The sequence below is a fragment of the Anastrepha ludens genome, chromosome 2 (assembly GCF_028408465.1).
Source record: "Anastrepha ludens isolate Willacy chromosome 2, idAnaLude1.1, whole genome shotgun sequence".
NCBI classification, from domain to species: domain Eukaryota; kingdom Metazoa; phylum Arthropoda; class Insecta; order Diptera; family Tephritidae; genus Anastrepha; species Anastrepha ludens.
In genome coordinates, this window is record NC_071498.1 from 129,574,470 (window position 1) to 129,646,558 (window position 72,089).

Genomic DNA, 72,089 nt, shown 5'->3' on the forward strand with positions numbered 1-72,089 from the left:
TACGGTGGCCGTTTGTTCTAAATGGCGTAAACGATTTTTAAGGGAAAAAATGAATCAATTTGATTGCTGGTGCCAGACTTTTCATCCACAAACTGTTAGAAAAATACTGAGTGAAGCAAATTTAAGTGGTAGAATAGCCCTTAGTACCTGAAAATCTTTCGTAAGTGCAAAGAATAGAAGTAAGAGATTGCAGTTTACGCGGGACCATCTAAAAAAGATCCCAGCATTTTGGAGAACCGTGCTTTTTGTAGACGAGCTAAAAATAAATTTATTTGGACCCAATGGCAGACTTTTTATGTGGCGCGAGGGCGTTGCTATAAAATATTTAACGAAATAACAATAACAAATATGTTTATTTAAAGCTTGTGCAAGAAAATTTTGTTCAAAGCGCTCGGAAATTATAAATTTGAGATGACTTTCGCTTTTGCCAACATGACGGCCCTAAGCACGAGTCATAATTAATACAAACAGGCTAAATATACAAATGTCCCCTTATTTCTGAAACTTGGGCACAATCAGCGAACTTGAACGTCATTGAAAATTTGTGGTCGGGTTTGAAGGCAAATGTAAGGAAATATGACAGCTATCAATGCTGCTCGGTGTAGAGGATTGTGAATCGAATTTGTTTACCTAGAGTTCCACAGCATCGATATATCCGAGCAGTGGGATCCAAAAAAATAGCGCTACATGCCATAAAAGCGTCGCAGTTCTCGAAGTTATTATGAAGAAACTTCAAGAGAGTTATTCAATTGGCCGCTGCGACCTTGCGATTTAACACCACTCGATTATTTTCCTAGGTTAAGTTTACCCTAAGAATCTAATCACGTTAGATGAGCTCGAGACGAACATTCCAGACGCTATTACCGGAATAAAGTCAAATACATTGAACTATGTCATCAAAAAATAGGTTGACTGTTAGAGCACTGCTAGGCTTGGATTTAGCTTAAAAAATAGGCCAAAACCAATTTGAAATCTCGAACATTTGTTGCTTTTTTAAATTATTTTCCATTGTTCTCTTCTGATTTGTGGGGCCACCCCCAATAAATAAATATTTGTTTTCATTAACGCATAGCAATAATTTGAAATAAATCTTGAATTTTTTCACTCCTCTTTATTTGATCTGTCAACGCGAAGTGATCTATAAAGTAGTAAACACGAAAGGAAGGACCTTCGGCTGATGGTCGGTATTATTACAGGACACAACCTATGGGATCAGCATATCTCCACCATTGGAATCATTAAGGGCGCAATGTGCCTGTCTTGTTTGGAAGAGACGGATAGAACTGAGCACTTTGTCTGTGAGTGTCCTACCTTTGCTAGAGCAAGGCTACGAGTTTTGGGTTCCGATGTCGTGTGAATGAGTAATATTCGTTCTCTGAAACTGGAGGATATTTACAGATTTACCAAAGCAAGCTCTCTACCTCTGTCTCTGTCTCTACTCTTTCCTATCTCTTTCTCTGATACTTTTCTTCTTTCCTCCTTGACTAGCTGCCCCATAGTTCTAAATACAAAGGGCTTTTTAGCCTGAGTGTTTTCGGAGCCACCAAATCTATTGTTGCTCCTTGGCTCGACCAATTCAAACTTCAGTGAACACGAAAACGGAACTAGATATACATTTTCTTTTAAGTTTTATTCCTAAATTATATTTAAATGTATAAACGAAGCTGAACCGATGGCTATGTAGAAATGCACCAGCTAAAACTCTTTTAACCTTTTACACACAATTTTAATTTTGTTTTGCCTAAGAATATTGAAAACTTAACTAAAACTAAATTTAATTTGAGATTAATACCGAAAATATATTTTACTCTATCGACAATTATTTTATCCTTTTCGCTCCTTTCCTCACATTTCCTCTTCTCCGACCTTATTCTTACAGCAGCAAACGATCACAATTGCCACTGAATTCTTACAACGAAGCCCAGAAGTCCATTATTTGCTCACTTTAGGTGCAATATTTTCAAATTAATTAGTGTCAACACATTCACACCATATGACATTAATCACGGCACTACCATAATTTACAAAGTAAACTGGTTGTTGCCACAAAAAGCGCCCGACTTGATGCACCACAGCAGGAATAAACCAAACTACGACAAGCTAAGCAGTGCTGAATATATATTGCGCGCACTTAATCGGCACTTTATCCGCCCAAGAACTAGTATAGATGAATACATACATAGCATGCATGTATGTACATATATGCTGGTGAACACACACATACACACACGTTTACTATTTGCTGCCTTACTTAGCTGGATGCCCAATGAGCACTTGAAGGACACTTTTCTAACCTTTGAAACAATTTTAGTACTTAACTTTACACTCAGCATTGGCTTTCACTTGAAATTAAATACTCGCTTAAATTTTTATCAAATATTTGTTATCAATTTTAGCGCGAGTTGATAAAGATTTTAAAATCTGTGAATACCTCCAATGTATGTACCTTGTGATTATAAATTTTTGAATGTAATTTTCTTAATTTAGTTCATTTGTAATATAAACATAATTCATCTTTGAACAAAAGCCATATGAATTATAGTTCCAGACTTTGTGCAAAATTAAAAAAAAGATCAAAATTTCATCAAAATCTCAAACTGTTTAACGTAACTTAAGGTTACGTAGCGTAATTTAAAATAACGTTACTTAACGTAACATGACCTAACAGAACTGTCCAGTTTGCAACCTTGTCGAAAGCTTATATCACTTTATTAACGTTTGCCCGATTTACAGAAACATCCGTACACTTTATTTTGGTTAAAAAGTTTTAGATTTAGCGAAATTAATAACCCTGTTACTTTACTGTGAATGATTCTTTTTAAATTGGCTTCCACTATTTTTATGGCATACAATCTTAAAAATTATTGCCATAATTATTATTATTTGTATTTTTGTTCTACCTATACTGAAATGTTATATCATAATTACTGTATCATAAACTTTATAAAATAAATAAAATACTATGTACTAATACTACTACTACTACGTAACGGAACTTAACGTAATGTAACTTAACGTAACTTGACGTAACCTAACTTGGCGTTACGTTATTTAACGTAACACAACTTAACGAAATGTTTTGTAACTTAACGTAACGTAACGAAACGGAGTTTAACGTAGCATAACGCTACGTAAAGTAACTTAACATAATGTAACTTAATGTAACATAACTTAACGCAAAGAAGCTTACCGTAACTTAACTCAACATAACATAATTTGACGTAACGGAACTCAACGTAATGTTACTTAATTGTTCAAGTTAGATCAACACGTACCTTTCGTCATGAATCACAAAATATAACCGTGAAGCCTTTCTAGTCGGGTAGCAGGGTAATACAATACCTTTAAATGAATTCGAATTTAATAAAGTTTTTTTTTTTACGAGAACAATAATATTTACAAATAAGAATTTTCTTGCTATTAATGGCATCACTTGAACTAAATGTGAGAGCAAAACATGAAGAAAAAAGTTATAAAGCTCAGACCGTGAACCGGCTCTGAGCGAATTCGAAAGAACCAACTGACGTTACATGGATCAGACAGCGGTTTGCTTGCGAAAAAACCGAGATTATGTTAGTGGTATACGAAAAAAATTAACACAGTCCTCGCTCATGTTGCTACGTGGTCATCTCAACAACGACTCGTTGAACGAGTGTGTGAATACTTATGAAATGATCGAGCAGAACTGTGCTGTCGAGTGCTAAGTGACGTGGCAGCCGCAGTTTCTCTCACAATTTTATTCTTCACCATAGTGGATGTCCAAACCTAGTAATCTATCATCCTTGAGAGCAATGGATTATATCCCGTTCTGTTCATGTTTAAGATGTGGTTGAAAATATGACCTTTTTAAATATAATATGACATCTAAGAAAATTCCATGTGCTCGAACGAGTTCTGCTTAGTTACATACCCACCTGTAGTATAAACGCGGTGCACACCATATATGCAAGGCCGATAGATTTACCAGGTTAGGCAAATAATTATGTTGAAAAACAAAATTGTGAGGGGAACTTCGGCTACCATGTGACACTCGTCCAATTAGTCGTTGTTCAGACGGCAACGATGTGGCATTATGGTGATTTTCCTTGTGTATCACCAACACACTGTCTTAGTTTTTTCATAAGCAAACCGATTCAAACCCCTGCTATGTCGATCCACCTGCTGATTCTGTCAAATACGCTGAGAGCCGGCTAACGGTCTGATATTGATCACACCATTAATAATATTGCTGCATACTTGCAGGCGCGAATAAAATTATGCTTTATAGTTTAAGAGCGCCATCAACAAATCCTTCTCAGCTTGAAATCGAACGAAAATGTTTATTGGGTGCGAATATATTCCCATACTCCCGTAACTTAGCTAGATTTCCACAGTACTCAGCTGACAAATGCACACCCACATACATGCACTTGCTTTGATAGGTAAGCCTATCAGGCTATTTGCTCACATTTATCCAGTAACTACTAACTACAACTCTCATTCAGGCTCCACTCGCCATCTGCTTAGTATTTTTTCTCATTTCAATTTAGTTTTCTTTTTTTGTCTTTTGTGCATTTTATAGGTATCAACGGGCGAAACGCAATACATCAGAACGGTTGACAATTTAATAGCGTCGAGACTGAGCCTGAAACTGCAATTGCATGCAGCACATTTTGCTGCTGCCATTAATACCCAGCACTTGATGAATCACCTGGGCGGCAGTCAGGGTGCTATCGGTGTACCCTATAATACCCATAATGTTGGCGTTGGCGCTGGCGTTGTTGGCAATGGCGGTTTGGTTTTGCGATGCACAGCACAAATTGGTGATTTGTATCAGGAGTACAAGGAAATCGAATTGGGCACACCGCAAAAGGATCCGGTGCCAGCTAGAGGTGAGTGCAGCGAAACAAATGAGAATATCTATTTATATATGTTCATATGTATGTAGATATGTAATGTATTAACAAGCGTACCTATGGTAAAAAAAAATTGTATGTGCATTCACAGGGTCTTTGAAGTGAGTTTCTTTTTTAGCAGTGCTTTTTTTTTTGTTTTAAAAAAAGATGCCACATTTTGATGGCATCTCTTTTGACCGAGAATGATATACACAGGACATGATGCATATCGACTCCAACGTCAAAAAAATAGTAGGCAGGAAACAAAATGAATTTAAATATTGCTCATCATCAATATTAAGGGTTGTAGTTGTTTACCTCTAAAAATAATTATAGTACAATCTTTGTTATAATGAATTTTTATAATTTTCGTAAGAAAAATGTATCAATAAAAACACATCGTCCATCATCCACCGCTCAGTTTGCTACCGACAATATCAGAAATTTTCAAAAAACTACTATTTCACCGCATAAATCTTATTATAACAAGTAAAAATCTGATACGTCAACACAAATTTGGAAATCATTCAACAATCCAGCAGGATTCAATAGAAAGAAGTGCGCATGCCCATATATGTACCTCGAAGTAGCTAAAGCTTTTCGCAAAGTATAGCACTCTGGCCTGCTCCATAAATTAAAACATGGCTACCCAATGACTTTTACCTCATGCTTAAGAGTTACAGGTCACAGGAAATCCTATGTTATTGTTAGAAGGCCGTTACGCGAAGCGACTAGAATTGATCTATTGTGCAAGGCCTATTTTTGTTACCCTAAAGTTTTAGGCCTTTTAAAAAGTTAAGCATAATTTTGAGTTTGTTATTCCAAGAGTTGCATAGACATACTATGGTACCACCAAGGTGGTCTAGCCTTTGTCTGCCTAATGCAGGACATTCACAAAGCACATATTCTGAGCTTTCTATGTCCGTTTCGCCAAAGCGGCAGACATTGGTCTCAGATAGGCCAATATTATTTAAATGATACCTTAGGCTGCAGTGACCCGTAAGATATTCTGTTAAAAGACGCAGACCTAATCTGCTTAGTGAGAGCAGCTTGTCAGATATTCCTTTGCTGGGACTTAGAAATTGCTCTGCTTGACGCTGACCGGCACAGTTTAACCAGTGTGTAGCAAAATCTCCTTCCCCCCATTTCCTAAGAAATTCATTAATGTGGCTTTTTATGAGTCCCGAAAAAGGCTGAAGACCTGTAAATTGCATATTTGCTCCTCGTTTTGCAAGGTTATCAGCCATTTCAATTGATGACAGATTTTTTAGAAAAATTTTGGATATGCCGTTTTTTGGATTATTGAATTATTTGGTAAATTTTTCTGCTCACGGGTTGGGTGATTTCTTACACATAAAAAAAGTGGGGTAGACCTTAAAATGAGAAAATGCACAAGACCGCGACCGAAAAAAATCTCAAAAATCAGTGTGGTTTTTCACCTACTTGAAACTTCTACTTCTCCATACCAAAATTTAATAATTTAATTTAATATAATATATAATAATAATAATTTTTAGAAATTCTGATTAAACAGTCTACCCATACATGCACAAATACACCTGTGCATAAATATTTCAAGAAAAAAATATACAGCAAACATTTCTCTAATTTTTCCACAACATCAAAGCGCTAAACGTACCGAAACTAAAGTTCTTCCCTGCTGTGTTGCCTCATATTAAGCCTTTGTTGGATTTCTGCGGAAAATTGCGCTTTTCTTTGTCATTTGCGCTGCGGTGGACAGTTTTTGTCGCATTTCGCTTTTTTTTCTTTCTTTGATCACTCGCTTGCCTTTGAATGAAAGTTTTGGGTCGAAAAATAGTTCAAAGCGCTGCAGGGTAAAATTTGTTGAAGGAAAACTACGAGAGCGTCATGGTAGCGGGGTACCTTTGAAATTTAAACAAATGAATTATTATATGAAAAAAGAGGAAAAATACTAGATATTTTTAACTCCAAAAATAGCTAATCTATTGTTCTCCAAGCTCTTTTCTTTGTCGAAATAATAGTTCGCTTATTATCGCATTTGTTGGTTCAGCTTGATTAAGTTAGGATGAGGTGATATGGTTGCTTCCGAAGCAATAGGAGAACTTGGACGATGACCTAGTAATGCGGCTCACGTGGTACGGGATAGCACAAAAATATATATAATAGAAAGCACAATTTTAACTTTAAAGAAAAATATATTCTTGAAAATTTAATTTGCTATTTTCATGTGGTCGCCATTAAAGTTAATGAAAATACCGGCGCTTTTATTTCTTATTTGCCGACTACAGAGAAAAAGAAAAGAGGCAAAGTACAATTTTGAAGTAAGAGAGAATTTACCGTCTCGGTTAGTAAGGCATACTTTATTGACAAGATGAGAAAATGGCCCTTAAAATCTTAATACTTTCTGGCAGTCTCTGTGTGATGGGTGGAACTCTCAGTCGACAGAATAGAGAACTCCATTATATGTTTGGAGGCCACGAAAAGCCCTGGCAGGCTTAAAAAATGCAGGCAAAGACTGAGCTCTGAGTCACTTAACTTCTACCTAAAGCAAATTGCTTCGATTTTCTTGGCACGGATATGTAAATATGTATATGTACGACTTGTTGTTACACTACAAATGGAAGGGCCTGCAATTTTGAGCAATTCCCTTGAACAAAAGCTTTTTATGGCAGAAAATCTCCCGAAGGTTCGCCGTTATTTACCGAGCTGTTAAAATTGTATGATATGAAATCCATTATTTTTTCGGTAGACTGCTGTAGTGATCAAATCCTCGTAAAGTATCGATCAAACAATTTGAAGCTTATACCCATTTTCAAGGTGGCATTTCACACTAAATAAATCGTTTGCTGTTTTTTTTTTCATTCAGTTGTAAGTTATAGCGTGTTGAGAATGGAAATCAACAAAGAGAAAATTCGGTGCATTTTACAGTTTTTTCTTTGATAAAGGCGCAAATGCAAGCCAGACCGCTGAAATTGTGAAGGTAGACGACACCATTCGCCGATACTGTAACAACCAATAACGTGCAAGTTTGGTTTCGTCGATTCCGTTCAGACACTTTTGATGTTAAAGAAAATGTCGGTAAAGTCGAAAATGTCAATAAAATCACAGAAATAATCGAAGTTGACCGAAGTGGTTGGTAGTCGTAGCACCGCCCAGGAGCTAAAGATCGAGCAGAAAACAGTTTTAAACCATTTGGTCTGAAAAAGAAGATCGATGCTTAGATGCTCCACCAATTAACAGCTAAAAACATGATGGCTCAAATTTCCATCTGCGAAGCCTTGGCCGTGGCCTATTTCTTATATGCGTGGTGACAGGGGATGAGGAATGGGTCACATACAACAACACTGTGCGAAAAGATGGTAGTTCAAGCGTGATAAAGCAGCTCAAATGGTGGTCAAACCTGGATTAACGGCCAGGAAGGTTATACTGTGTATTTGGTGGGACTTGAAAGGAATCTATTATTATGAGTTGCTTCCGTATAGCCAAACACTTAACTCAGCAGCTGGACCGCTTGAGGCTAGTGATTGACAAGAAATGGCCAGAATTGGTCAACAAAAGAGATGTTGTGTTCCATCAGCACAACGCAAGGCCACTTACTCTGTAGCGGCTCGCCAAAAACTCGGAGAGCTTGATTGGGAAGTTCTAATGCATCCTCCCTATAGTCCGGACCTGGCACCAAGCGATTACTATATTTTTTCTCATGGCAAAACTTCCTGAGTGGTAAGAAACTGGCATCAAAAGAAGATGGTAAAAATCGATTACTAGAATTTTTCGCCAATAAAAACCAATACTTCTATTTATAAGAACGGCATAATGAAACTACCTTTGAAATAATGGATTATTTTTTTCCCACATTAGTATATAGCATAAGCAATGAAGAAGCGATAACCGAGTCTTGGAGAACAGCCTCATTTATTGTTATGGAGTTAGCTGTAATGACAAGGGCACAAACAGCTTGCGAGCGATCGCTAAGGCTTGATTTTATTAAATCTAGTGCTATCGATGGAAAAAGTAAGCAAATTGCTAAGTTTCAAGGCTAGAAGTTCATGATTAACAGCTCTGGAATTAACAGCTTTGGAATGATCCAAAAGTGTTAAGAAAGTTTCTCGATCGATATCAACGTTTAGTCTGACGCCATCTGAAAGTATGACGCACAAAAAAAGTAGTACTGCGATGGGTCTAAAGTCCCCATTTGATTTCATAATAGAAAAGATTTAAGCCGATTTTCAACAGTCAGAAAAAACTGACGCGTTTGGAAGCAAAAGCTACTTAGGGTACAATTCACAAGGTCACTCAAAATATTTTTGAAGTGAAAACTTCTTTAGAATCGTTGGGAGTGATTTGAGAAAAAGTGAAACGAAAAAAGCGACACTCTTGGGTACGAATATTACATATACACGTAGCGACGAACTAAATAACTTTTAGGCCAGCGCCGACAGCATGGCGCGATAGCCGAGCGGCTAGCAATGTGAGCTTCCGATCCAAAATCCTTGGTTCGAATCACAAGAAAAAAAATTTTTTTATACAGTTATTTTATTTTATTTTATGATATGTTTATGAGGAGCTTTTTTTCATGGCAGAAATACACTCGGTGTTTTGCCATTGCCTGCTGAGGGGTGAGCGCTATTAGAAAAAATAGTTTTCCTTAATTTTGGTGTTTTCACCGAGATTCGAACTGACGTTCTCTCTGTGAATTCTGAATAGTAGTCACGCACCAACCCATTCGGCTACGGCGTTTGTTTAATTTTACTGATGCAAAAATGAGGAAAAATATATGAATAAAGTTTGCTTACTGTTTACACATTTTCCAAAGGTGACGGAGAACCAAAAAAAAAAGTCGATTTTCAAACAAATACGAGTGCATATGTGTAATTGTGTTAGAGTTTCGGTCACGCCCCAGCAAAACCTGCGTGCATATGTGTTTGTAACATTCAAAAAAATGTAATTGTGTTACAGTTTCGGTCACGCAGGTTTTGCTGGGGATGCTCATAATAGCAACCGCGTGTGTATTTTTATATTCGTAAATATTTTAATTTTTAAATATTTACCGCAATTATGCCAAAAAATAATGCAGAAAAGTGTCGTGAATACCGACAGAAAAAAAAATCAATAAATAGCATCACGGAATTCATTTACGAAAATTTAATAAAGTATACACCAGAAGTATCGCGGATACTTAGAAAATATTACAATAAAGTTCCAATGATTTTAAGAGGCGATTTTAACGTAAATTTTGCATTGGAGACAGCGGTTCCTTTAATTGACTTTCTCAATACAACATTCAATTTAAAAATGTGTAACAATCGCACTGAATCGACAACACGATCAAAAACAACAATTGACGCGGTATTTCAAAGATATGTTGACAACATCGAAACCAAAGCATTTGTATCATATTTTAGCTATCATAAGCCACTCGTATCATTTGTTGAAATTGAAAACATTGAGGAGGAATAATAATAAAATGAAGAAAATAAAATATGAACTTTATAGCAATATTATAATGAACCTATAATTATCTTGCTCCTAATGCTGCTTTCGTCTTATTCTCTCTGTTTGTTTTACGGAAGGTTTCACTTCTATCGCGTCTAACCGTTAGACTGGTGTTTTTTTTTTGTTTTTAGTTTAGTAAAAAAGTTATTCAAGAACAAAATTGGATGACTAAGTTTTTTTTTTAAATAATAAATCACTCAGCTTCTGAGTACGCCCTCTTTATATCTCCGGCCAACAAAGCGGTTTGCAAAAACTATATTTTATTTTTATTTTACTCAATTATGACTGCAAAGCGACTTAAGGTGAACTAAATGTATGAGGCCCAATAAATTTCCAAAGAATTTTCAGCTTTTCGTAAGCTCTCAAAAAACAAATCGCAGAGCTACAGTCGTATTACCAGACTGCTGACGATTTATTTTTCAGTTTATAATCACTTCGATGTGGGCGACATTCGAAGAAACGCCATTTCGGTCATCTGTCTTGAGGTGTATGGCGCGGCGGAAGACTTTTTCTACGCCTGCCCTTCCTTCGCTACGATTATTTATGAGGCGCACTGAGAGAATATGTTGAGGGATGAAAGTCTTGCCTACTCATTTCTTTTTCTTTTACTTTTGTGGGGTTTTTAAGAAGATTATAAATAGCATAGCAAAAGTAAGATATTCTTTATGCTTGCGTGTGATTATGAAAAATATATGAATTTAAGTGCATTGCGTATTAAAGATACGCCTGCACTTGAATTAAAAGCTTTCGGATAATTAATTTTGCAAAATTTTGAATATGCACTTAAATTGTAATAAATTTTAAGCTTTAAGTGTTTTTAATTTATCTTTGTCTCCCGTCTGGTTTATTATTTGCTTAAGCCAATTTTAAATTTGATTAAAATATAATATAATTTGCAACTTTCTAATTCTCGGTCATTGAAGTGTGTCAGTGGTCGCACTCTGCCATTTTTTAAGTCCCCAGTTGTTGCTCGTTACGATGGATTTGACCGACCGAACGACGCTGCTTTCAAAGTCCCACCGCCAGGGGCATCGCCAAATGACCCCATTGTGAATTATTTGCTCTTATTTTTCTTGCTCTGTTCTCTTGTATTTTGCTGCATATTTGCTTATTAAATTTGAAGTGTTATTTTGTGTGGATATTCCCCTACGTCCAATTCAGTTTATTATGAAATTGTTTAAAATTTCTTACTTTTGCGGCTTTCCACATTTTTTTTTTTTTTTTTTTTTTTTTTTTGTTTTGTGGTTTGTGGGCATACAGCGTAGCAAATTCAGCGCAATACAAATATCCTTGTTGTACAAATGAAATGCCAAAACATTTGACAGGTTTTTTGATTTGATATAATTAAAAGCAGGGTAATGAACTTCAAATGATTTGCTTTTCGGGCAGAAATGAGATTTTTTATGTCAAGTGCTGTTGACATTTTTGATAATTACAAAATATTTTGATGACTGTCGTGTTCGGTGTAAGTTGATAGGTCCTTTGACAATGCGAGAGGGGCACTAAGACTTTTTCGCTGATTTGTGTACTGAAAAAAAAAATGTTGTTTTAATTTTTTATACAAAACTTAGCTTAAATTGAAGTAAATATTCATATAAAAACAAAACTATGTACAGCAGTTTTACTCGGCCTTTATTGCTTAAATTATTTAAAGCTTAAATGAAATGTCAGATTACGGGCATCAAATGAAAGGTAATAGGACTATGAATAAGTTCGTGCGGTTTTACAACAGATGGCGTAACTTGATTATTATTCCATCGATCCACATTTCCAAACATTCATTGGAGAGCTACTGTCGTAAGGCACAAACGTCAGTATAAGTTTTTTATTTGAAGCGTAAACAACAATATTTTTACCACACTTGAAAATGTCGAATTTCGTGCCAAATAATGTGTTTTTGCGGGGAATTCTTCTTCATTATTTTAATATGAAGAAAAAAGCAGCCGAAAGTCATCGTATCTTGGTGGAAGTTTATGGTGAGCATGCTCTATCTGAGCGAACGTGCCAGAAGTGGTTTGCACGCTTTAAAAGTGGTGATTTTGGCTTGGAAGACGAAGAACGCGAGGGTGCGCCGCCAAAGTTCATGGATACCGAATTGGAGGAATTGCTCGATCAAGATCCGGCTCAAACGCAAGAAGAGGTTGCAAAAACTTTGGGAGTTGATCGATCAACCATTTCCAAACGTTTAAAAGCCATGGGAATGATCCGAAAGGTAGGCCATTGGGTGCCGTATGAATTGAAGCCAAGAGACGTTGAACGCCGTTTTATGGCATGCGAACAACTGCTTCAACGGCACAAAAGAAAGGGTTTTTTGCATCGAATTGTGACTGGCGATGAAAAGTGGGTCCATTACGACAATCCAAAACGTCGGGCAACGTATGGATACCCTGGCCATGCTTCAACATCGACGTCGGCGCAGAATATTCATGGCCTGAAGGTTATGCTGTGTATCTGGTGGGACCAGCTGGGTGTTGTGTATTATGAGCTACTGAAACCGAATGAAACGATTACGGGGGATGTCTACCGACGACAATTGATGCGTTTGAGCCGAGCACTGCGAGAAAAACGGCCGCAATACGCCGATAGACACGACAAAGTTATTTTGCAACATGACAATGCTCGGCCACATGTTGCACAAGTGGTCAAAACATACTTAGAAACGCTCAAATGGGATGTCCTACCCCACCCGCCGTATAGTCCAGACCTTGCGCCATCCGATTACTATCTCTTCTGATCGATGCAACATGGCCTGGCTGACCAGCACTTCCGTAATTACGATGAAGTCAAAAAATGGATCGATTCGTGGATTGCGGCAAAACCGACCGAATTTTTCACAAAGGGAATCCGTGAATTGCCAGAAAGATGGGAAAAAGTAGTAGTAAGCGATGGACAATATTTTGAATATTAAATTTGTAACCATTTTACGTCAATAAAGTTTCAAATTTCGAAAAAAAACCGCACGAACTTATTGATAGTCCTATTATTTTAATCAGTAATATTTTTTAATTTCGCCGCATTTTCATATATATTATTATCGATTTAATTTAAGTTTTAAAAGTTTACTTGTTTGTATTATATTTTTTATGAGCTGCTAAGCCGTTCGTTCGCCGTTTGATGTGAAATTTTCATTGGAGCTGGATAAGAGCAAATCTACTTCTTTATTTACGTACTTACTTAATTTTACAGCTCAGCAACAACACAGACTAAGCGAAGAACAAAGAGACTTAGCGCCATAAAAAATAACTCAAAAAATTACAAATAAAAATTCAAAGGCTTTTAAAAAACTTTCGAAAAAAAAGTCAAGCGGGACAGCAATATTTTGGTCACTAAGCACTCAAAAGGCGGCAGAAATACTTAGCAACATTCTTGGTTTATTGTGCAATATTACAATAAAATGGAACGAAATTTCGAAGAGGTCAGCAGGAGACATTAAGTGCTATGTTTTCTAACAAATAGTGCAATCAATAATTTTTTTTTTTGCGGGGTAACTGGCAAGAACAGCACTAAGACAACTTTAAGTCCATTGTACTGCACTCGAGTTTCCTTCCTTTCTTTAATTTTTTTAAAATCTGCCCGACCTTCGAACAAATCTGAGTAGATCTTGTGGCGCCAACAAGCCAAGGTGGTTGCTTTTTAACACATCAGTGCCAAAGACCTCAAACCTAATTCGAGCGAAGGCCAGGCAGTCGCACAGAAAGTGGTCCGCCGTCTCATCCTCCTTTCCCCAGGCTGGACAGAGTGCACTGTCTCAGATGCCTACCTTTTCCATGTGCAACAAAAATCTTAACATTTTGTGCATCCACCGCTGGTAGCTAAGACTCACAGATTCTGGCGCACACTGGGCGGTATCACTTCCCAAGCGTTCCCAAGTGGTCCGCCGTCTCATCCTCCTCTCCCCAGGCTGGACAGAGTGCACTGTCACTGATGCCTACCTTTTCCATGTGCAACAAAAATCTTAACATCTTGTGTATCCACCGCTGGTAGCTAAGACTCACAGATTCTGGCGCACACTGTGCGGTATCACTTCCCAAGCTTTCACGATATTTCACCACACTTTATCCAGAAAACCCACTACATTCCTTTTCAGTTCACCTCAGAAATGTTCACTCGTATTGAGATGAGGTGCCTGACTGAGCTGTTTTTGAGCTAGTTTTGGCACTATGCTTTTGGTCATATGCGCAACCAAGGGTTTCAAACTTCATCGAAATTTTACTACCAATAATATATTATATGTAACTTTTCATCATAACTAGCACTACAAAAAAATTAAAATAAATATTAAAAATAGACGAATGAAAAAAATATAAAAAACATGCAAATTACTCGCCTACAATTTGCCCTTGAGTTTTCACCTCAACGTTAAGGATGAGTAGGCTCAGTGTAATACCTATTTTTTTTTTTAGAAATAATACCAAAGTTCAATTTAAAAAATTGTTTAATAATGCCGGCAAATAAGTTGAAATCAGTGGCCTTAAACAAAAAGTAACCCAAACTAACGATTTTGGAAATACTACGCGTTTACGTTCACCATCAACATAGCATCGTTAGTTTCGTTCATTTTCAATCTAAAAAGTAGATTCTTAGAACTTAACGATACGAGGATTGCCTTTTATATTTCGGGATTTGGCAACCCTGGTGTTACGATCTGGCAACTGACAGCTGTATCGCAAAATTTGACATTTTTTGGCTTCTACGTACTCAGAACGTTTTGAAATACCAGCGCTATTTGTGTTGTTAACAGTAACTTAAAAGATTCAGCTCGGTCCAAAAATGGAATTAAATCGTGAACATTTTCGTGCGATTATTTTTTACAACTTTCGACGTGGATTAACTCAGCAACATTGCATGGGTGAACTTAATTCATTTTTTGGCTATGAAGCTCCATCAAGGACCAGTGTTTATCGATGGTATGATGAATTCAATCGTGGTCGTAGTTCACTCCAAGACGAATTTCGTGAAGGTCGTCCAAAATCAGTTGTTGTTCCGAAAACCATTGATGATGTGCGCGAACTGATTTTGCAAGATCGTCAAGTGACCTATCGTGTGATTGAGACAATCTTATGCATTAGTGGGGCCAGCATACATTCAATATTGCATAAACATTTGACTGTCAAACAAATTTGTTCGCGTTGGATCCCACACAATTTGTCAATCGCTCAAAAAAAGGCTCGTGTCGATTGGTCGAAAGAAATGCTCAAAAAATACGATCGCGGGGCTTCGAAACACGTCTATGACATCGTGACAGGTGATAAATCATGGATTTACGCGTACGAGCCTGAAAGTACGGTCCGCAAATACTTTTTTCCGATAAACCCTCTAGTCTTGATGGCCTTGCCTAATTTCTGATATTCTTGGTATTAGAATGTCAGATTTTAGTTTACTCTTGTTCCTTTTTAACACGCGGATTATTTCCAAGATATTTTTTTGCTGATCACCTCTATAACGTATTTTGGTCTGACCCTGTCGAAAGCTTTGGTAAGATTTACAAAGTCAAGATAGTTTGTTTTGTGGTACTCCAACGATTTTTCTACAATTTGTCTCATTATGAATCTCGCATCTACATTCGATATGTTTTTCCGGAAACCTTGTTGCTCTTCGCTCATACCGTATTTTGTTATTTCTGCTATAATTATTTTTGTGAATAGTTTTGACATTGAGAAGAGTGGGGAGATGCCTCTATAATTGCTTGATTCTAAAATCTTCAGGAACGTTCTGCACCCGAGATTGAATGGGTTTTAAGAGTGGAAAGTCCAAAAGTTGTTTGCCAAATTTTTGAATTGTTTCGTGAGTATAAAATCAAGCTGCATGCTTTCTTTATAGATTTTCTGAAAGAGTAGTATTGAAAGAGGCAAAATGGACTAGTAAGTCTAACCCTTGCTGACATCTATTCCAAAGTGCTCTTACAAAGTAAAACGTCTGCTTTATTCAGAGTTGCAACAGGAGTAAAGCAGGGAGACGCGTTGATCATAGACTATGTAGTTAAAGTGCTGATTCATCTGAGATTATATTCACAAAAACCCTCCCAAATGTGTGGCTTTGCTGTTGAACTGGTCATCCTTTCGAGAAATACGAATGTTCTTAAAAAAGTATTCCAAGCACTCTATTAAAACTCATACAAGCAAAACTAAATAGCTCGCAAGACTTAGCACGTTGAGAAAAGCGCCAGATCTTACAATAGGTGATCATAGGTATATTTGAAAGCCTGTCGTTGGACTGCTTCTCAGTACAACGGATGAAACAACAATTGCTATCCAAGACCGTGTGCAAGCTGGAAAACAGAACATATTTTGCCCACGTTAAACTGTTCTTCAGTAGAAGAATGAAAAAAAAAACACTGATTCGACCAGTAGCAATATATGGATGTGAATCGTGGACACTGAAACCAGATACAATTACACACTTAAACATATTGGAAAGAAGAGAAGGGGGTCCAGTACGAGAAGATAATGATATTTATCGCATCAGATATAAGAGGAACTCTCACAAGGTGAAAACGGTTTGTTAAATCGCAGCGCATCCGATGGCTAAGGACACGTTTACAAAATGCGAGGCGAAAAAATACTTCGTAAAGTTTGGGATGCACGCATGCACTAATTTTCAACTTCAAACGTTTATTAACAACCAATGGTTACAAATTTAATCTTAAGAATAAAAGCCATCGCATAACGACACAATTTTCCCATCTCTCACGCAATATGTGGATGCCGCGCCAAAAAAATTGGCCGTCTTTGGCCGCAAACCAGTCCTCGAGCCATTTTTTGGCTTCTTCGTGAGAATTGAAACGCTGCTCGAAAAGTGCATGCATACAAACAAATGAAATCGGAAGGCGCCAAGTCTGGTGAGTAAGCCGCAAGCCAATCGTATGACTCCACCAATTCCCGGGTTGCTCTTGTTCGATTTCCCGGGTCGCTCTTGTTCGATGTGGCGGTGCATTGTCATCAAGAAAAATTACTTTGTGACGCCGACCGGCATATTCTGGGCGTTTTCGGTGTATAGCGCTGTTCAAATCGGCCAATTGTCGTTGGTAGCGTGCACCTTCAACTGTTTCACCTGGTTTTAATAGCTCGTGCCAAATCATACCACGCTGATCCTAGAAAACACGCAGCATTGCCTTGCGGCCGGAGCAAAAATGGGATATACACCCATTTTTCATCACCCGTGACGATTCGATCCAAAAAGGGCTTCCCTTTAAACCGGGAGAACAGCATTTCACAAGTGGTTTTTCGATGCCCGCAAATCATAGTTTGAAGGTACGAAATTCGACATTTTTAAGAGAGATAAAAACGCATTGTTGTATGAAACGTAACAAACAATGAAATGAATATTGTTGACAGATGACAGACGAAAAAACAAAACATTTGGGAAAGTTTAAAAATACTCCTAGCGACATCTATGGACTAGTAGCTGACAGTCTCATTTCATGGGTATATACCTGGTGAATAGCAAAGAGTGTGACTGCGGAAAAGATGGTTGGACGACTTTGAGGACGATCTAAGCAGAGGAGCGACGAACTACCGTAGTCTGGTTAAGGACCAAGACACATGGAGAAAAATTGTGGAAGAAGCTAAGGCTCACACCGGGCTGTAGTGCTGCGCACGATGATGATGATGATGAATGATAATACTCACCCGCCAGGCTTCTGGTATGGTCGTTGACTCGCAAATATTGTGGAATAGTTTTGATATTTAATTGCAAGGTATCTTCCATATTTGGTTAATTCTTGTCAAAATCACGAGCTTGGTTGCTGTGACAATCATGAAGAATATATTCGTATCATCCTTACGCACATCTCGCTCGTCGTTACACAATGAAAAAATGCTGGTATAAACATAACTGATACTTGAAGCCTTTGATATTATACTGTACGCGTATTTTACTGTTTGTAATGCCATTTATAATATTTTTTTACACCCCTCACATGTTCGTATGTTCTAACTTCTTCAGTAAAATAAAGCATAAAAACTAACACCGCAAGGATTTGGAAACTTCTAAACACTTATGATTGTGGTAAAATGCACATCACACACACCGAAAAAACTTCTTCCACTGACGGAAACTACCACTGCGCATACACCTCAAAGCCATTGGGAAGGCTTCAATCAAAACTGCCTTTCAATCGGTTTCATTCGAAAGCGTGCAACATGCAACACTTGCCACAAATAGCTCCGCCAGCGGCACAGGTCACACAGGACCCGAAATCAACAACAAAAATCCATTCACTATAATTTGATTAGTGTCGCTTTATTGTTGAGGCATGTGGCATGCAACTAAGCGCAACTTACAAATTTCCCGCAGCGACAAACAAAACGCCCCCCAAAAATGCACTTAAATTCAAACTCAGCAAGCGTGGAGGGTGAAGGATGAACGACATGTAGCAGGCGACAAGCAGCAAGCGGGAACAGCTGTTGATAGTCATACCTGCACGCCGACAAGCAGCAAATAGTTTAACAGTTGATGAGAAAGAGAGAGAGAGAGCGCGCGCGGAGATTTGGGAAATTTAGCCCCAAAGCCACAGGTCGCTGCTGGCGGTGGAAAAACAAGAAACATGCAAGCAAACAAGTAAATAAATGAGCAGATGGGGCTCAGTAAAAGTTTTGTACTGAACTTTTGCTTTTTGCTTTTTGCGTATGTGCGGCTGTGCGGCTGTGCGTGGGGGAGTGGGTGCTTTCGCTGTGTTTTCAAAGGTCCCAGTTAAATGCATGCACACATGCATACATACATACATACATAGATACATATGTAGATATGTAAATATCTGTGTGTGTGTGCTCAAATATTTCTACATCACTTAGGGAGCAAACGATACAATCTAGTTGCCGGCAATCTGCCTTAAATACGCATATACAAATGTAGACTGAAGCACACACACACATGCACTTCCGCATAGCCAAATGCTCGCCGCTGGGTTTCGGTAGTGCAGCAGTGTTTTACAATTATGTTTGCAGCAGATTCCTAAACAACTTTGACAACAACTTTAACTTCGAGCTGTAACTGGACATCTACATGCGTATATGTGCAGGTGCGCATGTATGAGTGTTCAGAATAATAGCAGCGCGACGAATTAAAAATTTCAATAATTGTTTTTTGTATATTTTTATAATTATTATTTCTTTGTTTTCGAGAGAGGACTGCATTTTTTTTACACCAGGAATAATAAAACTCGAAGCTCCCAACTTAAAACAAAATTTGCAAAAATTTAGCAAAATTTGAAAAATATATCAAAATATCCAACTTTTTATTAAGAGTTCTCAGAAAAGTTCTGGGTAAGCAGTTTTCTAATCCGTTCAACTTTTCAGAGCTTTCAACTTTGCGCGAAATTTACAAAAGTTTAAGAAATTTTAAAAAATTATATGAAAATTTCCAAATTTTTTTTTAAGAGTTTTCACAAAAATTCTAGGTAAGCAGTTTTCTAATCCATTCAACTTTCCAAAACTCCCAACTTTGCACCAAATTTGCTAAAAATTAAGAAATTTCAAAAAACAATTATCGAAACTTCCAACTTTTTTTCATAAATTAAGAATTTAGGTAAATTTCGGGTATTCAGTTTTATAGTCCATTCAATTGTACTACAATAAACTGTACGTTTGAAGCCGCTTAAAATTCTTGTTGATTTTTGAAAATTTTTCCGCTGAGGTATTGAGCATTTCTCTCCATATAAAAGACTTCCGAAAATAAGGAAAAAGAATTCCCAACACCGTCGCTAAAAAACATTGTCAGAAACCCACTCGATTTTTAAGTGTTTTCAAGCCTACACTTTGAGTTAGGTTGAAGCGGTTGCCTACTGAGGGGCACACACAGACTAATAGCCCATTGTGATGCCGCGTGGGGCAATTGCCCTTTGCTCTCCTAAAACCTTTCAAACATTTTAAAAGGTTCCAATTTATTAAAAAATTCTCTTAAATGGTAAAGCTACGTCTGGATAGAGCAGAACAATGGCACAGGAGGTGCGAGGTAGCCTTTTTCTCTTCAATAACTTCTACAGATGTCTCTGAGCGGGTCCACCTATTATGTAATACCCTGTAGTAACGGAAATCTATTTGCCAAGACTGCACTTATTTGGGCTTAGCAGATATTCTATGTGTTTAGCATGGAGAGTCGGCCACAATTGTTGGTCGATTCTGCTGGTGGTTTCTTTACGCTATCTGTCATTTGCTGCTCTTACAATTTCGTCAAAGATAAGTAGCTTTCAGGTCTGAAGGTGTCTCCAAGGTTAACTCAAATTAAAATATAACTATAAAACACTGATTCGAGCAGTGGCAACATATGGATGTGAAACGTGGACACTGAAAGCAAATACAATTACACAATATTGGAAAGAAGAAGACGAAGAGGGCGACTGCAAAAAAGATGCTTAGACGACGATGAGGACGATCTAAGAAGCATAGGAGCGACGCACTACCGTAGTATGGCTATGGACCGAGATGCATGAAAATAAATTGTAGAGGAAGCTGAGGCTCACACCGAACTATAGCGCTATGCATGATGATGAAGGTTTACCGATGTCATTGTCAGAATACTCATCAGTCAACTTGTCACCGAGTCTCGCTAGTTTATCGGCCCTTCATTTACTCCCTTTGTCACAATGGGCAGGAGATGTGCGGCATTTCAAAGCTACCTTGGTTGTCGACTGTTTTGTGAGGGCTTTTATCGCCACCTGGCTATCAGTGAAAATGTAGATATCATCTCCAGGTATCGCATCAGGGATTTTATTATTGCTATCAGTTTAGCCTTAAAGACACTACAGTAGTCGAGGAGCCGAAAACTGAGGGAGATCTTAAAGAAGCCTCTACTTTGTTCTACTAAAATTTAATGTATGCAGTTAATGGTAATATTTTCCTAGAAATTTTGAGTAAAAAGTTGGAAATTTTGATACTTTTTTTTTTTTTGAAATCTGTTAAACTTTTTTTTTAATTTTGTACAAAGTTAAGAGTTTTGAAAATCTAAATGAGCTAAAAAATTGCGTATCCAGTACTTTTCAAAGTTCGGAATTTTTTTTAATTTTTTCTCCTTGTTCACTCCGCTCGAGAGCATAAGCCCCGGACAAGACTCTTCCATCGTACACGATTCCTATGCTATATGATGTGGGCATTTGCTAGCTCAGCTCCCTTGCGGGTTCCAGTGCAGTGCCATTTTCAATAAATTCTGCTTAAAAAGTTAAACATTTTCATGACAATTTTTTGAGATTTGTAAATTTTTTAGAAATTTCGTACACAATTTGGAGCCTTGAGTTGTATGTTTTTTGTTGAATAGAAACATAACAAAAATTACAAAAAGAATATTCTTGAAATTTGGTAATTCGCGGCGCTACTATTATTTTGCTCACAGGTGTACGTATGTGTATATACACCCATATATACACACCCACATTTGTATGCATTTATGTATGCATGCTTTGTCGCACTTATTTGCTAGATCTGCACTTTCCAATGTAATTTTTTGCCTCAATTTCACTATTTATTTGTCTTGCATATTTTTTTTCATGTTGTACAGATACACACATACACCCACACCTCCACTCGTATATCAAATATTGCCGTATTTTTTCTATTTGTTAGCATTATGATGCATCATTGTTGGCTGGCATAACTTTTTATGCTCCAAAGCTCAATGCTCGGCCCCTCGGCAACTGAACAACTAAACTCAACACTCTAGCCAGCTCAATTGTGCAGCTGCTTGTTGCACGTACTACACTGCATGCCACACCCGAGGGATCCAATCAAAACTGAAACTATAAAAGGGAAAACAATAATATTGCTAACAAATAACTGCATGACGATATGTAACAACAAGACAACAACAAATTTATTGAATCCAAGCAATATGAACTTTCAATGCATCGAAAAAACACAACAAAAAAATTGAAATTAAATGAGTAAGGAAAGCTAAATTTGGTCCGGACCCGCGCTTCTTTCAGAAAAATAAAAATTTTTTCTTTACTAGTTGTTAATTTTTGGAATCAAACTAACTCTTAGGTAATGAGAGCTGTAGCATTAGACGGACGGACGGAAATTAAACTTAACTTATAAAAAGTGGGTGTATTTTTTATCCGATCTCAATTATATTCACGTCGACTCTCTTGAAATTGAAAATTTTACCATTGATGATGTCGCCAAGGAAATTTCGAACTTAAAATTAAAGAGAAGTCCAGGATACGACCTAATCACAGTCGATCTGCTAAAAAATAGTGCATCACCTAAAGCATTAATAAGCCTTAAATTCAAATATACTTGTATACCAATGTTCTAGAAGATTTCTGAACTTAAAACGATTCCAGTGCGGGGAAAAGCCCTAATGGGGTCACAAATACAGCAAATAATAGAATACAAGCAACTACAGGGTGAACGATATGAAGTGTTACCTAGTCAAAACACCATCACTTTTTTGTGTTAAATTAGTTTTCATTGATTTCAAAGACAAAATTGTTCAAAAATGATTACAATTTTAACATATATTAACTTCAGCTCGATATGACCACCTTTTGCCTTGAGTATAGCCTTCAAACGGTCAAAAAATGAGTTGCATGCTGCACGAATGTGATCTTAAGGTATTTTGGCCCATTGTCGTATAATCGTTTATCGCTTTTTTCAGCGCATTCATACCGGCATATTTTTAAGTCCTCACCTTGCTCTCTAAAATGGACCAGACGGATTCGATGGCCATTGTGTGGACGAAATGAAGTGTGGAACATGATTTTTTATCCATTCTTGGTTCACATGAGCTTTTTGAGACGGTGCCGAGTCCTGTTGGAACGTCCATGGTCTACGACCGAAATTTTTGCGTGTCCACGGCTCTAAAGCAGCTTCTAAAAACTTTTCTCAATAATAAGTCGCATTCACTTTGACACCAGGCTCGATAAAAATGATTAGAGAGCGTCCATTAGCGGTCATTTTTTGGAACTTGTAAGCCTTGACCTTGAGCTCAGTTTTCAATATGGGTCAAATGCTGTCTTGCGAAATTTTCAGTTCTTTGGCCATTTTTCTTCAACTTCGACGTGGATTTCGTTCAAGTTGGGCCTTCACTTTCCGAACCATTTATGGCGTTGTTGCGATTTATTTGGTCCACCTCCATAGCGTTTTGCAATGCTACCAGTATCATTGTAACGTTTTATAGTGCGATACACAAACATTTTATTCACTCACGAACAATGGCTGGTTGTGATTTTCCAGCCAAATATAACGCAATCACACTATTATGTTTAAATTCCATCACAGAAAAAAAAACAATTCAACAAAACTGAGACGCAAATGCTTTTGATGCCTTATAAACAAAATATTGAGCTGACATTAGAACAATTTTGACGTTGATGTCATGAGCTGTTTTACAGATGTAAGCAGTGTGAAGTTGGTAACACTTCACCTTGTAATACCTTCTCACCAATTTCGTTTTCCAGAAAAAAATTCCACGATCGATAAATACATCGCTTAATATTCACCATTGAATAAACATTAGAAAACAACCAGGTTTGTTCAACAATATTTCTTGCTGTAGCTGCGACATTCGATAAAGTGTGCCATGAAGGCCTGATCCGGAAACTAAAAACGATGCTGCCACACAAATGCACCGAGTTTTCGAAACATATATTGCTGATAGGTATTTTAGACTAAGACAAAATCAGGCTTAGATTCGATTATATCAGATTTCTAGGGGGTTGCACATGTCCAAGCGCTCAGTCAAGAAGAATATGTAGAGAGACAGGATTGCTACAGTATAGATGGTAAGACGGAAAAATTAGGTTTTGGTTTTTGGTGATCAGGAAGAGGAAGGAACTTTAACTATGCCCAGTACATCGCGCCCAAACAGCCTAAGTCTGGTGCTAGAAAGCGCCGGTCAGCTAAAGAGAAACTGCTCAGCAGTGTCTTCAATCTGACGACAAGATTGCCTTGGTAACCATACGCTGACCACAGGCGTTGGGCCCCGTGATTACACGCACCAGGCACTAAGTTTTAGCAGAAAGATCGCTCATTTCCTGTGTAGTTCTTTCATACAGCACTCACATAGCCTCCAGGAGCTCAACTCAAACCATCGTCTTCTATGGGTAGAAGTTGTGAATCCTCATGAAGACGCCATAGAACGGATTCGGGACCTAGCGGTGTGCTTGCAAAGTCGTCATTAGCCAGTTCATCAGCGAACTCGTTCCCTGTTATACCACAAAGACCAGGTACTCAAATAAGACAAAATTTTATTGTGTTTTGCAACCCTGTTTGGTTTTGCCTTACATTTACCTATTAATTTCGAGGAGGAAATCAGGTTTACTCAAACATTAAAAAATAGAAGCCGGCGTACCTCAAGACAGCATTCTTGGACCAGTACTACATTTACTCTACACGGCAGCCTTACCAGTTTTCACTACAAGCAGAGTAGCCATATTTACATGATACAGCTGTAGGCGACAATGAGCTCGATTCAAACAGAAAGCTCTTATTTTTGGTTGATCATTTGTACCAAATATGAGAAATTTAATATTTTTTTATAAATTTCCATTATATGGCAGGTGGTTGTGGTTATTCGCCGATTTAGTGCATTTTCAATGCTAAACTACCTTGGACGAAAAGTAATATGTGCATGACGCTTCATTAAAATAAATAAATTTTTACTGGAGTTATTGGGCGCAGGCACGAACGGACAGACTCACATGGCTAAACCGACTCTCCTTCTCACCCTGAGATTTTTGCTATATATTGGGTGTGAGAATAACTTTTCGTTCTTTCCTAGTCAAAGTTACGAATTAAACAATTAAAGAAAACATGATATTAAGTGAAGTATGTGCGATTGGAAGCTACAACTTTACTCCATCTTTCAGGCAGCCTACGGATTCCTCTGATGAAAAATTCGAGTTCTTTTGACTTGGTCCATTCATTGAGTCAGCTTCCGAAGCTCCCGTAAGAAGTGAACCGCTCTCCAAAAAGGGCTGACTGCATTGATCGGAACAGATGGTGATCCGAAGGGGCAATGTCTGGGGAATACGGCGGCTGGGGCAAGATTTCCCAATTCAGTCCATCTAAATTTTTCTGGACCGATTCAGCAACGTGTGGCCTGGCGTTGTCAGGCAGCAAAATCAGTTTGTCATGTCTACCGTCCACCGTCCCTCTTCTTTGAGAGCTCGATTCAAGCGCATCAGCTGCAGTCGGTAACGATCGCCACTGATGGTTTCAGATGGTTTAAGGTTCATAATACAGTGTTTTCCAATAAGAGGTGTTATTTTGATATTCAATGACCATGACCTCGCTTACAGGACAATATCCTTTTCATGAAAATTTCCATAACCGAATTGCAAAGTGGCTGCCCTATGTCCTCAATAGCCTCACGAATTCCATCTTTAAGACCATGAATCGACCCTGCGCTGTTGCCATAGACCTTCTCTTTCACGCGGCCTCAAAGAAAAAGTCGCAAGGTGTTGAATCACAAGATCTCGGTGGCCAATTGGGATCACCTCTTCGAGAGATAACACGGTCTGGAAACTTTTCCCGTCAAAGATTAATGGTTTCGTTGCTTGTGTGGAACATAGCGCCGTCTTGTTGAAAATAAACGTTGTCCAGATCAATATCATCCAATTCCGGCCATAAAAAATTGTTAATCATCTCTCGATAGTGCGATCCATTCATTCCTAACACCTGTTATTGGAAAACCGTTTAGATGACACCCTTCTGATCCCACCAGATGCACAACATAACCTTTGAAGCATGAATATTTTGTTTCACTTTCGATGGACCTGGTTCACGTGGCAGGCTCCAACATTTTCAACGGGTTCTACATATAGATCTGCCACTCCGCATGTTTCTCACAACAAAGTTCAGTGCTTCTTATACAGCTTTCAGCATACACCATACAGCATACACAGCTGTATACATTCCAAGAGCAAGTATGGTTTTGTCCTGAAGCCAGCCGTGAAAATGTGTAAACAGGCTGGATAGTAATTCCAGAGTCTGACGATGGCGTTATGACAATAGCTGCCACACATTTGAGCCATAAATGTTTAATTGTTTTAAATTGTTGAAGTTTACATTCAACAAAAGAAGTCAATTGTGAAAACTCAACGTGCGTATAAAAAATTAAATAATGTGAAAAGTGCGCCTTCTAAGAACACCATTAAACGTTTGTACGAATGGTTTTCGACTAGTGATGCTCTTTCTAATCCAAAGAGGCCAAATCAAAACCGACCAAGGCGATCGGATGAGAATATTGCTCTTGTACGGGCCAGTGTTGAGACGTCGCCAAGGACATCCCAAAATCGCCGTTCTCAGCAGTTGGGTATTGCTCGGACCACTTTACAACGAATTATCCGCATTGATTTGTATTTATTCCCGTATAAGATTCAATTGACGCAAAGATTGTTGCCTGCGGACAAGCCTCGTCGATTGGAATGGGCCCAAAGAGTCATCGAAATCCGTCGGGTCCGTCGAATATGGGCAACCCTGTATAATTTCCAGATTGTATTAGTGTATAAGTGAATAGGTTAGGTTATGTTAACCTGGTTGGGAACAAGCCATGCATAGATTGTTTGGTCCCTAGCGATACCAGATGGAGACCGACCTCAATGTATACCGAAATTAGACAACATGTAGGAGGTCAGCGCTTTTGGCGAATCTAAGCAGCGCTGGGAGATTCGCTTGTGAGACGTCCTTCAGACCCTCAAACAATGAGGCTCCCAGGCAGCATACCTATGATAGTTCGGCAGTCCTTTTGCGAGAGCGTAAATATGAATTGAGTTAGTGTTTTGTCGTTAGTTCTACACATGACTTTTGCTGTTTTGCATGTGGTCAGATTAGTCCTCCTATCTTCCACTCGCCTTTTCATGTTGTCATCCATTCCATTGTATATTATATGTTGTTGTTCTCTTGTTCAAAAGGTAGTCTAACAGCACTTTTTGCTACCTCATCTATTATTTCGTACCCCATAATATATTACATGTAAGTATAAGTGAATCTATATATATAAAAATGAAATGATGTTCGTTTGTACGCATTTTTTTGGGCCGATACGAGGCCAATTTTATTCGTTCTTTTTTCATATTATAGGGATCCACTAGGGGAAGGTTTTTAGCAAAAAAAATTTTTTTTTAATATATTCTTCATATAAAAAAAGAAAAAATCAAAATATTGTACAAATTGTGTTTTTAGTGAAAATTGCCGCAGATTAAGTTTCGAATTAACATTCATTTTATATGTACAACGTTTTTTGAAGAAATATGCGAAATTTTCGTTATTGTGAAACGATTTGTGTCGTGTTGCTAAGTCGGTTCTTCCGGAATTGCGGCTACATTACTGGAAGGCGGTCGCACAGCACATTTTGCATTAAAGTTGCCTTTGAATATGCAGGTAAATGAAACACCAACATGTGATATTTCGAAAACATCTGGAATGGCAAAAGTTCTTAAAGTATGTAAGCTCATCGTATGGGGGCGAGTGTACTATGGCACACAAGAAACCATTGGAAGCACTTGATAGAACTTTGAAAGATCTACGAGGAAGCTAAACAGTCTTTGGAGGTGCCATGATTTTATTGGCTGGAGATTTCAGGCAAACATTACCTGTGATCCCAAAATCTACGGCTGCAGATGAAATCAATGCATGCTTAAAATCATCGTATTTATGAAGACATGTAAACACGCTTACACTTGCTACAAACGTACGTGTTCAGCTGAATTTTCACACCAATTACTCAAAATCGGAAATGTCCAAATGTCTGTCGATCCAACAGGAATGATTACATTGCCTAACAATTTCTGCACTTTTGCACAGTCTAAAGAGGCATTAATACAGAGTGTATTTCCAAACATTGTTCAACATTACAAAAATCATGATTGGCTCAGCGAAAGAGCAATTTTAGCTGGGAAAAATAAGGACGTCAATAATATAAATGCAGCTATTTTGGATCAAATACCTGGTGACATAGTTGCATATAAGTAAGTCAATGGACACTATTACTGATCACGATGCTGTCGCAAATTATCCAACTGAATTCTTAAACTCACTCGATTTGCCAGGCCTACCACCTCATAATTTACGATTAAAAATTGGAGCACCGATTATTATGCTGCGCAACATTAATGTGCCACGACTTTCCTATTCGCCTTGCCTTCGCTATGACAATTAATAAGGCGCAAGGACAGTCTCTACAAATGTGCGGTATTAGTTTAAAATACCCAATTTTTTCTCATAGACAAACGTATGTAGCTTGCTCACGAGTAGGCAAACCATCGTCATTATTCATTTACGCAAAAGATGGAAAAACCAAAAACGTTGTCTACCAAAAAGTGTTACAATAAAGTTCGAATGAAATTCTATCAAAGAATTGTTTCGTATTAATTTTATTCTCTTTCAGCAAATCATTGAATTTATCGCATAGCGAAGCGGGCGAGGGTACGCTAGTAAGTAAATAAATAAAACCAAAATTAAAAAAAAAGTAAATAAATACGTAAATAAATTGTGGACCTACATCTGTATTGCCATGGTCGTACATAACTATTTGCCTATAATTACTTGCCAGCACACGCCATTACACAAAATTGCGTACTTTTTAAGCATTAAATAGTCATTAAAATATCTCTTCCTCTTCTTTGTAGTGATAAAAATTAAGACAAAGGATTTACATTGTAGTTCCTAAAGCGAACATTTTCTCGCTCAATCGGATTTTTTCCTTCATCTTCGCCATTGTTTATCCACCCATTGTATTAACTTGTAATCTCTTGACCATTCTTTAATTTTATGCATTGTCTTTTATGCTTTTCTCAACGTTCTTATGCTGCTACTTTCTTTTTTCTCTCTCTCTTCCTATTTATACAGTGACATTGTCATCCGGCTCCAGTCTACGTAATTTCTTCGAGACATACTTCGCCTCGGCCACCTCCTCCGCAGCGGCAAGCGCATTATCGCCGAACAGCATAGCGCGTCCATTGAAATTGACAGTATTGGCAGCTGCTGTATGGCGCTCACGAGCGATACTCCTCGCCATGGCAGCCGGTGGAGTTGCTATTTACAACACATTAAGGTTAAAGCAAGCCGCCATCACCAGCAGATAGTTCAATCGCTCCAAATCGAACACATTTATGCAATGAAAATAATGGATGAGTCTGAGGATGAGTCGACGGCTGCAGTGGATGCTGTGGATGAATGCCAATGGCAGTGGCGCGTGAGAGGTTAGTTGGTTGGATGGCTCACTGCAATGCATTGAATGGCGTGTGCACATACAGCTGAGCCAGAATAAAGAAAAACAAAAGGATGGAGCATAATTATAGGCGTTGCAACAAAAGCTTTTAATTGCAAGGGACGACACGAAGCAGCAAAAGAGCAGGAAAAAAGGGCAAGCAAGAGATAGTGAAAATACGATATTTTAAGTCAGTTTACTTAAGAGATGAGTTATACGCGTACACGCATACATACGCACATACATACATACACACACACATGCAAAGTACTACATGTTAATTAAGTTAATTAGGAAGAGCTTAAGAATTGCGCTGCTGTTGAAATGAAAAACAAACAAGTACGCGGAGCAAAAAGTGAATAACTTTTTAAGCAAATAATTCGAGGATACAATATTTGCATGTTTGTAATTGAATATTGTTATATAATTATGTTTTACAACTACAAAGTTAATTAAGCATAAGTTACAAAGAAAAAACCATGCATTTAGCAATTAATAAAAGAACAAAGCGAAAAAGCGCAAATTTAAGTGGATATGAAAATAAAAATGAAAAAAAAATCACACAAATAAATATAAAAAAATATTTTAGGTGTTAATTATTGTGGAAGAATTGATAATAAATAAATATTTGTAAATAATAAATGCACACGCATTCTAATGGATAAGTAAACAAATGCAAACACACGCCAACACAAGCGCACGCATACATGCCCACACACGTTCATACAACCGGAAGCTTCTACATTAGTTAGGCTGCTACTCAGCAGGCTTTTGTACGCTGATTATTCTTAAGTTTTACGCAAGCAATGCTGGCCAGTTTTCTAGGCGCTTCACAGCTGATATTTTTTATTCTCAAAAAGACTTTGATTCCAAATATTTTAAAGATAGTGGACTTTTTATTATAGGCAATAAAGTAGGAGAAAAACAAAAAAAAATATTGGTTAAATTTTAGTTATAATTACGGGAATGAAAAACTAAAAAATGTTCATATGCTACTCCTTTCTAAAAAACATTAAAACATTGAAAAACTCATAGTTTTAAACACATTTTTTTTTAATAGAATCCAATAATTATGCAGAAATATTTAGAATTTAACGGATGCGTTTTAGCGAAAAAAAATATATTTTACTCTTACTTGTATTTGACATTCAATTAAACCTTTTTTACAATGAACTGAAGCTGTTTTTATAACAAATAATATTAGTTTGGGGTTTAGAAAAATATCAAAAAAAAATTAATTAAATTAAAAAAATAGGTTTCACATTGCACTCAATCAAATGAAGTTGAAAATAGTTTAAACGTTTATTTTAATGCCTTTCATTTTAAATCAACAAAACTGTTTATTGAGAAAAAAAATGTGTGCATATATAAGTAAGTGAAGCAAAATAAAAAACAAATTCAAAATTTTTTATGCAATAAAGCTTTTTTGTATCCCCCCAGTCCAAAAATAAAATACAAACATAGACTAAGCTGTTAGATAAACAATTTTGTCTATGCCGCCTAGGCATTTTTGCACCTTTTTCATAAGAAACGTAGTGGAAGTCCTGCTCTGCAAATGGATGTCCAAAAGGCATTCCAGCTTGACCTTGTCTGGTGTACGAGTATACTCAAGAGGCGCTTCTGTGCTCTAACATAGCCACGTTAAGAAGGGGCGTAGGAGGCTCTGGACGGGGTGTAGGCGACTCAATATAAACTCCGCGAAAACTGAACTGCTTGTAATTCTCTTTACAAAGAAAAATGGGCTTCCTTTGATCTCCCGGCTAGTTTGTAAATGTGTGAAGATTCCTTTGAGCGAGAATGTCAAGTACTTGAGACTCAAGAATGATAGAAATAAGATTTTGCCCATCAGAGAGTGCGTGATGTCACATTAGCTGAGTTGTGCAGTGTTGCCAACCATTTGCTCTTCACGATAACTTTAGTGCTTTTCTGAATTGTTTCTTTTTTGAATTTAAGGCTACCGAAACGGTTAGTTAAAAATAAACTGCATTATTAAACAAAAGAATGTCAAAAAGTGTCACTTTGAGAAGATTTTAACGCCAATGAAAATTTGTTGATTCTTATAAAATTTTATATTTTGAAATAGCAAAATTAATTATTTCCTCCTTTTAAGGTTATGCAACCTTCTAAACATCTAACCATCTCAACTCTCACCCTCTCAAACTCTCTCAATTCTTCTTAACATAAAAAACCTTTTTACACATTTTAAAAAGCATTTGAATTTACTGAATGCGAATTAAAACCATGGAGGTGTAATCTTTTCTTCCGCTCCTCAATCCTTAGTGGGACATAGGGCATCAAGAGTTGTATTCATAGTTATTAAAAACCATACAAAGTTCTTTAAGTCATTCAATACAAATTTTGTATTATCTTTTCTTTAAATGGGCATTTTAGTGCGTTTTTATCTTCAGAGCTAGGCAACACTGCAGTAGCGAGAAAGAGAGATTTGACTGCTGGAAGAAGAAGAACATCAACAACAACTGTAATCGCGATCAATGTGACCAGATGTTGAAAAAAGTAAAGCTAAATAAAACTGAGTAAATTATTGAAATAATTAAAAAAAGGCATATTTTACAAAATTATAAACATTAAATTTTAATTAGAACAGGCTAGAAAAATGTCATGAAGAAAGAACTAAAACTCCGAGACTAAATAACAAAGAAAATGCTAATTCAAGCTATGAAAATGGTAATCTGGTCGTACTGGTCACCAATTGTGCTAATATGACGTCAGTCATTGTCAAATTCGCTGAGAGCAAAGTAACGGTATCACGACAGACGTCATCTTAATATTTCTTCCATCATACTTGAGACTCATTTTAAATAGGAAACTGACATGGAAACCTAATATTGAGGAAATAGTAAAGTAGGTCAACGTTGCATTTTTCACTTGCAAAAAAGCAGTCGGTATTAAGTCGTAGTTAGCACCTCATGTTACACATTCGGTATATACTTCTGTAATCAGGTAAATCATAATACATGGAATACTTGCCTGGCCATCTGCCCAAAAGGCGCGTTACGCAAAAGTCGAGAGGAAGATCCAAAAAATGTGATTTTTTATGATTCTCTGCTGCTTTAAAGACAACCCCAAAGAAAGCGCTGGAAAAGCTAATCAACTTGCCTACACTAAGTCTTGTAGGGAAATACTTTGCCGCTGCCTCGGTGCTTAGACTTAAAAGTGTGGCGCTATGTAAGGGCCGATGGTTTGGCCACGTCTCTATTTTGCACACTTTGAATAGTCACAAACAAGAAATAGACCGTTCAATTCCAAGACTCATCCGACAGATTCTTCAAGACGAGCATACCGTCAAGAAGAGAGCGGCAGACAACAAAGCCATGAAGAAGGGGGGAATTAAATTTATATACAGATGGCTCCTAGCTAGACGATAAGGTTGGCTATGGAGTATTTTCGAAGGAATTAGAACTAGAAATTAGGATTATCCGTGACACTAACAGACAACCGCAAAGTCTATCAGGCAGAAGTTCTTGCTATAAAAGAATCGGTATCTAAATACGAACGCGGTAACAAAAACTACAATAAATTTATTTTCGGATAGCCAAGCGACCACTGAATCAATAAATTCGGCTATACTAAGATCAAAGGTTGCACCGGAAAGCCGGGCAGTCCTAAATGATAATAGCGTCGTATTCAAGGTTAGCCTTGTTTGAGTTCCGGGGCACAGAGATATTGAGGGAAATTGCAAAGCCGATGAACTAGCCAGGAAAGGCACTGCTCTTCAACTGTTCCGTGATAAAAGTACCATTGGAATACCTTGGGCCACGAGTAAACTAGTAATTAAAAACAACATTATCCAAGAGGCCAATAAGTCATGGAGAAATGAAGACACATGCGTAACAGCTAGGCTACTGTGACCACAGGAACTGATTAACCTTTCAACATAGGATATCTCGAAAGGTTGGGGATTTTATAACTACTCGTTTGCTATTTGGCAGCCAATCCTTGAGACTATGAGCTGTCTCCTATGAATATTGCAGAAGTTGCAGAGATGAGGAAGAGGCAGAAACGGTTGAACACTTCCTTTGCAACTGCCCAGTCTTAGCTAAAATCCGCCAAGTATTTTAGGTAAATATTTTTTCAATTCTTTTACGGAACTGTTTGGCCTGCGGATGGGAGCAATCCTACGCTTCAAAAGCGCCACATAATCGTTCCACGATCAAAAAAAAGAATGATGTTCCCGTGTCGCACAAAGGTATCACAAAGGACCTGTAAGATCTGGCTGAGTTGGTCGTACAGACCGATTACCACCATAACTTGACCTAACCTAACCTATACTCGAAAGGCGGCCTATGTGGCCAAGTACTGCATAGGTTGTTAAGTGAAGGAAAAACTTGGTCTATTTAGTAACTGATGAGATTCTGAAGAAAGGTTTTTACAATTTGTTAGCACACATTAAAAAACAGCAAACAGACCAAAATGCGATTTTTTTTAAATTATTATTTTTTCTAATTCTTGTAACATACTTTTCTCTTACTTTAAGATGTCACTTCCAGCATTCATTGCAAGCTAAATAGTTTTCAATAAATATACCAATAAATTATTTATCTCCCTTGCACTGAAAGAAGTAACCTACTGAAGAAATGTTAAAGCGCGTAAAAGGCATAATAAAGATTTTCATCACTCGAAATCCTTTTTATTTATTCACTAAAAAACTGATTCAAAAACACAAAATTGGACGATTAATTTTGCACCACCTTGTAGAAAATTTGCACCGCTTGAAGCTGGTGGACGGCACTTGTGAGAAGAGGTTCAACAACGATCGTCAAAAAAAATTTTACTGAGGTTCAGTAAAAGTATTAGAAATTCAATAACTTCGAATTTCTATATTCACAAAATATTTTAAAATAAATCAGATTTCATTCGAAAAATAAATTAAAAAAAAACTAAATTTTCCTTGCCTCTAACTGCCTTCAAACCTTTGAACTAAAGCTCGATTTTTTAAATTTTCTTTTTGTTCCTTGGTTTTTATACTCACTTGCTTTATTTCCCTTCACGTATAACATTAATCGGCGCATATCGAAAGAAACTTGGCATAGGAATATCTTAGTGCGCTCTATATAATATTAAGAAAAAACCTTGATCAAAAAGTTTCCGGAATATTTCTCGAAAATTCAGAATTCAAAATTCAAATTTCTTCCTCAAAAGTCATACCATCGGCTTCAAAGTACCTCTCAACGGCAATTCATTTATGCCCGCGTTTGATCCAACTCTCCAAACATTTCTGGAACTCTATTTTTGGGATACCCATCAGAGCCGTCTTCGATTTTTCCATTACGTCCATTCAGCTGTCAAAATGCTGTTGTGGTTCCCCGTAGTGGCTTTTTGGCTCGATAAAACAGAAAAAAATTGCAGGGAGGTGAATCAGATGAATTCGGTGGCTGTTGGATGGTATTTGTTTTGTTCTTCGTCAAAAAATCATGAATAATGATGGCACTGTGCGTCTCGTACGCATCTGAGTACCATATCATTACGGTGCGACGGTAAATTAACATGGTGCAAAATCCTTGAGTAGTTTTTCCGCAAATCCTTTCTTTTTTGGCGAATTGCTTCATGTAAACATCTCATAACGTTCAAATAATAGTTTTTTTATTAGGCGCGCAACTAAGTTCTCGCTGTTTTTTTGATGAAAATACAACTTTATTCTGAAAAAATGGTTACAAGTGAATAATTGGAAGTATTGCCCATCGCCGGCTACTACTTTTAGCCATCTATCTGGTAGATCTCGTATACCGTCGCGGTAAAACTATTCATCTTTTGAGGCTATCCAAGGATCAAACCATTTGTTGATGTCTTCATATGAATGGAACTGCTGGTCAGCTAGACCATGTGCCATCGATCAGAACAGGTGATAATCGGACGGCGCAATATCTGGAGAATATGGTGCGTGGGGTAGGATTTTCCATTTCAGTGTTTACAGGTAGGTTTTAAGGGGTTTGGCAACGTGAGGCCGAGCATTGTCATGCAGTAGAATCACTTTTTGATGCCTCTCCGCTCAATCGCATCAATTGAAGTTGAAGGTGAAAGTTTCGCTTGGTTTAAACAGTTTATAATAAATAACATCAACTTGGTCCCACCAAATACATAGCATAACCATCGCAGCGTGAATATTTGGCCGAGGCGACGACGTAGAAGCATTACCGGGCAGTCTCCATGACTTTCGTTTCTTTCTTTTCGTTTCATCACCCGTCACAATGCGATGAAGGAAACCCTTCCTGCTTTGCCGCTAGAGCAGTTGTTCACAGGCGAAAAACGACGTTCAACAATCCTAAGTTTTAACTCATAAGGAACCCAAGTTCCCTGTTTCTGAATCATTCCCAAAGCATGCAATCGCTTAGAAATGGATTGGTGGATAACTCCTAATACTTAAGCAAGCACTTCTTGCATTTGACACGGATCCTCATTGAGCAATGCCACCAATTCAGCGTCTTCGAAGTTTTTGGCCTTCCTTCACTCGGACGGTCGTCAACATTAAAATCACCGTCTTTGAAGCGACGGAACCAATCTCGGCACGTTGTTTCCCTTAAAGCAGCATCGCCATAAACTTTTTGTAGCTTTCGATGTGCTTCAACCGCCCTTAGGTTATGTTAGAATCCACTAGCACACACTGCTGGCGGCATGTATTAACAAACAGCGGGAACTTAGTTGCGCACTTAGTGGCTTTCTGGACAATTCGTTGTATTCCATAAAAACCATGAACTTCGCTTTGCATTTGACTGAAAACGACTTGATTTTGTTGGTCTTGGTTCATTCGGAGCTCTCCACTCACTGTTGGATTGCGTGTCCGTCAGATGCAGCCTTGAAAATCATATCTTTGGCGATACCAACACGATTCCTTTTTTGCATGAAGTTCAAGTACTATGAAGACCAACTACTAACTTCGCTGCAATACGGCAAACCCCAAATAATTAACTACAATGCCTTGAATAGATACACAAGCAATGTTTAAGTTCTCTGTCAGCTATCTAGTGGTAAAGTTATGGTTATTAATCAACTTTTTTTCATTTAATTTTCATATTATTTTCATATTTTCATCAGTTCTCAACGTCGACGGCCTGGCACTACGTTCTTCGATAAATTCGCCATCTCTTCTGAAGCGTTCATATCACTCGTAAACTTGCTGCGGAGTGTCGTTTCCGAAACAGTTTCCCCATACCTCCGAGGTTTTCGAACCATTGAATGCTTTTTTTACGCAAAATTTAATACAAACTCACCGCTGCAAATTCATATGCAATTTTTAAAACTGTACAGAGTCGAGGTAGAGGCAAAAGTAGATTTACTCAAGAAGGCAGAACTTTTACAATTATCAAGCAATGGCGATAAAATTTTGGTAAGAATGTTAATGATGTGGGAACCTAACAAACGGAATAGAGAAAGAACTCACATCGGTTTACTTAGAGCGTCACTTGGTAGTTACTCCGCCGTTTTGATCGAGGCGGGCACTAAGCACTAAAAGTCCGAAACTCGCTGACTTTTTCAATAATTTTAAAAAAAATTTTAATACATAAATTTTAAATAGTTTCAAGCAATTTAAAAGATCTCGAAACAGAAAGTTGTTCAATATTTGTTTATTCTAATTAGTACAAAAATATGCATGAGCTCACTTTTCTCTTAATTTTATTTGGGTTAATGGTGCAAATTTTTTTAAATATGAAATGCAAACTTTTTCAACTACCCAAATTTTTATTTTCTAGTCACTGTTTTGTATTTTTATAATTTTTTCTGTTTGTTTTGTTTTTCATTTATTTTTTAAAAAATTAGAAAAAAATATATAAACCAAAATAACAAAAACATATATCCACGAATATGGCAAAAGCCTCTTTCGCTTTTACAAACAATTTCACTAATTTGCATTAAACTAGATTCTAATCAACCAGTGTAAAAGTGTACATTTTAACATATTTATGTAAATATAAAAATTTTTTAAACACATTTTTATTTTCCATAACTCAAACGCGCTTTTTCCTGGATAAACTATGGAAAAAATCAAACAAAGCATTTATGTGCTAATATGCAGTGAAATGAGCAGCAAGCCAGAAACGACTTAAAAAACAGGCAGTAAACAATCGTACATAGAACATATAGAAAAAAGAATGCGCTGAAAAAAACTTTTTTTTGTAATATTCTATTTAAAAATTAATATCAAATTCTATTAATTATTGAACTAAAATATTAAATGCCACGGTAGACTAACTATTTAAGCGGCACTATAAATTGAGTGATAAAAAAATATTTATTTTTTAAACCTTTTTGTTTCGCAATCAATAACAAAAATTCGTAATTTAAAATATTTTTCTAATTATATAATTCATATAAAATCCTACCATGCATTGCGAATGAACTCGTGTCACGCATTCTTGGAAAAAGTTATTAATAACGCCGAAGTGTTGCCAACCACTGGAACTAAGTGCCAATTAGCGCTCCTGACTTTTAAATGAAATTCGGACTATTTTTCTTGACAATTATTGACATAGGAAGCATGATTTAAAAAGAAAACATTATTTTAAAGGAATAAATAAAACCAAGAAACAAAAAAATTTACACTCATAGTAATGATGATTCTGTGCAAAAACGAATTGAGACAGATTATCTGACGCCTTTCAAATACAGACCGGAGTTAGGCAAACTTTCTCGGTGACCGGCCACGGCCCTCGTTCTCCACGCTAAAATCACAACTTCGAAATTTTCCAAACCACCTGAAGCACTGTGTTCTACTTAGAGCATGCCCACAGAAAATCAACGATGTCCGCAAATCGTAATTTGAAGGCACGAAATTCGACATTTTTAAGAGCGACAAAAATGCATTGTTGTATGAAACGTAACAAATGATGAGCTGAATATTTTTGACAGATGACAGACGAAAAAAACAAGACATTTGGGAAGGTTTAAAAATACTCCTAGCGACATCTCTGGACTAAGAGCTGAAAGTCTCATTTCACAGGTATCTACCGTAAGGAAAAAAAAATATATGTTGATGTCCAGAAAAAATGATGATGAATGTATCATAGGCCGGGTCAATTTGTGGGGAGGCAAAAAAATCGCCCATTGCTCTGTGAGAATATGATTTTCACGGATCAAAATAAGAAACTCTGCCGAAGGAACCATACCTCTAAAACGAATTCTGATGTCCCCCAATTTGGGTCGAACTTTTTAGTTTCTTTTCTCATGTAAAGGCCAAAAATGGTAATATTTTGAAATGATTGTATGGGGACCCCCCAGGGGAGTTCCAGGGGGTGTGCCACTGGCATGGGTGGATCGGCATTAGTGGGGGTCGGTCATACATTTGGACTCGATTGGAGCACTCTAAATGGGTCAAAGTGGGATTTTTCGTTCGACCCAAATTGGAGGACATCAGAATTCGTTTTCGAGGTATGGTTCCTTCGGCAAAGTTTCTTATTTTGATCCCTAGAATACGTTTTTCACAGAGCAATGAGCGATTTTTAAATCAACCCGCCCGCTGGTACATTGTACCAGGTACAATCTAAATATGAATTTGAAATGGTGAAAACTTTCACGTATTTGTGGTTTAACCTAAACCACGACAACGCAATGCGCATCACAATCGACGAGAGAATACAAACAGCATATAAAGCATTTTACTCACTTATTGAACTTTTTCAATCGATGCTGCTGAACAGACCTTGCAAAATTTCCCTGTATAAATTTATAGTCCAACCAGTTCTTTGCTACAGATCGGAGTCTGGGAGAATAAGTGAAGAAAGCAAAAACAGAACTCCAAGTATTCGAGACAAATATGTTGAGGGGCAGTCAAGGACAACGGCGAGTGATGTATAGGATGGAACCATGAACTATACCAACTTATAGAAGGGAAAAATGTTGTGCGGTTCATCAAAGCGCAAAGACTAAGATGGCTAGGCCATATGAGGAGAATAGACCCCACAAGAGCTCAACGAAAAATAATTGACGCTACGATATTTGCAATGAAAGCAAAAAAGAGGCAGACTAAGATTAAGATGGATTGACGAACTAGAAGATGACGTGAAGAAACTCAAGGTCAACAACTCGATGCAATCAGCCAAGTTTCGGGTTAAATGGAGACATTTTGTGCAGCAGGCCAAAGCTCATACAGAGCAGGAGCGGAAAATGCTGATGATGAAAAAAGAAAACAACGACATTCAATATTAAAATGCATAGATTCTATTGCTGCAGCAGTTTTACTGACGGGAAGCTAGACAAAAATATGTAGTGCCAGTACAACTCAAGCTGTTAATGGATGCTTTTAATTATGCTTTAATTTGTTGGATCAAGCGTAAGTCGTTATAAAAAATAACGGACGAGTTCACTTTTTTTGAAGTTGTTAACGTCATAATCGAAAGCTCAATTAGCTTTAGCGGGGTGCTTGTAGACTGCAGCGAAAACTTAATTTCCCTGCCGAATGCTTGTTTGAAGTCCATGCATAAGCAGTAGATGTCAATGTCATATTCGTATAGTGCTGTTATTAAACCTTAATCTATTGTAGACCAGTTGGCTTTGAAATCTGCTTAGGTACCCCAGGTCATGTAGAGTACCCCAGATCCACAACAAGTAGCACTAACGCGCCGTTTTGATACCATAATGCGGAGCACTACCTGTGAAGAAATTTAAGGAAGAGAAACCGTCTACAGCCATCCAGTGCTGTTGAGCAAGCTATCGCCAAAGGGCATAAGAAGTCTCAAGCACCTAGTCACCAGAGCCGGACATTTGCAGACAAAGAGGTCAACAGTCTCTTTCTCTACAGGATCCCCACAGCTTCTGTAATAGGAGTTGTACGGAATTCAAAGCTTCTCCGCATGAGTACCGATCACCCAGTGACGAGTGAACACCGCAATGAGTTTTGAAATTGAATGGCGGGGATTCCCATCACCTTAAGCGTTTTGTTAAGGTCGTATTTAGGCCATAGAGTTTTCAAAATAGCACACGATGAGACAGATGGAGATCTGTCTTGCACTTTTTTTATAAAAAAAAAAACGTGTAGTTTCCCTTTAACAACGGTCAAGGGGACACCGATGTCTGAGAAGGGGACAATTGAAACCGGTCCTGTCGACCTCTTTCCAGGAACCCAGATAAGGGAAATGTTTCCAGCACTTTCGAGACGTTTGAGTTCCTCCTTACAGGCGTTCGCCAGAAGAGAGCTGCAAAACGGCAACGCCAGGGCCTTGGTGGCAGCTTGACTATCGGAAAAAATATTAATGTCTTCCTCCCAACAGCGATCCCGAAGCATTGCGCATGCTTACAGGATCGCGAAGACCTCTGCTTGAAAAACGCTGCTCGTTGCCGGCAGTTTAAAGGAAACCGAAATGCTGGCTGATTTCGAAAAAACCCCCGCTCCCACTCCAGTTTCCATCTTGGATCCGTCAGTGAAAACAAAGGTACCTATATCCGTTGCGACTCTCCTCTCTTTGCACAGCCCTCAAAACCCAGTTTGCGGATGGAGAAATCAGTGCAAAGAACAGAGAAGGAAGGAGAGATCTGCTTCAGGATACTGCTACTATGTCCTACAGGAAGTTGTCTCGAGAGACCAATCTCTTGAACCTAACAGCGCTCTGAGCAGCAATGGATTTAACTTGCAGATCCACGGGAAGTAAGTGCAGAATGACGTTGAGAGCAGCAGTGGGACATTTTCTACAAGCACCAGTGATGCCCACACATGCAGTTATCTGCCCTCTCCCTAGCTTAGTGGTGTTGTAGCCCATCTGAAGAGGTACCCACCAAATTGGGCAACCATATGTCAAAATTGGCAGAACCACTAAGTTGTACATCCAAAGTACGACACGTTGCTTGAGACCTAATTTTTTCCGAACATAGATTTACAGGTGTAGAAGGCTATACTGGCTTTCTTAACTAGATTTTCCTTGTACAGCCTCCAGTGGAGCTTGAGGTCAAGTATTACACCAAGATACTTGACTTCCGATCAGAGTGTTAGACACTGGTTGTCTAGTCTTTGAAGCTTAAAAAGTGGAGGCTTGTATTTTTTGGTGAATAGCATCAACTCCGTTTTGTCAGAGTTGACTCTGAGACCGCAACTGGCAGCCCAACTACTGAGTGTAGCCAGTGCAGCTTCCAAAATTTTAGCCATTACTGGTGGGAAGGGTTCTGAGACCATTACGACCAAGTCATCGGCATATGCTACTACCTTTACTCCTCCCCTGTTTAGGCGAGTTAAAGCTTCATCCATAGCTACTAGCCAAAGGAGAGGCGAGAGGACGCCGCCCTGCAGTGTACCTCTATGTACGAACCTAGTGAACCTTTCACAGTATTTATTTCGCTACCACCAAGCAGGGACGAAATCCACAGGTAGAAAGGCCTTTCTACCCCTAGCCTATTTAGAGCAGTGACAATTGACTCAGCCGTGATATTATTAAAGGCGATCTCTATGTCTATAAAGGCCGCCAAAGTGAACTGTTTTCCCTCCAGAGATTTCTCTACTGTCCCCACTACCTCATGTAAGGCTGTCTCCGTAGATGCCCACTTCAGGTAAGCGTGTTGGGCTGAAAAACGTCTGGTTTCGAAGTGCTCTTGAATGTGATAGTCCATCACTCTTTCGAACACCTTGAGAATAAAGTAGATAAGACTTATGGGTCTGAAAGTTGTCATCCAGTATTTGATATTCGCTTATTTTTTTCATAAAGTATGTTGGCTAATATTTTATAAGCAGCTAATTATAGCAGTTTCCTTTATCCTCGGAGCGCTTTTTTTATTTAGCCAAAATATTAGGTAAAAACAAAATTGGATGATTAATTTTGCGCCATCCGGTATATTTGAAAGTAACCCTGGTAACCGTCCAAAATTAAAAGAAATTAAAAAAAAATTGTTCAAAATTTATTAAAAAAATTAACAAATCAATGAAAATTAAAAAAAAAATGTTGATACATTTTTTTGTTGTGTAGAATTTTTTGATTTTTAAAGAAAAATTAAAAGAGGAAATTAAGTAATATCAATCTGTAAGCATTTTATACAAAATTTACCGAAAAGTGTATTTTTTCTTATGTAAATTGAATGGAATGTTTCAAAACTGTGGCAGCTCGAGCAAATAAAATAAATAAAGACAAAAAAATTAACTTTGTAGGTTACTGAAAGGGTCCAAAAAGTGTATTTTTTCCCATGCAAATTCAATGCAAACTTTCAAAACTTTAGCGGCTCGAGTACATAAAATAAATTAAGACAAAAAAAATTAAATTGAAAGGTGACTAATGTTTTTCGAAATTGAACTGCTTTAGCAGGTAGGAAACCCATTTTTTGTGCGATTTTTTTTTGTGCCTCCTTAACGTACATACATACACACAAGCATATGTAGCACTCGCATTCTATGTATAAGAAATGGTATACGTAACATAATAAAACATGCCTGCATAACTGAATACTACCTAATTACCACACACAAACATATACACACACACATCCCTACAAATGAACGTATGCCCAGACAACTGTAATTAAGTTTAGGTGTATATGTATGTCCACGTGTAAGTGCGCTGCTGTCATGCGCTCGAAAAACAATTTATAATTATGTACATACATGCAATGAATATAAAATAATAATGCGAGTAATTAAATCGCGGTAAAAGAATACAAATTAAACCACAACAACACAAACACAAACACACTTTCAACACATACCTTCAATTATATGCACAATTTAGTGTGTGTAAAATAATATAATAAATATGTACACAATTGAATTATGTGTAAAAAAAATGTGAATTTTTGAAAGTGCAAAAAATTATAAGTAAATAAAAATAAAGGCATAAATAAAATTATTCCAGTTCAATGTGCATTTTTATTTAATTAAAAAAATCACTTGTCGTGGCTGGAATGCTTTATCACTTATTCACCATTGATAGTATCATTGTCAAGCGGTTTGATTGCACAGAATTGACTGACGACATGGGCCAAAAAAGCGTAGCGCATGTCCTATGTGCGTTTCTGTTTGTGTGTGTGTGTCGCTACATTACATCCCAGTTGGCATTTGCAAAGGGGCTTTTGCAGGAAAGTCCTTCTGACATGCCTTCCCATTGATGGCCTGGAAACGTGTTGATATTTATTACCTTTCTAAACACGCCTCCTCAGAAACTCAATTGGAAGTTCTTTACGCAAAGGCAGCTCTGTTCAACCCGCAATTTATGTAAAAAAGTATTTGAAAAAGTTTCAATATTCAATTAAAATTGAGGCGTAATTTTATGAGGATCTCTCGTAAGTTGCATCGCGACTTAGAATACTAGACGAATACCCCTTCCTACATCAAACGACAGACTTCTGTAGCTCAGTAGAGTTGCATTTAAGCACATCCTTTACCACAACCTTCCCAACGAGAGAAGATTGGGACAATGGGGTAATGGACAATAGAAGCGGAATCATCGTCTATACTGATGGTTCCAAGCTGAATGATCAAGTAGACGAAGACCTTCACTCTGAATGAATGAACGCCAACATCTCATTCCAGTTACCGGATCACTACAGCGTATTTTAAGCTGAAACTCTGGCTATCAGGGAAGGCCTGCTAGCCCTAAATAAAAGTGTCCTCACCACAAAAGATGTAAATAGTACATATTCCGATAGTCAATTGGCCCTGAAAGCTTTAAAATCGCCTAATATTAACTCGAAGACAGGAAAAGAATGTATCGACGTGTTGACAGAACTATCACAGTACTTCCTAATAAACCTGCTCTGGGTGCCGGATCATAGAGACATAGAAGGCAACTGCAATGCAGATGAACTAGCGAGATCGGGTACCACACTAGCGATCCAACCAGACAAAAGAAGCATACCTATGCCTTTAGCAACTTTTAAGATGCTTATAGATACTATCAGTGCTGCTGTGGTCTCAGTCTCTGACCTGTGCAACTAGCAAATGACGTACCCGGAATGCAACATGGGCCGCACGAACCGACTGTTGAAACTGAACAGGAAGAATATGAGAAATCTTCTCGGGTGTCCTAACAGGGCATTGTCTGATTGTCAGTAGACTGAGAGCACCTTATAGCGCCTGTTGCAGAAGCTGTAACGACATTGAAGAAGAAGAGACTATAGAACACATGCTATGGGGGTGCATGGCTGTGGATAGAAGATGGTTCAATATTTTAGGAAAAAGTTTCTTGAATAACTTGGCAAAAGTAGCCAATATAAAAATAACAAGCCTTGTTAGATATATTAAAGCCACAGGTTGCTTCAATGAGGACAATGTAGAGTGAGGAGAGAGGACAGCCCCGGTGGTATCACAATGGGCCTACAGCAGGCTTAGATGTGTCAACCGACAACTACTATACCTACCTACCTACTTCGTAACTAACTTCTATATATTTTCACACAAAAATTATGAGGTTATCTGCAACACTGAACTCCTTTTTTTATAAATTATTTAATTCATTTATTTAGTATAAGAATTTGCAATTTCACAGACTATGAATAGCTCGAAGACACGAGGAGGTAGAGCGCTGGAATATATGGTCCCAGAACCAATAGTTCTGTGCTGGTATGGTAGAAGCCCTCCATCTGTGAGCAAAAATGAACTTAGACAGGAATTTCCGGAGTGAGCGAATTGCCATTCAAAGCGACAGTCAGGCGGTGCTCAAGGATCTGCCATCCTGTGAGATTAAGTCCTTATTGGTCTTTGAGTATATGAAGAAACCGAGGAACATTAAATCTGATCCCTTCCAGCAATTGCGGACAATGAATAGCATTTTAACAGTCAACTTAATAAAGGGTAACCCGATTGGAGGAATAGATCACTTTACTATCTTTCCAATAGATCACGCGTGACTACTGTCTAACTAAATACGTAATTTTTTTTAGTATTCATTGGCATTTTATCATGGAAACACTTACACCTCAACAACGTTTACAAATCGTACAACCGTAATACGAAAATTGACGCTCTATGAAAAGTGTGCATCGTGCACCTAGGCCAAGTTATGGTATTCAGCGATGAAGCCCATTTTTGGCTTAATGACTAAGTTATGGGCTGAAGATCAATCCGCAGCCATTCAAGAGCAGCCATTACATTCATTGAAAACAACCGTATGGTGCAGTCTATGAGCTTAAGGAATCACCGACTCATATATCTACAAAGACGAGGCAGTTGCCAATGAAACAGTGAATGGTAAAGGCTATCGCGTCATGTTAAACGACTTTTTAATGCCAGAAATTGAAGACCGTGATCTCCACCACAACACGGCGCTGGTTTCAAAAAGACGAAGATACAGGGTTGGCCATATTCGACGGACCCATCTGGCAACCCTGTATCTTTTGACAGAGACATCGCTTAATGACATACCGCGTTGGAAGCGTCAGTCCAAGCTCCCAAGTTGTTGAAATTTACATTCAACAAAAGAAGTCAATTAAACGTTTGTACGTTTGTTTTCGACTGTTGCTCTTGTGCGGGCCAGTGTTGAGACGTCGCCAAGGACATTCCAAAATCGCCGTTCTCAGCAGTTGGGCATTGCTCGGACCACTTTACAACGAATTATCCGCATTGGTTTGCATTTATTTCCGTATAAGATTCAATTAACGCAAAGATTGTTGTCTGCGGAGAAGCCTCGTCGATTGGAATGGGCCCAAAAAACACATGAGTCCGTCGAATATGGGCAACGCAGTACTTGCCACACAGCCCGTGAAACGATGGATTTATTGCGTTGTCGTTTCGTCGGGCCAGTAGGTTGGCCCCCAAAATCGTTTGAGAACACTTCTTTGAACTTTTATTTGTGAGGGTATGTAGAATCTAAATATTTTGTGGATAAATCAGCTTCGATGGACGCATCGGAAGCCAACATTAACAACCAAAGTCTTCGACTAGGTCACTCAAAATTGATGTTTATGGATGGTCGAAATACGGTGCAGTTGTGGCCTACATTTAAAAGGGATTATCCTTAAGAAATAAATGTCTTGAATGGTTCTGAACAAAAATAATAAAGATTACTCAATCAGTTTGAATTTCGTTGATTTGAATTTCCGATACCTCTAAATTCATCACCATTTAGTTAGGACAAAGCTACGAATTTCAAGAGATTTAAAGTTTGTGGGTAATAGACGGCAAGGATATAACGGTCCGGTTTCACTAACGTTTAAAGAGCGGAGAACGAATTTAAGAAAAAAATTTGGACACTTAAATCGCATTATCCTTGAATCTAAAAAAGGTGACCTGACTATAAACCACAATAAAACGAAAACAATGAGAGCAAATGCCAAAAAGCGCTCCACTAAGCATCGGTACCGAAAATAGCGAAGACTGAGCCACGCCTTTAGAATATATTAGAAGTCTAATTACAAGTAACGCAGGCAAATTGGATGATGCTGAGCGCAGAATTCAAGAATCTCGTGCTGCATTTGGTAGTTTAACAAGAATATGGCGACCTACTCTGATTCAGCAAAAAAAACAAAACGAAATACACAACGCATGCGTTAAAGCTGCGTTATTGCATGGAGCAATCACATGACAAACGGCCGTCATCATTAATCGTGAATTATTAGTAAACCGGTTTTTGAGGCTGGGCTAGGTACTAAGCTGTTCGCTAAGTTTTGCCTTTCGATAAGAAAACCACAGTTTTATTGTTCTAAGTACACTTTATTATTCAATATAGCCTCCCTGAATGTCAAAGTTTTTGTTGCAACAAGATTCCAATATATGAAATCCATCCCTGAAGTGAAATTCTGAAAGGGCTGCAAAATACGCTTCCATAGCTGTTCTGAACTCATCATTTGATGAAAAATGCATTTTTCACTTCAGTGGGTTGAAAAGATTACAATGATATTCAGAATTTATTGTTTTACCAGTTTGCAAGTAGTCCACAAACAAAATTCCTTCCGCATTCCAAAAAAATTGATGCTAACAACTTCTTGGCCGATTTCTGGACACGATATTTTTTCGGAGCCGAAGAGCGAGGTTCACATCACTCCTTAGCCTCTTGTTTTGATTTAGGATCATGGTGATTGACCCGTGTCTCATTCATAGGGATGAATCGATGCACAAAATCCACTTTACCTTTTCGAAAACGCTCTTAATGTGGATGAGAAAGTCGCATTCAAACTTGTTCTTGTTCCATTGTTAGCCGAATGCGGCACACTTTGTGCACACAGCTCTCTGAAACCCAATACTGCAATCAAAATATTGCTCACATTGCCCTGTGGTTAGGTTTGGCAGCCGCATTGCACATAGAGACAGCGATGCCACTTAGACCACGAAATGGGTCCGTTGTGAGCCGCAGGGGCTGGGCTACATTTCTCTCTCCATATTGAACCATCCTGAGCTTTTTACAAAGCGTAAAAGGTTGTTGATACCTAAAGTGTATAGAATATCTATATTCGTTAAGAAGTAGGATTTTAAAAATCGGTACCTGCTTCTGGCTAGAGCCTGTCATGTGCAAAAAAGGTATTGAATTGTTTCCAACTCCTCCTAATTTTTTTGCATGATTTCCTATGACACAATGTCCTGTGAGGGCCCCTACTAAGGTCCTAATTTGAAGTCTACTCAATTTTATAGTACTCTTGGACAGGCTTAGATTTAGCCTTGCCCATGCCAGGCAATTTCACAGGTATTAACACTGATCCATCTTTGATTTGCAGAACTGATTGGTGCGTCCTTAATAAGAAGCTTAGAAGTTGCGAGAGGTACCCCCATACAATATACTGAAAATTGGCATTTGACTGCAAACTTCGAAGCCCGATTAAAAAAAAATTCGAACTAACATAAAAAAACGGCGCGATACGGGTCTTCTAATTTCGCCTCTATTTTCACCCGCCACTCTCAGAATGGACCTAATTTTTGCTAACCTGAATTTGTTGCACAGTGTAACCGCAACAAGAAAAATAGCTTCTTTTCATAGTTTATTTTGTTTATTTTTACTAAAAATTCATTTTCCGAACATGAAACTGAATGTAAAAAAGTCAAATAATTATTTATGTTTGGCATACAGGTACCTTCTCCTGCAAGTTGGTCACCTCTATAGTTCCCTGGTATATCTCTGTGGACTGGAACCCAGCATAAGATAATACGATACTGTTTGGCCATCTCATTAAGAGATTAGACTGGCGACAATGTTATACATTCCTTTATGTTATTTGGAATGCATCCAGGACCCGTAGGGCAGCTTGGCTGTCTGATAGAAGTCAGATATCTGTTGATGATTTTCTGTTTATCTCTAACCATTTAAGGCTTCATGAATAGCGTTTATTTTCGCTTTAAAGACACTACAGTGATCCGGTAGTTTAAAGGATTCACTGATTCACCCTGATCCTACACCGGTGTCCATTTTAGATCATCCGTGTATATCTTAATCGATGTGTTCTGTGATGGATCTTCTTCAAGGCATTCCAGTCTAGAAGGAATTTTCATTAAGAAATTCCTTTCTCACTGCCCTGTGAGATGCATAAATCTCTTTCAGACACACGACGAATTTGCAATACGATATCCTGTATTTTTTCTACGATTCCTGGTCTGGTTGTTGTTTTTGGGCACCGTTGACATGGATCGTTATCAGGGCAACCCATATTTCAGTAAAAAGTAGAGTACAGTAGTACTCATTGATGGCGTCGTACTCTCAACAATAAGATAAGAAAATTCTTGAACGAGCTTAGGTCTAAAACGAAAGCTGGAAGAATTCTGTGAAATCACTTGTCGCTTGATTAAAGTTTTTTTTTTGAGTAATTGAATTTGTGACCTGACGATATTTATACATTCATACGGGTAAATAGTCATAATAATAATAACTTTAATGAATAGATTAAGCAAATTTTAATTAGTATGGCGGAAAGACCTCTGGACCCATGTGCCTGGTAGGCTTGAGTTCGTATGCCCGTACTTAACCGTAGATCAGCCCTACAAAAAACTTCACAATTCTGTACCGTGTATCTTTTTTGATACATACTGAATTATTATTAAAAATGAAACAAACCAATGTGTTTTTAACTAGATTTTGAGATAGTTATAAAATTAAGCTTTATTGACGCATTTTGTACAAATATTTTCCATATTTTTGTCTTTACAATAAGGTTTTTTGCATTTGCTGCAATTTAAAGAGGTCCATTTGTTTTTATTTTCTCTGGAACTATAACACATACAACATCTTGCTCGATTCTTTTTTTCCAAACTTTCCATTTTAGCCTTTTTGATGATCCAGCTTCGTTCTCGTCTGCACTGTTGACGACGCCAGTAAAGAAAATCGACGAAAGCATGCCATTTTGAGTACGTTGGGATTGTTTTTCAACATAAGGTTTAGCTAATGAAATGGCAAGTTCATGAAGAAAACACTTGCGTTTTGTGTACTTCCTTGTAGACTTCCAGTTTGGATCTATTTCATTATATATAATATCTTATATGAGTATAATGCTGAGATGTCAATCATATTGGAAAAAACTGCCTTAGTCCAACGATTGTTTTTTCGCTTGCAACTGTAACAGATTAACATTTTGTCCACCGTATCAACTCCTCCTTTCGTCGAGTTATAAAAGGAAATTAATTCTGGCAATTTTTTTGAGTTACCTATAACATTCGCGTCGTGGTGCATTGTGCTCATAACAATTGTGCATTTGTTTTTATGTCAAAAGTTCAATTAAATCTAGGAATGTTTTTGCACTGAAGTAACTTTGGAGGAATGTATCTCTTATTTTTGCTCATTGTTCCAACCATTGTTAGATTTCGTTTTAAAAGTTTTTGACCCAAAGTATGCGACGAGAAAAAGTTGTCCATGGTAACGTTGTGACCTTTCAATCCTTCCACTAAATCACGTATGACCCGCTCGCCTTGGTTGCGCTCTGGAACTCCAGTAATTCCTTTTCCCAAATAAGGCTGAATTTTCCAAACATAACATGTTTCGGAATCAACGGCCAACCAAAACTTTATACCGTACTTCTCGGGTTTCGACGGAATGTACTGGCGAAACTTATAGCGGCCGTGAAAACCCAATAATTGTTCGTCTACTGTGATGCAATCATGAGGATTATAGAACGTAGGGAGTAGTTTTACCCACCGTTCCCAAAGATCGCGAATTGGTGCAAATTTATCTTCCCTTCTTCTTTCTCGTCGACTAAGTACGTCATCAAAGCGTATAACTTTCAATACATATAAAAATGTTTTTTCGGTCATAATTGTGCGAAATATAGGTCGCCCATATGTAGTATCGAATAAATCATGCAAAGTTTCATTTTCAGATCTATGTAAGTATTCCAAAAAAACAATTTTTTATTTATGATATTTTAGTTTTTGAATATATGTATTAACGTACTTATATACACCAGCCAATATCAAAACAGCCAGAAAAGCCAGAAGTAGATCTTCATCAATTTCTAAATGTTTATCTCCATGCAATTCTTTCCCATACTTATTCGAATTTTCAATTATTATTTTCGTAATCGATGTAGGGAAAAATAATAGCATGGAATCTCGGATATTTCCAACTTGGCTAGATGCGTTTCTTGTTACTCCTAAAAGAAGTAAGTCAGTATGTAAATTGAAAAATCGTAATATAAAAAAGCACAGTTAGTAACCTGGTCTCAAACTAATGACGTTTTCCGCCCTTGAACGCCCGATGGTGTATGGCTCTGGATTCCATATGGTACCATCTTTTGCAGTATATAACGGATCAATATGAAAGTTGAGACCAATATTCTCAGAAATATCTGATAAAAAACTTTCATTTGAGTCATTTTCAAACACATAGTCCTCCGCTTCAGTTTCTGAATTGGAAAAATTTTCATTTTCAGATTCATCGTTTGAACTGTTATCCAGAACTTCATTCACCAACTCCTCTAAAGTTAAATATTGCGGACGCGACATTTTTGAACCAAACTTCACTAACAATCACTTATTCACAAAAAAAACGTCCGAATAATGTGAAAACAAGAATGAAACTAAAACTATTCGCACGAAAAATCATTAAAAATTTCATATGTATCAAATATGATACAATGAATTATGAAGTTTTCGTTTTTCTCGCGGCCTACTTGATTTTAAAATTTGAAACTCAGTTTAAAATGCTTATATCAACGGAACAAACAAAGTCATAAAAGTTGAGTTAAGTGTTGCCAACGTGGACGAATTTATTGGCTTCTAAAATATGAAATGTATCATTTTTGATACAAAGAACGATCTACGGTTAAATTAAATAAAAATTTTCATGAAGAAGTTCTAGAATAGTTCTTAGGGAAGATTGTATGAAATCCTCCTGCAGAGAAAGGAAGGTATAAGCTTCTACTAATTGCGTCATCTCAAATAAAAAAAGTAGTGCAAGGCGGAACTAGGAGTACTTTTTGAAGTCCATAGCCCAGTGAAATATTATTTCTATTTTTTTCTCATGGCATCGGCGATTACTGGTCAGCGCTTGTTGTGTAACCAATTCAATGCAAGTTTCACCAATTTACGCCTGCAAACACATACACGCGCAATTTCATACGAGTATAAATGCATTAGCGTTTTTTGGTATGTTAATTTTATTTAATTAAATTTATTGGCATTTATTCGTATTTATTCAATTGATGCAATACATTTTGCATGAAAATATTACATTTGGCTATGACCCAGTAGGTAAGGTGAGTATTTCGCTAGTTTTGCTACACTTAACAATTCATTTAATTAATGCGCTAGATAAAGTGATAAAGAGCATGTGAAGGTGTGTGCACATGCAATCGAGGCACAAAGCATGAATGAATTTACTATATTTTGCCAATATTTTTCATTAGCACCATTAAATCAAATCATCACTTAATTAATTTTTGTAAAATAAATATATTAGAAAATTTAAAAATCAGTTTCGAAAATTGTTATTGAATCATCGTTATTGAAAATTATCCATAATGAACAAATAAATTCGGAAACAACGATGCACTACCGGTTTGCGCCCATCAGAGAGAGAGAATGCCCTCACACTAGTATAGTTATGCAGTGTTGCCAACCCTTTGCTCTCCGCAATAAATTTAGTGCTTTTTTATACCCCAAATGCGAATTTTTGGGTTTGGAGTTTGTTTCTTTCTTTAATTTGAAGCTAACAAAATTATAAGTTAAAAAAAAACTTATACAATTCAAAAGTGGCTAAAAAGGCCACTCGGCGAAGACTTTAGTACTATTGAAAATCTATTGATTCTTATAAAATTTGATCATTTGAATGTGCAAATCTCATTTTTTGCTCCTATTGAGATTATGCAATAAACATTGATCTACATCGCTCAATTGTTCTTAACATTTAAAACCTTTCTATAAATTTTCAAATGCTTTTGAAGTTATTGAATACAAGCAGTACAAGTCTTTGCGATCCAGCAGGCATGCAAAATGCTTAGTGAACGCGGAAGAGAGGGAGATATGTATTAACATTTTCTCCGAGAGTCAAGCCGCGATCTAAGCTCTGACGACGCCATGGAGCAGAACGAAATTAGTAAACTCCTGTAAGGAGGAGATCAAATCTCTTGGCTGTGCAGGTGACATTTCTCTAATCTCGATTCCAGGACATAGGAACATAGAGGAAAATGAAATTGCTGATGAACTTGCCAGGAAGAGGACTGTATTGGACTCAGAGACCTCCTCCCCGGTCATCGGCTTCCCCCTGACAATTGTTGAAGGGGAACTGCACAAATTATTTCTCAGGAAAGCGCAGAAAAGATGGAGCTCCAATTCTTCATGTGCTATTCCGAAACCCCTTTGGCCTCAGTATAATATACGGAGGACTTAGAAAGTCTATTGGACACTTTGACATTCAATTTCCAAGCTCGTAGCTGTGTTTACGGGTCACTGGACAAGCGGCACACAAGCGGAAAAGTTAGGGTTACCATTTAACCCGCATCGCAGAACCTGTGGGGACCTTTCAGAAAAGGAGACTGTGGAGCACTTTCTCTGTAAATGTCCGGGTTGGTAGCTAGACGATTAAAGTCACTGGGTGCCCTTTCTTCGACAGCCTCTGGCAATGCGCCAACCTAAGTCCCATCAATCTGGTCTTACCTACGCATCATATAAAGCTAAAGAGCTACCAAGATTACACTTTTCATATTGAAGACAATCATTTCCAAACAAAACGAGCAGTCAATACTGGCACTGATGATGTTACATATAAACAAATGAAAATGATAAGTAGGATATTCTTACTCCGAAGGATTTTAAGTTGATCAATCAGGTCGACGACCATATGGAGCGGTAGCTTGGGTATCGAGGGCCGCTAACTCGACACTGCGGGCAACACTGACTAAGCTTCAGCACTTAGAATGCGTGTTTATTACGGGGCGATACGAACCCGCGCTACAGCGCCGATGGAGGTGATAGTCGAGCTGACACTGCTCCATAGATAGTTATACAGCAAACAGCCAAGCGCACCGAGTAGAACATTACTAGGGAAGGCTTCGGTAAAGGAAAAGTGATGTCAACCAAGAATATGGAAACGCTGAGCCTGCAACTCCAATTTGCTCAACTACCCAGCGATGATGTCTCTAAAGTCATTACATTTGAGAAAAAGTTCAGAACTGAATCGAATTCGACTGTAAAGTAAACTTGAGTACACCTGCACTTGAAAGGAAACTCCAATAGTGCATCCTGCACGGGTATACAGATAGATGGTAGATACCAGAAGTCATAGACACTGGAATATATGGCCCCAAAACAAAGTGTTCTTCCTAGCGGTGGTGTATGCCATCTGCGTGTGCGCAAAGATAAACTTAGACAGAAATATCCAGAAAGGGTGAATTGCTATTATGAGCGACAGTCAGACGGCACTCATGACATTGAAATTTGAAATTTGAAAAGGCCGAGCCAAGGAGCACCAGGAGATTTGGTGGCTCCTAAAACACTCAGGCTAAAAAGCCCATTGTATTTAAAGCTCTGGAAAGGGGGTTGGTAGTCAAGGAGGGAAGGAAAAAAGTATCAGAGAAACAGATAGGAAAGAATAGAGACAGAGATAGGGATAGTTAGTGCTGTGAGAATTTTCCAGATTCTTTGGCAAATCTGTAAATATCCCTCAGTTTTAGAGAACGTATATTACTCATTCCCATGACATCGGAACCCAAAACTTGTAGCCGTGCTCTAGCAAAGGCAGGACACTCACAGAGAAAGTGATCCGTGCTATCCGCCTCTTCCAAGCAAGACAAGCACATAGGGTCCTCAATGATTTCAATGGTGGTCATATGCTGACCCCATAGGTTGTGTCCTGTATTGATACCAACCATCAACCGAATGTCTTTCCTTCTAAGTTTTAGTAGAAAGTTTGACAGTTTTCTGTTCGGACTTGTCACAAAACACCTTGCAGTTCTGCAGCGTTCTAGACCGGACCATTATGCAGATTGCCTACATAATCGCTAATCCAATTCATGATTCCTGCGGAACTGATTCCGATTACACAGGCCGACAAAATTTAACCAACATTCAGACCCAGAAACCAGACTGTATATTTCCGAAGGTTTATGATGCGCTGAATCCAAATCTGGCCTCAGAATTGCTCTATTAGTTTGAGTTTTCGAGATATCCTAACCTAAAAGTGCAAAAAACCCCATTTTTGCCCATATTTGAGGTTATGTAGCCTTGCAGATGTTTTCTTTCACCAAAATTAAAGGATGGCATCTTTAAACACAATCCTTCTTTTTTCAAATGGCGTTTTGTTTGCTCAAATATCATTTTTTTTCGCAGAGATATCGCATTTTGAAATTTTCATGTTTCGAAATTTTCCTACACCTGAAAATCGATTAAGATAACATAGACATGATATAGTCGCTTACTAATTTTCTTGGGTTTGAGGGCCTGAAATATATGGATTAATAGTATGTAAATTTGGAGTTTGTGGGAAAGCCTACTTGCGGTTATGTGGGTTAGCCTGCTCGCGGTATGATAGGGGTGGTTTCTAGGGGTTAGGGCTGTGTGTGACTCGGTACCCAAAGGTTAGATAGTGTAGGGATGTGGTGAGTCAGCACACTTATGGTGTGAGACAAAATTTTAAGAAAAATAAGACTCAATTCAAGAAAATTAGTAATCGAATATATCATGTCTATGTTATCTTAATCGATTTTCAGGTGTAGGAAAATTTCGAAACATGAAAATTTCAAAATGCGATATCTCTGCGAAAAAAAATGATATTTGAGCAAACAAAACGCCATTTGAAAAAAGAAGGATTGTATTTAAAGATGCCATCCTTTAATTTTGGTGAAAGAAAACATCTGCAAGGCTACATAACCTCAAATATGGGCAAAAATGGGGTTTTTTGCACTTTTAGGTTAGGATATCTCGAAAACTCAAACTAATAAATTAATTTTAGTTATCAATCCCAATTTTGCATGGACAGAGAAGCAGATATTAGTTTAAATTATTTCGGATACTTTTCCTTGTAGACTAGTGTTATTGGCTCTGGCACCTGTGGGGGCACCGCTGATCCACGGTTGGCCAATTCGTCGCCGATTTCGTTTTCTTGAACACGGGAGTGTCCCGGAACCCATATAAGTATAAGCCTGTTTTGTCTTGCGACAGGCATTGGGTTATGGCATTGTCAATCTGTGAGGTTAAGTCCTCACTGCTCTTTGAATGTATCGAGGCACTGAATTTATAAGGAACGCATAATCGCATCCGGCTCATATAGGTCCCAAAACATAGGAGTATAACTGGGAATGAAGCACCGGATAGATTGGCGGGAGAGGATGCGGCCTAATAGAATCCGAGACTTTCCTTGTTATAGGACAGCACACCATCAAGGAGAAACTAAGAAGTGCAGAACTAGGGCTAAGAAATATTGACTGGCACCAAATTATGGGGATATGCCAGGCAAAATCCTTATTGAAGAGTATAATCAAAAGAGTTTTAGGTAGCTCATAACCATCCCATCGAACTCAGAATGCCCATTCTCGCAGGTCAATATAGATTGCGCGGGCATCTGCATAGGATTGAGATATCGTCCACTGACTCTTGTGTTTCTGTGGGCAATCTTCGGAGACTGCAATACACCATCTCCTTGAACGTGGCGCAATAGTGCGGAAAAGGTTGAAACCTCTCGGCGAGTTGCAGCCAAAATCTAAAGTTTAATAAGAATTAGTTAGGTTTGGATGAATTACAGTGATGAGTTTAGGGTACACAAGATTATGAGGTTGAACGAGCACTTTCTCTGTGAGTGTCCTGCCTTTGCTAGAGCAAGGCTACGAGTATTGGGCTCCGATGTCATGAAAATGAGTAATATTCGTTCTCTAAAACTGGAGGATATTTACAGATTTGCCAAAGAATCTGGAAAATTCTCACAGGACTAACTATCTCTGTCTTTATTCTTTCCTATCTCCTTCTCTGATACTTTTCTCCTTCCCTCCTTGACTATCTACCCCCTTAGATTAAGTGTTTTAGGAGCCACGAAATCTCCTGGTGCTCCTTGGCTCGACCTTTTCAAATTCAATGTCATGGAGTTGAAGTGCAAACCTAAAATTTTATTGTACTCAATTCTAGGTTATTCAAAAGCAAACAAAAAAAAAAAAACTGATATACATGAATTGGCTCGACCACGCTCAATCAACGTAGAATGTAAAGGGTTTTTAAAAAGCGGTGTTTTTTTGATATTCAAAGAAAAATGCTATTTCTAATACAAATGATCGGGTGTTTATGTTATTATAAAGAGGAAGGTATGCCATGAATAGTGGAAAATAGCATCAGGCAAATGACCACCACGGCCACGCTTACAGGACAATATCCTTTTCACGATATTTTTCATAACCGAATTGCAAAGTGGCTGCCCTATGTCCTCGATAGCTTCCCGAGTTCCATCTTTGAGGTCTTGAAACGATCCTGGGCTGTTGGCGTGGACCTCCTCTTTCCCGTGGCTCCAAAGCAAGAAGTCGCAAGGTGTTGAATCACAAGATCTCGGTAGCCAATTGTGATCACCTCTTCGAGAGATAACACGGTCCGGAAACTTTTCCTGAAGAAGACCAATGGTTTCGTTGCTTGTGTGACACGTAGCGTCGTCTTGTTGAAAATAAACCTTGTTCAGATCAATACCATCCTATTCCGGCCATAAAATTTGTAATTCTATTCAAAAAGCTATTCAAAATAACACCTGTTATTGGAAAACCCTTTGTTTTGTAAATAAGCGAGAGCTTGGGAAGAGCTCACCTTCTATCTAAATAGCATAACATCTGGGTGCACATATGTTACCAGACTAAATAAGATAGAACAAATTCTGATTAATTTTCAATCACATTGATGTGTCACTCGGCTATTTGCATCAATAAATTTGTAACCCAGCGCTTCTGAAACTTTCGAGATTATTTAGGGAAAATAACCAAAAAATACAGGTGACAGAAATAGGCATACGAAATGGCAGGATAAATTACAAATGCACAATAGTTGTAACAAAAGCTCAGGAAAGTGGTATTTTCAATGAGTATGAGAATGAGTATTTGTGTCTTATTTGCTAGAATATTCACAATGATCGGACAAACCCAATATCCGCCTATCAAAGCTTGAAAATTAAATTGTTATTTCTAACCAACGTTCGGGTAAAATGGCACCGATTCAGTTCTACATTGAGAAAATGACGCTTAATGACTTTATATCCAAATGTTTTTACAGGTTACGCCTGCCTTGTAGTGCGATAAGAAGGTCTACACAGAATAATCAATCAATCAATCAGTCGCAATCACTTGAATAGTTATTAAACTAAAGAAGAAGTAGAAGAAAATGTTTCAAATTTTTCACTTTAAATTCAACCACAAATGGATAACTTAAATGTGAATTCCCAATTAAAACATTTTAGCTCAAATAAATTCTTTACTATGTACATTTTACTACTTAAACGTTTATTTATTGCGTTTTAGTTTTGTTAAAATACTTGGATATTTGCAAATATTTTCTAAAAATAAAACCTTCAAGGCTACTCGCTACAACTACAGCAGAAAAATTTTATTGATTTTGCCAAATACACAAATAGAAATTTTTAGTAACGTAAAGCACATAAAGGACCTGCATTCCTACTGCAACTATCTTACCCAACCAGCTGCACATCTCCGCTTAGCAACAGCCTTTGCAAATATGCACACTAACATGAATACGCAGACAACAATGTGAGTACGGTTGTGCAACGGCCGAGTGCTATTTATTTGCTTGAATTTCTTTTAAATGTTCCAAAATTGTACATTAATGTATCTGCATAAATCAGTTGCTGGCAGTTTATTTTTTCCGTCTCATATTTTGCACAGGAGAGTCTAGTAAGTAAGGAAAAGAAATTGAAAATGCGAGCCAAAAAATAGATGAGCAAGCAAAAGCAGTGAAAAAAGGTACAACTAGAAGAAAAAGTGCATAGAAGAAGTAGAAGAAAACCTATGCGAACAGCAGCTAGTGCCGTTGACCAGAGTGGTTGGCAAAGGAAATCGGTTGAATGGCCAGTGGCTAGTGGCCAAGAGAAGAAATGAATGAAAGATTCCGCCGCTGGCCGTTGGCCAATAGTAAGAAAAAAAATATGCTTAAATACATAAAAGTAAACTTAAATAAAAAACTAAGAATATATTGAACAAGTGGCTATAGGAAAGGTAGACCGCACAGCTGAATATGGTGCGAAAGCGAGCCAATACATAAATAAGGTAGTTGCAAGTTTCGTTGCACAAATGCACCAAAAAATGCTGAACTAACTTTGCTTATTTATGCACCTTATGTGTGTGTGTGTGTAAGTGTTATAGTTTACATGTGTTCGAGTCTGCGCTAACATATTTCTGCTGAGGCAAAATGGATGATGCTTCTGCTTTGCTGCACCACACAAAGGTCCAGGCAGCGGCTGCTGCAACGGAAGTCGTATGAACGAGCAGTAAGTCCGACTGCTTGCGCTCGCTGACTGCCTGTGAACGCTAGCCTAATATAATAAATACGTTAAATGCATATAACCATGAATTGTGCGATTGTGAATATGCAATAAAATGTAACAACTGCCAGCAATAAGGCGAGTAAATTTATTGCAAATGCATAGTTTAAAATTTTTGCGTCTCTTCGAGCAAGCAACGTGCGATGGCACGTAAGAATTCTTAAAGTTTACGATTTTATGGCCTCAGTAATGGGTGAATGTTGTGCCCGGAGAAGGGAAGAAAATACGAGCTTAGTGAATTTTTATTTCTTTTATTTTCTTTTTTCTATTATTCTTATTATTATTTTTATTTTCTTTCATTTTTCTCCACTATTCGCTAGATTTTTGGTAAGTGTTTGGGGTAGCGATGAAATATATCTGGTATAGGAATAAGTTTCCGTCCTCTCTTAGCCAAAGTTACGAATTATTTACGCAAATAAATAATACATGATATTAAGTGAAGTAAGTGCCATTGGAATCTACAACTTCACTCCATCTTTCAGGCAGCATACGGATTCCTCTGACGAAAAATTCGAGTTCTTTTGACCCGATCCATTCATTGAGCCAGTTTGCGGTGCTCTCGTAAGAAGTGAACCGCTCTCCAAAAACGGCTGTCTGCATTGATCGGAACAGATGGCAATTCGAAGGTGCAGTGTTTGGAGAATACGGCGAGTGGGGCAAAATTTCTCAATTCAGTCTCTCTAAATATTTCAAAACCGATTTAACAACGTGTGGCTTGGCATTCTCATACAGCAAAATTAGTTGGGCATGTCTACCGCCCCATTCCGGTCGCTTTTAGTTGATGATTATTCTGTAGGCTTGTCATTCTCGCAGGTGCTACAATGGGAAATTTTTTTTGAAAAATAACATTTGAAAAAAGGGTATGTTTTTCGGGTGGAAACAGGGTTGAAAAGAAACCAAAGTAGCACCTGTCAGAATGGCAAGCCTACAGAATAATAATCAGTTTCACTTTTTGTTTCAGATGTCCTGAAAAGCCAAAATCCTGATGACAGGCCACCTATTTTTTTTAAGACGCTTACTTTGGTGCCACACTACTACAAAAACTATGTAAAAAAAATATAATTTTTTTATAAAATCAAAATTATCGCGTTTGAGTATTTGACCAGACTACTACCTTAATTGCAGTCGATAACGATCACCAGTGACGGTTTCAGATGGTTGAAGAAGTTCATAATAGATGACAGCCTTCTGATTACACCAGATGCATAACAAAACCTTTGAGGCATGCTTGTTTTTTTTGCTGTCGATGGACCTGGTTCACCTGGCAGGCTCCAACATTTTCGACGCCTAGGGTTATCATAATATAGCGTTTTTCAGTAAGAGCGCTTCAACTTTTGAACTTTTTTGAATAAAACACAAACCGTTTGACTTTTCTAACTAATTTTTTTTTATTATTGAGCTTGAACATATACATTTAAGTATGAAATTCGATTTCTTTTGCATGACCACCGCGTGCACGTTTTACGAAGTCCAATTGTTGAACCCAATTTTCGACCACTCTTTTGCATAAATCGGCCGAAATTCCCGCCATTTCGCGTTCAATATTGGCTCTGAGCTCACAAATCGTTGCCGGCTCGTTACTGTAGAACAATGACTTCACATAACCCCAAAACGGGACGGCTTGTTAAATGGACCGAAAAATGGCCGTAATGCTCTTAAAGTAGCAGCAACAGAACGATTATTTTCATAAAAAATTTACACAATTTGCAATCGTTGCCCAAGTGTGTAGCGTTCCATGATGAAATGTATACTAATGAAGTTTACAAATGACAAGCGAAAAATAAAAAATATTGCGTCGTTCGCCCTCCCTATCGGAAAAAGTTGAAGCGCACCTATTGAATAACCCTATATATACATTTTTCATCGCCATTTTCATCACCAAACATTTCTCGATATCCTTCTCCTTCAATTGATGTAGCACCCAGTTACTAGCTTTTTGGACCAGTCCCATCACGTGCAAACGTTTATCGACGGTTCATGGGTCAACATCCAACTCATGAAGGCTTCGACATGCATCTTCACCCAATAATTGTTGTAATAGTTGAGTGTTTATGAATTTCTTTATCACTCACGTCGAAATCGTCACTTTGGAAGCGTCAATACCACTGTTTGCACGACACTCTTTTGCGGGGAGGGAACCTTATTCCCATACCCAATATTTTAGTCACCTTAACTGCTGGAATTTTGGTAATGTCATTTCTAAATGTCGAAATTTTAAAAAAAAGGGAGATTAAGGTTAGGGTAGGTTGAAGCGATTGTCCTGTGGGACACACTTAGGCTCATAGCCCATTGTGATGCCGCGTGGGGAGCTTGTCCCTATTTCTCCTAAAACCAGTGTGTGTTTTTCAAAAATTTTAAAATATCTCTGATTTCTATAGTACTGAGGTCTTCTAGCTCATTAAAAAATTGTCTACTCAGAATAGTAAACCTGCATCTGGATAGAGCAGGACAGTGGCACAGCAGGTGCGAGATCGTCTCTTCCTCGTCCTCATCTAGACAACTTCTACAGGATTAATGTATTTGCACACTCATCCGTTGGGCGTGTCTACCTATTAGGCAGTGTCCCGTTATGACTGAGATCAGTGTGCTAAAACTATGTTTATTTTGGTTTAGCAGTGATTCTGTGTGTTTAGCATTTAGAGTCAGCCACAGTTGACGGGCGATTTTGCAGATGGCTTCATTACGCCATCTTTCGTTTGCTTTCCTTACAATTTCTTCAAGGATGAGTAGCTTACATGTTTGTAAGGGTATCCCTATGTCATTGTCTATGTACTCATCGGTCAATTTGGTGCCGAGTCTTGCTAGTTCATCGGCTCTACAGTTACCCTCAATGTCGCGATGGCCAGGAACCCATGTTACCTTTAAGTGAAATGGAAAAGGATGATAGGCTGATTGGCCTGAAGTCCTTCGGTTTCGTATGTGTGGTTTTCCCTCCTTTGGGAATGAATACCACTGTTACTTCTGCCCATTTCTTGGGGATATAGTTAAGACGTATCGCTGCCTCAAAAATTAAGACGAGTGTAGATGCAATCATATCTTTTGTGTGTTGCAAATCAGCGGGAATGATTCCATCAGGTCCCGGTGATTTGTAAGGTTTGAAGCTGCCAATGGCAAGTTTTATGTTGTCCTCCGTTATGAAATCTGTTGGGGGGTTCTCGTAGTGAACTATAGGGTGGGTTCTACTGTCTTCGTTGCAGAGACAACCTGGAAAGTGCGTCTGCATTAGTAATTCTAGTGTTTCTTCACTGCTGGTTGTCCAGTTGCCATTCTCTCTTATGAGGTAGCTAGGGTTACTGGGACTTGTTGATACTACTTTCCGGAGTCTACTGGTCTCCGAAACGCTTTCTATCTTTTGACAGAAGTCTCTCCAAGACGCCGTTTTTGCTGCCCTTACGGCATAAGGGAGATTAAGGAGTTTAAGATTTTTAAGATTTAAAAAAAAATTCTTTTATTTAATGCATAGTTTGATGCTCTAATTTGTAAGGTTCTTGTTGTAGGATGAACAATGTTTCTATAAAACAAAAAAAATTACAAAAAGATTAAATACAAAGTAAATAAATAGTCGAACTTTGCTATATGTCACGCACTCATTATTCTGAACGCAGATATATTATATATAATTCGCGATTGATCCTTTTTTTGCGTGTTCGTTCTTTCTCGCGTACCAACCTATTCGGCTATAGCGGCCTCCCACAGATATAGAGGATTTTATTATTAAATGGATAACTTTTTCGAAACTTACCTGCTGTTTGCTCTTGTGCCACTTTTAACTTTGAAAGTTAACAGGAAAACAAAAATACTTGAATGTAAATTAACAAACATTCATTTGTCAGAAGACTTTGAATCTATTAGGTGTGTGCTAAAGCCGGGTCTTTCTAAAAGAAGTACTAAATTAATAATGCTAGTATGGAAACAAACCCTGACCTAAATATTTAGTCCAAGTTTAACAACACCTGGGCATATCGCGTTACTACGAACCAACAGGTCCATTTTTTCAATAAAACCTCACTTGCTATTCATTGCAGTCTCTTTTGGGAATTAATTAAATAATCAATTTTTCTCACTATTTCAGAAAATGGTGGCCACTTTGCACTTCAAATTTTTTTTATCTGCTGCATTAAGCCTTGCTTAGATTTTGAATTATGCGATAGCGACGAGTAAAGATTTCATTAACGGTTTCACGGTTGTACAATTTTTCAAATTGATACTGGCCTCATATAACCTAGCCTCATATAATTTTTACAGCTCAGCAATTTTCACTGTTTTTCGAGCCGTGTAACCATTCGCTTAGCGGCAGGCTACCACCTACGCTGTCAGAAATCAAATAGATTAACCTAACGAACGCAAGACAAATGTCTTGGCGAGGTCATATGCTACTGAGTGGAGTGAACAAGGCATAAAAAGCCAATCGTTTCAACCTAGGCGTACTAAATATTTTCACGTACTGCCTGAGATTTGACAGATAAGTTTTATTTTGAGCATTTAATGTTCATCATACGTCCTGTCAGTCCAATTGGAAAAATGTTTACAATTACAAATTTCGATCACATACAGAAATTATGCCTTCATATGCCTTGTATTACTCATTTACTTTTCCAAAACTTTCAACAAAAAGTTAACTATTTAACTTCAACTAAGAACCGGCGCTGAGCATCGCTATCTTTCAGCCATAAATTTTCATATATGTACCTGGTTACCTGGAAAGTGAGCTTCAATAGGTAGGGGCATCATTATTATGATAATGTCCCAAATTTAACCGAAAAGTTACAGGGGGTCTATAAAACGATGCTTTCTAGTAGGATAATTTTTGTACGTCCTCAAAATTAGCAATTGTAGAAAATTTGTTTAGATTGTCTGACAGGGCGTATGATGAACATTAATTGATCAAACTCAATATTGCTGCCCAATTCTTTTGCTCCATTTCGAAAACAGGTAATAAAAAATAAGGCAAGCCTGTTGTTATAGTGTTTGAGAAAGAATATAATTGCTCTTAAGTTGAACGTGTAAACGTATAAAATTATATAAACCGATTAAACGCTAAAATTAGATAGGGCAAGAAAGTTCGGTTGACATTAATTCATGAGTTTTGTTCAGCAGCTCAGTGGTCGAAATTAGAGGAATTATAGGGAGGCATTTTACTTCAAGAAAAGCTTAACAATGCTTACGATTTTTTTTTTTTTTTGTTGCTGAAGTTCGCAGCTGGAATTATATGGAATGTATGCAAAGCATAATTAGCACATAATTTTTAAAATATTGACAAAATTACATATTTTTAGTTTTTATTTGCTATTTATATACTGCTTTAAGAAATAAATGTGGTCGTAATGTTTAAAAAAAATTTTTAAAATACGATCTGAAATTTCTAACTTTACTATCCTTAAATATATATTTTGTTTTTTTTGTTTCCCTGCTCACTCCTCTCGGGAGCATAGGGCCTCGTCAAGACTTTTCCATCGTACACGGTTCTGTTGCTTTGCACCGTCCCATGAGATGTCGGCATCTGCTAGTTCGTGCAACATCGACCTTCTCCAAGTGTTTTTCGTCGACCGCGACCTCTGCTCACTTGCGGGTTCCAGTCCAGTGCCATTCCCGCGATGCTATCTGATGGTTTTCTCAATGTGTGAGCTATCCATCGCCCCTTTCTGTATTTGATTTGCCTAAGGATGGATTCCTCGTTCGTCAATCTCCACAGTTACTGATCGTGTTTGGGTAGAATATTCTGCTGATGGTGCGGAGGCATTTCCTTTTACTTACATAAGACTTAAATTAAACTATGGTTCCTGGAAATGCATTTAAAATGGCAGACTCTGAAGGACAATATTTTAAAGCTAGATTGCTTCTCAAGAAAAATGTTGCTTCTTTTTAAAAATGTTTCTTTTATATTTACGTTTCAAGCCGAAATATTGTTTTATTTTTTCTTTAAGTGAAAACAAAAAGTCGATTCTTAATTTTTTTCGTTAGCGAATGGATCGTCAGCAAATATTCTATAAATTCAGGTAACCAAGTCCACACATAAATAATACGTCAGCGCTCAAAGAAAGTGCACAGCACATATTGATAAATTTTGGCTATTTTTTATTTATTTCATAAATTCAATTATTATTAAAATTACAATAATTATTTTTTTATAAAAATATAGTTCATACTACAACAAGAGCCATATATCAAAACTTCTAACTATACATAAAATTTGTAATAATTCGACAAATTTTCACCAAAATTTCAACTTTTTACTCAGAATTTTTAGAAAAATTTCAGATATGCAGTTTAATAGAGCAAATTTCAATTAGTTTAAAAATCGCGTTGATTTTGCGCAATTTTTTCTGCTGCCGGTGTTGGGTGTTTTCTTCGATATAAAAAATGTGGATTAGGCCTAGTTAAATGGCGAAAAGCAGTACTATTGATTATCCGTATAAGTTGCAACGTATCAGATTAAACCCTTTAGGGATGGAGCCGCTCGATGGGCGAGCATCGCTAAGGACGAAAGCTATTGGAGTGCGCAGTAAAGATAACAAATACGTAGAACGTTATAAAAACTAAGGCTTTATTTAACCCAAAAAAGTTTTTTCATAAAATCAAAAACAGGTTTCACTTCTACTTGTCGACGTAATCAGATTCAAAGTAATACTCGTCACTATCTACATAGGTATCATCCCTAGATCGCTTAGCCGTCGTGCGTAGGATAAAATATATGAAAAGCCTGCTGGTTCCTCTGGCTGTGAAATTTGTTCCGACTCTACCATCGTCTCACATCGTAAGTTTATTTTATAAGGAAGACACGACTTCATCGCTAATGGTCCCTGCTGTCTCTGAATTAAATCGTGATTCTTACCTATGCGTCTCTTATCGCTCAGAACGACAGACGTCGCGAGCCTTGCAGCTACGAACTAATTTGGGCGACTATATGCCGACTCGCGTCCCGTCCGGAACGGTAAAACGGCTTGGGCGGCTATATGACGACACTCGTCCCAAAGGGTTAATGTTCCTCAACGTCCTCTTCGTAATCTACTTCTATGTGATAATTAACTATTCTGCTAATACACCAATAGCCCCACCTATTTGTGAATTTAATTCAATTAGTCAAGCCGTCTTCCTTGAATTTTCTGCTTTAATTTCAGCTTTGTATTTAATATTTTGAATTGCACTTTTTAGCTTTTGAACTTTTTTTTGTATGTATTTTTAATTACAAGTTTACTCTTTGCTGTTCGTAGTCTGTAAGATAGTAAATTCTTAGACTAAATTAATAAGTCTAAGCACTCAAAAATCCAGACAATTTTTATAATATTTTTTCACATCTGAATTTGAGATAGTTTCAAGGTTATAACTTTTTGGTTTTCCTTGTTCACTCCTCTCGGGAGCATAAGGCCACGGCAAGACTTGTCTTGCATTGGTTTCGTTATTCTATTTGATTTCTGACAGGGAAGGTGATTAGCCTGCCGCTACCAGTTCTAAGTGGAACAACGCGTTCTTTACTGCCTGGCGCGCCATCTGTTTTTACAATTTTTCTGGCAGAGAAATCGCACAGATGATTGAGGACTTCGCTTAATTTGGTGTGTCTGCGCTATTACCGCGGTCGCCCGCTTCCACTGGCTGGCGCCACTTATGCAATGTGTAACTGTTTGTTTTTGATTGTTTTAGCAGTTCTCTTTTTAGAAATAGGTAAAGTAGGTAAATTTGGAAAAGGGAAGGTGAGATTTGCACCCACACCTCTGGGATGGCAGGCTAGTACACTTAAACTAGACTACTGATGCCAAATTTTTAGTATCCTTCAATTGGGGTATCTTCGAAATGATATTTTTGCTGCATGGAAATGAAAATTGAGGGAAATTTATAGGGCGATTAAATCCAACTCTAGCATTAATTTCGCGGAGAAGGTAGTTTTTGGGACGTAGAAATGAAATTTTAGTTGTTAAACATTCGCTAATTTTGGTATAGCTCAGCATATCGCCACTTTTTTCAATGCTTATCGCATACTCAAATAATAACAAGATAACAAATGTGAAATAAGAGGCTCAAAAAACTGTTCAGGCCTGATAGATGTACTCAAAGTTGAATTGTACAGGGTTGCCCATATTCGACGGACCCATCCGGCAACCCTGTATCTTTTGACAGAGACGTAAGATCGCTTAATGACATACCGCCTTGGAAGCGTCAGTCTATGCAGATTTTTACCATGGAACAGTACACACCACGCGAGCGCTCCCAAATTGTTGAAATTTACATTCAACAAAAGAAGAAGAAGAACAAAATCATCATGTCCGATGAGGCCGATTTCTTATTGAATGGGTCGCTAACCAAGCAAAATTGCCGTATTTACGGCACTGAAAATCCTCACGAAATTCAGGAGGTACCTCTGTACGATGAAAAAGTCACTGTTTGGTGCGGCGTTAGTGTGAAAAATATTATTGGGCCGTTTTTCTTCTAAAATGAAAATGGCCAAGCTGTTACCGTCAAACAGGAGCGTTATCGCGATATGATAACCAATTTTGTGATGCCAAATATTCGTCGAAAGCGTATGAGGCAGTCTTGGTTTCAACAAGATGGCGCTCCACCACACACAGCTCGCACCACAATCGATTTTTTGAAGAAATTGTTTCCTTGTCGTTTGATGTCGAAAAATGGCGATTTTGACTTGCCACCGCGTTCGCCCGATTTAATGCCACCTGACTTCTTCCTGTGGGGATATTTAAAATCAAAGGTTTACATTAATAAGCCAAAGACCATAGAAGAGCTCAAGAACTACATCTGTGAGGAAATAGCCGCTATTCCAGCCGAAATGTTAGCTAAAACTATGGAAAATGCTGCAAAACGGACACAATGCGCCGTACAGGCTCAAGGTAGAGAGATATCATATTCAAAAACTGATGTCTACAAATCTACTTGAACCAAATAAAATGATTATTATCGTCAACATCAAAAAAATTCTGTTTTTCTTTGATTTAAAAAAAAAACACATGGGTTCGTCGAATATGGGCAACCCTGACTTGACCGCTGTACAAGTGAACATTTTGATTTTTTGCCACATTCTAATAGGTATTGCAACTTTATTTCGTTCTAAACTGGCACAGGTTGTACAAGTACAAAGTACAGTTGTCTTAAAATTCAACGAAAAATATATAGCCTTACATTTGAATGCAGCAGCACACAAAAATTTACATATTATATTTCCAGACCCTTTTTAAATTTACTCTCTAGAATCCTCCTTTGAGGCTAGTAAAACGGTAAACAAACCTACAAATCCTCGCAAGCTCTATGCCATGCAGCTATAAACAAAATAACACTACAAAACCCTAAACTATGCAGCTTCATTCCAGCTGCCACTCATTACGGGTTTCAGGTATTAATCCCATTTTTAATTTTTTATTTCACCATCTCAAAAATACACAACACACACTTTTGGGTCACTAGTGTTAGAACAAAAACAAACATGCAAACGTAAGTAACACACACAATGATACTTCAGGAAAATAATGCACTTGTGTGTGTGTGTGTACATGTTTCATTATGTAGAAGTGTAGTGCTGCCCCAGTGCACTTATCTGATGCCACTGACCATGACTTAATCCCGGCATACGCCCCAGCTCGCTTGCAACAAACGGACCGCACATTTAATTTGCACAATTAAACTTGAATCGCCAGTAGCGTTTTCAACTTCATTCATTCGCTTAGCCAACAGTCGTAGTTGGACAAAGCTTTGACGAAGAACCCTCAACCAAACTTTCTCATCCTCGCATCGCTTCCATTCTATGCTTCCCATCATACGCCCGCACAGCGTTTGTGTTTTAAATACTATACTTGGTTATAGTTTTTTCGAAAGCCCGTTTGGTTTTTTTTCCCTCTCCCTCTCTGTCTTTTTCGCCCCTCCTCCTCCTCCTCCATTTGCAGTCGTGTATATCCCACTTGAGCTTTTGCTTGTGCTTAGTTAATTCTGCTTTAGTTTCTACATCCTCAGTGCAATGCATTGTTATTTGTAACTGTTGTTATTGTTGTTGTTGCTGCAATGCTGCAAAATAGCTGATAATAAAGCTATGAGTACGTGCCAGTGCACCACTACACACACACAGAAACACATGTGCATGAACGCGTCGGCCTTTTCTTCCCAACCCCATCAACGCTCTTCCTCTATGCTCACGTGCCACATAGCACGTCCGTGGCACTATCAGCTGCAGTTCGTGCAGTCAGCATTTGACTTTAGTGTTGAGGTTGCAATTAGTTGGTCAGCGACGTCATTTTTAATTGTGCCCATCGTCATGTTGTTACCGCGTGAGTTGATGAGCCTGATGAGAGTGATGAGAATGGCGCTAATAATAAGGATGGCGGTGGCGGGCAATAGTACCGATTCAGTGTAACGTTGATTATAATTATTATGATGGCGTTGGTGATGCTCGTGATGGTAGTGATGATGGTGATGATGATGGTTTAGCTGTTGTTACTAATCGAGAGTTCGACGTTGAGCTGTTGCACGTGAGTGTCGTTTTCGCTTCAAGTTCACTCGAATGAATTCACACAGTTCGTTGAGCAAACCATTCTAACTACTTTTGTGCTAATTCTGCATGTTTTATATTATTTTTAAATTATCCTGAAGAAATGTGTGGGAGCATTTTTTGTAGCGGACTTTTTTTTTTGCTCCCAGTGGAATTTAGTTTTCGTGTGAATAGAATGCATTTTTATCATGTTTTTCTTGTATTTTATTAACTGAAAGTCTTACTTCAAACAAGAAGCAACGAATTGCCCGCTATGGAAAGCGATAAAAAATATTTCACAGCCTTCTTCTTCTTCATCTTCATCGTATTTTTGGACTTTTTTTCCTTGTTCACTCCTCTCGGGAGCATAGGGCCTCGACAAGACTTGTCTTGCGTTGGTTTCGTTAATCTATTTGATTTCTGACAGGGTAGATGATTAGCCTGCCGCTACTAGTCCCAAGTGGAACAACGAATTCTTTCCTTCTTGGTGCGCCATCTGTGTTTTAAATTTTTTTGGCAGAAAGATCGCACAGATGGTTGAGAACTTCGCTAAATTTCGTGTGTCTGCGCTATTACCGCTCACTTGCTCTTGCAGGTGCCACTTGATAGAATGTGTAACTGTGTGTTTTTCTTTGTTTTTTGCGTGTTTTGGCAGTCAAAATGCAAATAATGCGCAGGTTATTGTGCGGGAGTAAGGATGGGAAGGATACGTTTTCGGGGTTGGGGAATGGAATTGGAGGATTTTGTTTTTTTAGAAACAGGGAAAGTAGGTAAATTTGGAAAAGTTCGAGGACCGTGCTTTACATGGGATTCGAGGCCACAATCTCTGGGATGTTGTATGCACTTACGTTGGACTACCGAGGCCGGACAAGGTCCTGTTTTTCCAACGAAAAAAATTACATCGTTTTCTAAAACAAAAATATCATCATTGCATCTTTCGGATCCGGATCCAGACGTCCAACTCTCATGCCTACGCTTTCACGGCCTTCCTGGAGGTCGTGGTACTAAAAGTTGACCTTCTTTCAGAATTTTTGCCAACCGATCGTCTCCCATTCTCTATACATGCTGGTTTCATTACTTTCTTCTCTTCCAGCTCAATTTTACTTCGCTAGTGATTTCGCACATCTCTCGTATCTCCTCGTTTCGTTTAAGATCGCGCCTTGTCTAGTCAGCTATTGCATTTCGACGGTGGATATTATCCGATCTGTTGTAAGTGTTTCCGCGAAAGGGTGTACCCAATTATTATTCCAATTATTATTTACTTTCTTTAACTTTTTTTGGATAGCCAATTTTGGACCATCATCACAAAATCCTTAGGGAACATAGGGCCATAACGAAATTCTTCCATCCGGGTGTTTGCTGGTATTCCACGTCTGCGGCTTCCTCTGGGGTTTCCAGTCAATGCAGCCCTTGTTAAGTCACCAATTCCCCTGCGTAGAACATTTTCTCTTTCGGATCTCTAGTATGTAGTATTGGCTTCTGGCCGACAAGTCAGCATTCGAGGTAATATTTGGTCAGAATATTTTGAGAATTTTTCGAAGGTGCGTTTTTGATTAGTGGGTTTTCCTATTTTTATAAAGCTTAGTGGTATCTATCTTCGATCTTTTATCACATTTTTTCAAGCAGATTCTTTCAAGCTAGGTATTGCTCGCCGCGTTTGAATGTCGGCGGTAGATATTATTCGCTCTGTTCTAGTTGTATCCGCTCAAGTTTCAATCCCGAGTATTATAATTGGCAGCCAATATTCACTTAATATTGTTCCACTTAAAAAATCTAGCGCACAGTGAGCAAAAGCATTTAAATTCGCAAAATATATCTCAGATGTTTTTCACACCTTTCCTAGCAAAACTCAGAAGGTAATAAAAAAATATACGAACTTCTCTCAACTCCTTTCCAAATTGATTTCCCGTTTCCGAAATTTACTTGGAAGAAAATAGAGGGCACATTATGCAAAGCATTAAAGCCCGTCAAATCACCGGGATACAAAGATCTGGAGGAACGTCACGCATATGTTTAATTCAATGATTAGAGCATAGTATTTTCCGGTGCAATAGAAGGTGTCGGACATAAAGAATAGATACGAAAAAAACGAGTGTACTTACTCACCACTTGTATAAAATTAACTGTTACTAAAAAATAAGTATATAAAAACAAATTTATAGTGGTTGTTGTCGTTATTCATTTGGCGTATTCACTTTTTTTAACATCTACGTATTGTCCAAAAGGTGTTTAGATAAGGGATTAGGGGTAGTTAGAATTTTCAAAAACTTCGATTTTTTTGTATTTGCTTAAAGTATAAGGTCTTAGAAACGTTGTGTGAAAATTTGAAGTAAATCCGACAAACACTTT

The 72,089-nt window shown here is 37.9% G+C and overlaps 1 protein-coding gene across 1 annotated transcript; it reads left to right on the forward strand.

Moving 5' to 3' along the window:
* The first annotated feature begins 4,575 nt into the window (after positions 1–4,575).
* On the forward strand, positions 4,576–30,481 carry LOC128855319 (uncharacterized). The gene is made up of 2 exons (XM_054090125.1): positions 4,576–4,871; positions 29,132–30,481. Exons 1-2 carry the CDS (start codon positions 4,682–4,684, stop codon positions 29,365–29,367), a joined length of 426 nt encoding a protein of 141 aa, XP_053946100.1. The 5' UTR covers positions 4,576–4,681; the 3' UTR covers positions 29,368–30,481.
* Positions 30,482–72,089: the final 41,608 nt, after the last annotated feature.

Bases quoted from the DNA above. Each gene is read 5' to 3' on its own strand.
- LOC128855319 (XM_054090125.1), top strand. From the start codon at position 4,682: ATGAATCACCTGGGCGGCAGTCAGGGTGCTATCGGTGTACCCTATAAT. The intron at 4,872-29,131 runs GTGAGTGCAGCG...CTATTTATACAG, and splicing joins GGATCCGGTGCCAGCTAGAG to TGACATTGTCATCCGGCTCC.